This window comes from Equus quagga, chromosome 7 (genome assembly GCF_021613505.1).
Source record: "Equus quagga isolate Etosha38 chromosome 7, UCLA_HA_Equagga_1.0, whole genome shotgun sequence".
In the NCBI taxonomy this organism is placed as follows: domain Eukaryota; kingdom Metazoa; phylum Chordata; class Mammalia; order Perissodactyla; family Equidae; genus Equus; species Equus quagga.
In genome coordinates this window covers 119,972,468-120,044,556 of record NC_060273.1, presented here as the reverse complement: position 1 = coordinate 120,044,556, position 72,089 = coordinate 119,972,468, and the positions used below count along the sequence as shown (strand labels likewise).

The following is a 72,089-nucleotide window of genomic DNA, read 5'->3' as shown; positions in this document are numbered from 1 at the left end:
CATTTTTATGAGGTACCACATTTTGCTCTGCTTTTAGCTGGACCCACTTGAATTTTCTTAATCTGATGATTTAGGGAGCAGTAGAAAGCAAAAGAAATGTGTTTACTGAGCAATGACAAATGTGAGCCTGGAGCCCAATAGGATTCAAAGAGTATATAATCTACCCCTCACCTGGTCAGGATTCTTTAGACTGGAGCTAGTTGAAATATGGCAGAAAGTTCATGTTTTTGTGTTGTGAATTGGATTTTTGTGTGTGTGCCTAATGTGTTTTTTAAAACAATTGTAAAATAACTCAGACTCTCCTGAGAGTAACTCACATGTGAAGAAGGTGGACAATTTACCTCATGGTTAAGTCCGCTTCCCCTGAGTGTTCTGTTCATTCTTTCCTCTTTCAAGTTAAAATATCAGTTCACTGCAGAGGGACTGGTCTCCCTTTTACGTGTCACACGGAATCCTTGAAACCGACTTTACTTGTAAGTGCTCACAACAGTGGCGATTGGTTATGGTGACACCTGCAGAGGCGTTTCTTCCTGGGGGCTTATTATCAATCTGGGAATCTTGTCACCCCAGTCACCCCAGAATGTTTCCTTATGACTGCATTCTTACTAGCTGTAAGTAACTCTTTTACTCAACAGGGAACAAGGGCCAGATGGCATGCAGACATGTGCTCGAGACTGGGCGAGTCTCATTTGTTCTCTATTTCTTGTTACTTACTGTCACTCCTTAGCTAACCACACATAAGGAACCCACCCTGTGGGCTGCCTTTTGCTGGGCATATCTGAGACATGATTATACTAATATGCTTTTTATTAACATTATTATTATGAATTTCTTTTTGTTATTTCAATCTGCCTTTTTGTTTTTTTGAAAGGTAAGATATAAATAAATTCAACAACGTAAATGGGTCAGCCAGAGCACAGATGTCTAAATGCAATGAATGCTGTCCCCTTCTAATTAATAACCTTGAACTGATTCCAACAACAATGGTAAAGCTCAAAAATAATTTTATTTGGGAAATTCTCTTTTGAAAATGTTTTTAGAGCCTTTACCTATCAATCACAGCAACTCATCATTCTCTGAGGGTGGGTTCGATCTCTTTTAAAAAAAAATTCACTGAACAAATAATTATTAGGTGCTTACTAAGTGGCAGGCACTATACCAGGAGCAAGGAGCAAGATAGACATGGTTTCTGCCTTCCAAGACATTTAAGATCAAATCTGAGATGAATGTCTCAGCTCTGGATAATACCTTTACTGATAAGAACAAGATGTGACTGTACGGTGACAATCTTAACTGCCTCAAATGACAATTTTAAAGAAGAGATTTAAAACATTTTGAGTCACGGCAGCATCTCTGGAATAACTCAAACATGCTACCTGGAAGACAAACACTGATTTTTTTTTTTTAATGCATACGATATAGTGCTGTGTAGTTTATAAAACACCTTACATACATTATGTCTCTCTCTTCTTACAGGAACTCTGATTACTCAACCAAGTTTGAGTATCAATTTCCTCTGCTGTAGAATGAATGATCTCTAGGTGTCTTCTAGGTCTAAAGTTCTGGGATTCTTATGTCTCTAATCCCATGCAGTCGCACTGTATAATGGGTTCATTACTTTAGAATAGTTCCCTGTGATCTATCTGGCTGAGCACCTTCCAAGCAGAGATGGGAGTGGTGGGCGGTGACAAGAGGCCTGGGACTGTGCCAGGCTGGACATCTAGAAGCCTGGCAATGCATGGATCAGGTTCACTCTCAGCTCCCCTGGGAGTGAGGGAAGGTCTGAAATATCAAGCCCAAAGGATCAGGCAGGGCAAGAATCAGACTCAAAGAAAAATGTTGGCTGGATAGAGTAAAGAGGTTGAGGGAGCAGAACCTCAAAGGCCACCTGAAGAAACAAAATATCTTTACATGGGTTCTAGAAACAGAGCACAAGAACCACTGGAGTGAAAAGCGAAAAAAAGGGAAATTTTTAAAAAATTGCCTCCTTTTTTTCTTAATCCCATCCGTGATTGCCCAATGAAAATAAAGAGAAAATGTAGCTGTTTTAAAACTTGACCTCATCAGCTTTCCCAACCAACAGCCCATTCTTGTAGGAAAACGCAGCGTGTTCGTCAAATAGAACATCTTGCTGATTTCTAGATAGAACAAATATTGAGAGATTGAAATGGAGAGTTTTCTGTATTTCTCAATCTCAGCATCTTTGGACCTTCTTTCTCCATATAAGAAATAATATGTGTTTATAAATCCAATTATTATGTAGATCTAAAAATCTCTCTTCTGTCAAAATGCATACACGGTTAGTAAAAATTCAGAAGTTTCTTTCAAGACTTTGCTGCTCACGCCAGAAAAGTAAGTGGAGTGTTTGAACATGTCATAGCCATACTAAAAGATAAAAGTGCCCTTGGTGGCTTTGACTACACACACACACACACACACACACACAGAGTGAGGATGCAGGGGTAAATTGTGAGAGCATTTCTAGGAGCTATGGGTGTGACAAGGCCCCTTTGCAAAAACTTTTACTTAGGGCCCAGTATTTCCACTCATTTTCACCATCGTGTTCTAAGATCATACCTATGTTCTCCCAGTTCTGCCTATGCTTGGGGACTGCAGATTGTTCCAGGTGGGAAGAAAATACAATGGGTAAATGATGCACAAATCATAGGTAAAGGAAGCTGCTAATAATCTGTCTCGAGTTTTCTACTTCTGGTTTTGTGTCATTTTTACGCCTGGACACGTTTACTAGTGGCGTTTCAAACTCATCCAAAAATGGATTTTGCTTGTTTTCCTGTTTATTTGTCAGTCTTTTTCTGGAAGGTTTCTAAGTATCTAGGTGTTTTTCTAGTCAGCTATGTTCCAGAACTTTCACCCCTGTAAGTCTACTTACAGGCCTTTTTGCTTCACTGTTGTTGTTTTCTTTCCTTGAACAAATTTATAACATTAGGTCACACTTTATTGAGAAGTTTTATTCTCCATCTGCTCTCCATTTTGGCTCTATTATTAGGCTATGCTTCTGGTATTCTGATCCCGCTTCATTTCCAGGACTCTCGTTGACGTCAGTGGGGAACCTAAGCAAAGGAGGGGGGGGGGCTAATAGTGGGCTTGGCTCCACAGGCTGTTTTGGGAAAAATATCTGGTCTCCTTGAGGTGGGACTTCCGTTGGATGGACCCCTGTTCATTTCCTACAAACAGTGGAGCCTGCCTCGTATTTAATGCAACTGCCGGTAGAGGATGATATACTCGCTCAACCACCCAAATATATTGACTTTCTGTTAAAAGGCTTTTAACATAAATTTTAAGAGATTAACAAAATACATCACAGACTACTGCTGAGAATGCAGGCTTTTTAACTACGTTTCTCCTCCATTGATTTTAGTTAATATATTTTAACCACCCCCTTATTTTACTGTACCTTTTAATTTGTTATTCATTTGTTTGAAACCAGAACTCTGCTGAGGCGCTCTGGACCCACAGGAACTGAAATAGTTTGCCTTCATTATCTGGTAGACCTGCTCGAGCCTGTAGCCCCTGACAGAAACCACAAGACTGTACAAACTGGCAACTGTGGGTTTGTCTGTTCTCTATTGATTCTATTTCTGGAAAAAAACACGAACCAATGGGTGAGCCATGTGACTGTACAACTGACCCAAAGCTCCCATCCGAAGGGGCATGGAGGCCTTCAGCAGACAGGTCGTGATGGGACCTCTGCACTCTTCTGTTTGCCTCTTAACCATGACCTTTGAAGGTCTTGACGTAGAAGTTTAACTCTTTGTATTCTGGAATATGAAACTGCTATTGAATCTTAATATTCTATAGCATGTTATTTAAATTTGGTCATCTTGTCCCAAACATCTAATAAAATATGTAATAAAAACCTGATCCAGCTTTGCTTCTAAAGTGTCTTTGTTCTTTCTTCCAACAAGAGAATTACAAGGCAACTCTACCACAAGGATTTAAAAGAAAACAATACACAGGTACTTTTCAGACTATGAAACTGCAACTGCTGTACTGTTTCCTCTTCTTGAACTTTGGTGTTGGTACTAAATACCAATACTCAAGTAAGTCCGATGCATGACTTCTATGTAATACGGCCTCATGAAAGAGTCCTGATCTTGACTCCCATAAGCGGTGTGTCCTTGGTCTTCTCTCTTCTTCTCCGTTACATGTCAAATGACCAGATGATCCCTAAGGCCTGTTCTGGTTCTAAAATTCAAAGAGAATCAAAGCCCTTGATAACACCAGAGAGATCCAGGTAGTAGAGAATACATCCTATTAAACACACATACACACACACACACTCTCAACAGAAAAGCCAAAATAGCTCTCCTCTCCTCCTCCCCCAACAATGACAATGCAGCCATCTGTTGGACGTTCCATTTCACTTAGCAGCTGCTCTCAGATACAGAAATCTGCATTCCTCCGGCTCGTGCTGGCATGCATGCAGCATGTGCGGGTACTAGCATTTGACTCTCCCACCCAAAGGAATGGCTTTCATTGAGTAAAAATGATCACAGAAGTTTTCTTACTCTCCCATCACATAAAATGCCTTTTTTCCTGCTAATAGGTATTTGGAGCTATCTCTGTCCCTCTGTGTATTAAAATATGCCCTTTTAGAGATAGTCACATCAAACGATCATCTAAAACTGAAGAAGACAATGAGCAAAAGGCTTCAGTGAAAATCTTGCCCCGCCAAAAACTTCCACCTTGAAGGACAGTGGGAGAGGTTGGGATATAAAGTTCCATTCTACTTTTCTCTTATTGATACCCCACCATTGCACTTAAGCACTGAGAAATGAATATTGTTCAAAAGGGAACCAAGAAGCTTTCAAAAATCAGCATTAATCTTACCATCAAACCAAACGGAAATAAGTGAGATGAATCTCCAAAGGGACAGAAAAGTGAAGTCCTTTAAATACTGCGCCCCTACCCCCTAGCCGCTTCTCCAGGCTGAAATTTTATCTTCTGTGTGGTACATGATATATAAAGTGGCTCATCATTAAAAAAGAGGCGCTTGGGTTGGGGGCTGGGAGGAGGCGCAGTTATAAACAACAACAAAAAGGGTCTTACAGGCACTGCCGACGGAGAACCTTGGGTAAAATTGGATCTGCTTTTGAGTACATAATTTAGGACATTTGTTACGAGATTACTGTGGTTTTCTATAAATGTTAGCTTGCTGTATTATTTTCCATGAACTAGTTTTCTAAAATGCAGAATATTTTGCCCCCAAAACATGGCAGCACTAAAGCTCAAATGAGGCACTGATTCACGGGGAGTCACCCAGAAACAGCTGGTCAGCCATCTGCAGCCCCAGAGTCCTCTTATTTTTACTTTATTCAGCTAATTCTTTATGTAGAGGGGAGGAAGATGCATCAATCCTGGGAGAAGAGCGTGGCTTCTGTAAGAAAATGATGACTAACTTCTGCCTGAGACTGGTATCTGGTAGCCTAATGTGCTGATCTGGAGGGGTGGCAAGTTTGCTATGTGCATTAGGCTTTCAAACTCTTCACTACATGTGCATTATTTTCTGTGCATCCTGTTCTTTGGGAAAAGGAAAGAAATGATGATATGCCATTGATTGTTTTGTGGGAATTGTTCCAGCTTAGAGTACCCTCGAGAGCCATAACTGGTCTTTTCAAGGCAGGCAGAAGAGCCTGCAAAATCAAGGACGAGCCTGGAAGTCGAATCTGTGTGTTTGTCCACTCATCTCTCAAGAGCCCCTGAATTAGATCTTCTAACGGCCCTAGATTCTGCGGTCAAAAAATATTGGGGTTAAAGGCACTATTTGATGTAGCTTAAGGAATAAACCGTGATTCAATGCCATAATCACATTGAATAAAAAACGCAGAGTAACTATCTAGACAGTGCTGTTTTATTTTACATTTGGACATTACTATCGTAAGTTGTGCATAATTCAATCAGAACAGGCTTTTGCTTCGCTGAATGGGTAAGGGGGCCTTGTTGACAGAAGATGGATGGTTATGTTATCGCTTCCTTGTGTTACCTGAGGCAGTTCATTCAGATGACAGAGTCAGATGACTGTGTGGGAAGGAAAATGTTCTTCCAGTTCTAGGAAGAGGGCTCTTACATGCACAGGTGTGTGCTGCTTACAGGTAGGCGTAATTATAGTTTAATCAAATTCTGAGTCTCTGGAGACCAGTTTTGGCACAACTTTTAATTTTTTCCTTGAATCATCAAAATCTTTTACTCACTTCGCCCATAAACATGGGTACATGTGAGTGCAAGTGCACACACACACATGCACACACGCACACACACACATAAATGTATCCTCCTTGTCTTATTATTTTTTTCTTGACTTGTCATCGCTGAGGCCTTTAGTTTCCTTAATGATTCACATAACTACACTACAAGATAAATCTTGATTTTTACAAAGGTAGAGAAGATACACTTTTACTGCTATATTTAACCTATGTGGCATTATTAAACCCAGAACATAATTTACTGATCATGTCTAATTTTTCTGGTGTGCAGCCTTGAAAAGACTCTAGAACAAAAGGCAAGTGCACCTTTAGTTGATAAGACATACAATTTTTTTAAATGAATCAGAAAACCATCTGTACTGTAAACTTTTGTGTCTCTTATTCATTCCTGTTTACTCTGCTATTCAATCCAAATAAAGATTGTTTCCACCTCAGCAACACAAAAATCACATGGACTATCCTTCAGGCTGTCAGTCAGAGGAAAGATATACATATGCCCAAAGTATACACTTGTGCTTGTTCACAGTGTTATTTGGGGAAAATATGTTGCATGTTCGCCTGGCTCTCCTAGTTTTACATTTTGAATTAATGCAATTTATTCTAATTTATGACAACTGTTTGAAAGGCTTGCTCTTCATTTTCTCATTTATAAAGAAGTTATTTACATAGAGGGGGAAAGTGGATTGCTTTGCATAGTCAGGTGGAAGAATGGAAGCACCGAGTGGCTTCTGTCTTGGAGTTAGCTTTGTGCTCTGGGGCTGATTGTAAGCATTGTCTCTTATAACACTCTTTTCTGCCTCTTTGGAGCTGGGAGTGAAATTATGGAGAAGCTTTCTTTTGCTTCTTAAGGAAAGCCTCATACAATTGAATTAATTACCTCCCCCTCCTTTCTTGCTCTCTCTTCCTATATTTATATAGCAGTGATCACCATGGTACCTACACACATTGATAAGAATGCTATTTTAGCCAAAAAAAAAAAAAAAGCACAAAGCAGGAAAAAAAACCCAACCCCTTATTCTTTCTTGTCCTGGCATAAGAATCCTCTAAGGCCACAAGGCATGGGAAGTCTCCATGATTTTAGAGGTCTTTTAAACAGACCTGAATAAAGGGCATTAATCTCATTGTACCTAGAACAGTGCCCCAACCATAGTAGGTATTTAAAGAATATTGGTTGATTGGCATTGCTAGTATTTATTCTTCTCAAATTCCTTATTTAAAAACAAAGTCTCATCCCTGAGTACTCTGCCCTGACTTCATTCTTCCCTAGAGAGCTCGTTCTGAAAGGACCACAGGATGGGGAAGGAGCTCAGACAGAAAGGTGGCAGGGAGCACATATTGGTTTCAGGGCCAGTGTAGGACCTGGATTTCCCTTGGGGCTTTCATGAAATTCTATTGACATATGGCGCTTATCCTGCTAGCTGTGTATATGCACAATGTGGTATATGGATATGTGTAACTTCAGCTACTAACATCCTTAAAAAAGTCACAAGTCTTAGAAGCTAAAACTCATTATTACATACCAGACATTGTTCTAATCTCCTCATTTGTGTTAATCATTTAATTCTCATAACACCTCTGGGAAGTATGTCTTATTATTATCTCCATCATTTTATAAATGAAGAAGTTGAATGATGGAGACGTTAGGTAAGTAGCCCATGATCATACAGTTAGTAATGACCAGTGAAAAGGATTTGAAGCCAGGCAATCTCACTCCAGCTTCCTTGTTCTTAACTACCTCACTCTGCCTCCTCTCTCTCAACTTACTGACCAATTCCATACTGGATCAGAAATTAGGACTGGGGACAAACCTTGAGGGTAATATAATTTTAAGGCCTGGCTCTTCCTAGTAAAGTAATAATCTGATGAATCTCAAATCTAATTTAGCCTCAGGGTAGGCAGCTGACCACAAGACCCTCAAGAAAGTACTGTCCTAAAGTATTCTTTGTTTATGTGGCTTAAAAATGTGTAATATAGTGCATACTTAACCTGTGGGGCCCATGGCCTTACACTAGAACCATGCATTCATTAAATAGACATTTACTGATCATCTACTGTGTAAAATTACTGAGAAGACAATAAGAAATCATTTTGCTTTCATGGATCTATCAGTCTTTTGGGGGGAAACTCAAACACATAAATAGTGAAGATGTTGCTTAAGTATGACTGGCAGAATCTAGAAAATATATGACAGCAAGGAAGAAGGATTTTGGTGTGTGGATGGTCGGGGTTAGTGCAGTGTAGGGGTCAGGCTAAGGATATCAATATGGAGAACTGGTTCTTGACCTTAAGTCTTGAAAAGCTGATAAAGAGTTATGTAGTCAGAGAACTAGATGAGGACAATCTAGGAAGAGGAAGCAGTTTGTTCAAAGACTTGAGGGTAAGAAAGAGCCTGATGTATAGTATAGCTGGAGTGAGGTGTCAAAGTGAGGAGAGATGGGGCCAAAAGGCTAAGAGAGAATCAGACCACGAAGGACCACCTGTGTCCCTTATTCTGTAGGTAAAGGCATGCTATAGGGAATTCTAAGCAGGATACTGGTCTAATGTAACCTCTTTTTTGTAAATGAGCTCAGAAGTTGATGGCCTGGAGGAGGGCAAAACTAAAGGGAAAAAAAGACAGTGAAGGAATCTTCTGACTTGGTGCTAGAAACTAAATATATTATAACCTTTAATACTCAGAACAATCCTATGTACAAGATATTATCTCCACTTTATAGATTTTTTTTTTTAAAGTCTGGGAATTGTTGAGTAACTTGCCCAAGATCTCATAGCAGAAAAGTGACAGCTGTTTTAATTTCATATCAGTTGGACTCCAAACCCTACCCACTTCCCACTACATCATGCTGTCTCCTATTTCAGTGTCTTAAAAAAAAAAGTCTATGCTCTCAGTCTCCGCTTTGAATCACGCAAAACTTCACTGCACTGCCCAGATTCTCTTGCTAACTCTTTGACCATACATTCTCAGCCTCTTCCGCTGCGCTGCTTCTTCAGCCTTCCTCTCAGCTCTTCCTGTTTCTCAAACTTCTCCCATCAGCACATGACTGTCCTCCTTCTCCTTCCTCTCAGGCCCATCTCTCCTCCTCGACAAGATGGCTCCTGCTGAAGCAATCCCATACACTCCAAGCATCCCATGCAGGGACTGAAAATCAGCTTGCCCCCTGTACTATTCTAACTCTTGACACTGAGAGGGTCCCCGTGATGTGCTGTTTCCATTTTTAAGTGCTTTTCAACATGTCTCTTTGTTGCAGGTTTGTGATCCTCATTCTTGCTCATACTATCGTAACAGCATTTAGTCTGTTCCTACGTCTGGCTATCAGAGTGATGTTTCTGAGTAGAAATCTGACTATGCTACTTCCCTGTTTAAAACTCTTCACTGGCTTCCTATTAAAAACAGAACAAAATATAATTTTCTAAGAATGATCTACAAGCACCCCTGGATTGGGCCGCCAGTTTTATCTCAAACCTTATTTTTCATTGCTTAGCACATTACTTGGCAATAGTAAGCACTCAATAAACATTTGTTGGATGAATAAATGAGGTTGCTTAAACTTATATATTTAAAAAATCCAAGGTGCATGTAATCTAAAATACTATCTTCATTGTTGTCAGTTGCTATTCTAAGGTAGTTAGTGATGCTCAAAACATTTGTAGACAAAGTATCAGCATTGACCAATTAGAATGGGCATGGGCTGCATGTCACTGTGCATATACACTGTTGACTCCTGCTAGACTTTTCTTTGGTGGGTAGATTTTTTTATTGGCTGAAAGCCCCCTAAATTGAGTACATTCTCATTTACCCCAGGCAGAACTGCTTCTGCAGAGTTCTCTGTCTTTGGACATCATCCTAGAAGCCCCCTGTGGCTCCAGTCATCTTCCTCTCCGAAGCAGCTGAAGGACCAAGAGGATAGAAGTAAGGTTCATAGATGAGATCTGGGGTTTTAAGAAGAGAACAGCCCTTGTACTCTGGTAGGGGTGACTCAGAGAGGAACATCACTTACTACAGTTGCCTGCTCTCCCCACAAAAGTTCCGCAGAAGGACCTTTGAGGGTACACAGAGAGCTCCCCTTCTTTTGAGCATTAGCTTTCCATGAATTTTTCAGTCTCAAGCTTACTTTCCTCCCATTCTACTTGTCTCTATTTTTTGTCTTTTTCTGTTACTTATGAGTGTTACTACCCCCCAATGCTTTTCACCCTTCTTCCTCCCTCATCCTTCTCTCCCACAAACTATCTCCCTTTCCTTAATTGAATGAAATTGCAAACTGTCTTACAAATTTAGCATATTCATTAAATAAATTTTTACCACCTAAAAATCAAATAAACATTGCTTTTAGTGATTCATTTTCTCACAAAAACAAAGTTAAACCAAGACAAAAAATTTACTTTTTTTACCTGAATAAAAAGCCTTGAATATATTGACTTTCTTGTTCTAATGGGGCAGTGATTTATTGCATCTAAAAAAAAACCTCTACTGTGGTCAGAGTGCTTAAACAAATAAAATAGGCTTAAACAAATAAAAGGGGAGACTAGTTTTAAGAAGGAGGAAGATGAGGAAGAGGAAAAGGAGATTTCACAGACCAAAGGTTAAAGAGGAAGAAAAAATGAAAAGAAAAGAAGAAATTGGACAAATAAATAAGTAGCCGGTAATGACTATACCCTTTTCCTGGTTCATGGTCTCTTCCTTCTCAACACAGGTAGAATTCCTATTCAGCCAAAGGAAGACTGGCCAGAAGGGAAGAAATCACATCTGGTTTTATTCATTAAACAACTTTTTAAGGACCCACTATGTACCAGGTATTGTTCTAGGCAGTTAGGATTCTTATAAGAATAATTTAGGTTGTGGATCTTCTGTGTTTCTTTTTCTGTTAAGAGCATGTTCTTTTCAGGGGAACATTTTTTTTCGTCAGCCTCCCTTTTTGTAAGTTGCTTTGTGTGCCAGCCAAAACCAAAGGCAAAAAGTAGGTTAAAAAGAAAAAGAATAAAATCAGGCACATGAAAACCTTATAAAGATTTGTATTCAATCTACTGTGGAGAGAAGGTTCAGCCCTTTCCTTATTGTATTTGCATCTGTTTCCCTATCCCCAAAAGGAATTAGCGGAATAAACCCCTACTGTACCTGGTGGAAGTAGTGCGCAGCGGCAACTTCACTGGTGCGGCTGGATATTAATGCTAATGTACACGAGATAAATATAGCACAAAGCAAGTGTGTCAGAAGAGAAAAACAAAGAAACTAACTTCACACTGCCAGGGGTGGGGGGTTGGAGTGAGGAGATGTTTATACCCTTAAGCACCAGGATAAACTGCAAAAGTGGTAAATTGATAAGAGGAGAAAGTGATGAGGATACGGAACTGAGCCATGCTAACCTAAAATCCTCAGGGACAAAGAAAACCCAAGAATGCTGCCTAGGTGGGTATGGAGGAGAGGGTCTGGGGAAGAGACAGAAAATTGTGCTGATGTTGACTAATAACTAAGCTTGATAGGAAAAATGGGGTTCTCTGTTTTTTTTCCCATTTTTAATAGGAGCGAGTGCTAAGACCACTCACCACTGGATACAACCTGTAGAAGTATGTGCTAGTCCTATAAATCTATCTAGTTTCCATTTCCTAATTGTTAGATACTGCTTTGAAAAACTCTAGAAGAAATGCTTTGTTCTGATGAATTGATCCACAATCATGAGATTTTTACCTGCAGCCATGGAAATTTTGGCTTCAGCATGTACCCCATCCTTTCCCCAGGAGACTATGTGATGGATGAGTGAAAGCACCGGATGGGGAGTTAGGACAACTGGATTTCATTGATTCTTTCACTACACATCTATGTCATCTTAAGAAATTTAACTTCTCAGCATGTTCTTATTTATTTATTTTTTCATTTCTAAAGTAAGATGGTTAAACCAAGTGACCTCAGTTGTTCTTTCTGGTTCTGACATTCCAGATTCTCAATAGATTAACTTAAAATGCCCCATTCATGACCAAATGTAGAAAATGTGGTGTATGCCCCAGCCACAGGGGATGACAATATGGCCATCTGTGCTTGGAGCCTGTTGTGAAGGAGCCTAACCTTCTTCAGGGCACTGAACACCTCCTTTTGGGAAAGATGTTCTCCTTAAACCACAACAGCTGCATCTATACCTAAGCTCAGTCTGTACCTAAGCACAGCTGGTTCTGAGTGGCTCCCACCTCTTTAGTTAGCTGATATGTGCCTGGGGCTTAGGACAGTCATTGACACTTGCTAAGTGCTCAGAAAATCTTTGGCGAATGAGGAAAATAATTATCTCCTGGGAAAAGAATTGATACCTAAATAGGACTTAAAAGGCTCTAAAGGGTAGGGAGCACTTTTTTTAGGGCATGCAGTGGTGAGTGTAACCAAGGATAAGGGCAAGAACTCAGTGCTCAAATCTTGACTCTATCACTTATTATCTGGCTGACTGGAGGCAAGTTACTTACTCTCTCCACGTTTAATGCTCTTCCAAGAGAAAGTGGGGGTAAAATGGCGTCTCCCTTATATGGACATTGTGAAGGTTGAACAAGTACTGAACTATGAGCCCAGTGACTAGCAAATAGTGGGTAGTCAATAAACGTTAACTCTACTTAAGTCAGGTTGGACTCTGAGGAGGCAAGACAAAGTGGGGACATGCTTCTTCCAAAGTCACAGTGATGCAGGCGTACTCTGTTCAAGAGCTAGCTGAGTAGTTATGCAATAACAATGAAACAGGTTTCTTTAATATGCTCTTTATTGAGCTGGATTGTGTTGTGTGATATGGGGAGCTGGGGAGGGTGTATTTAAAAGAGAGATTAAGAGTAAAGAAGAAACAAACAGGTTGTCAGCTAGTATCTAGAGAAAAGAATACAGCAGAATGAATACGTAGGATGTAGATTGGATGTAATGATATGACATGGACTTTGGCTCCAGACATTAATACAGGGCCCTTGGGTTGGGGGAGTGACCTTGAACCACACGCAGGCTTATCACTGGGGCAAAGGGCACTGGCTAGGCTGGCTCAAGTGTCTGGCAAGGATGGAGGCCAAGTGCCCAGAGGATATTGTCGAAGCTCATGTTGAGTCTCAGCAAATATCATGGTCAGTCATGCTGTGCACAGAGAATGCTGTTTTCTGACACAGCCACTTTTGAGTTTGAAGATAGCCTCTCGTTTAGGGCAAGACCAGAGTAGACAGTGACTGAGGAGGATAAGAAGCCAGGGATTAGCAAGTGCTGGGCAAAGTGTTAGACCCTAAACAAGTGAGGCTGGGATGCAGGGGGAGCCCAAGCCCTTGAAGAAAACGAGGTAAGAGGATGGGAAAAAGGCAGAAGGCATGTCTTGCCCCTGGACAAAACCTGAGGCTTTCTGTCTGAGCTAAAATAGGAGAAGGGGGAATAGAGAATTAGGGAGAGAGCACTTTAATTTAGAGACTGTAGGGCCACCCGAGTTTTACTCTGCTCATGGGTTAAATATCCGGTAGGCATCAGAAATTAATTCCAAGTTGCACCGTGTGAGATTGACAGTACCCATATGCATTCCGCTTTGACACCATTGGCTCAGAAAGTTAAGCTGGCTGTAGAGACAGATGATAAAGAAACTTGGCAGGGGCTGGCGGCAGAGCTACAGAGAAGGAATAAAAGCAAAGAGAAGAAGAAGGAGAAGAAAACGAAGCTAAACAACACTGACCACAGAAAAGAAAACTAAACGTAAAAAGTGAGTAAAAGACGTTTCTCAGATCCAAGAAAGTTTATCTGAAGCGAAGGGAGTTGATCCAGTGACTAAAGATTTTCATGTTTCCAAAGAGAACAGACGTGGCCCTGCAATGGAAAATGAACAAGCTGCTTCCTTCCCCTGCCTACTTCTCTTGGTGAGCTAAGAGGCGAGAAAGAGGGATCGTATTAAACAGGATGGAAGGAGGCTAATGCTCTCCAAAAGTCCACAGGTCAGGGCTCAAAGAGAGACCTAGAAAAGGAAGGTGACATCAAGAATTACCTGAAACAAACTGCTGGAGGCCAGAAAGCAGCAGCAACGGTTATAATGAGATGAGAGAGAGCTTTGTCAGTGTAAATGGCCCATAGGCATGTTCTGTCCTCGTACAGGGTAGAGATCTGCTGGGCAATTGCCGCAGGGGAGATTCTGAACATGCAGTGGTGTGATGGTACAGCTGGGGTGGATTCCCACTAGGAAACATAAAGTAGGGAAAGGCCTTGAAGTCTGGGGTGTGGGCTTTATAAGAAAAACTTCACAAAATGTTGAGGAGAGGTAAATGGGCTATGGGAATCCAGTTTGGGTATTCCCTAGGGATGTTCTATTTTAACACTAACTGTCTTAGTCTGTTTTGATTGTTATAACAAAAATACCATAGATTGGGTAACTTAAACAACAAAAATTTATTATTCACAGTTCTGGAGGCTGGGAAGTCCAAGATCAAGGCGTCTTTGGTGTCTGATGAGGACCTTCTTCTTGCTTCACAGATGGCCGTCTTCTCACCGTGTCCTCACATGGCAGAAGGGGTAAGAGAACTCTCTGGGGTCTCTTTCATAAGGGCACTAATCCCATTCATGGGAGCTCACCCCATGACCTAATCTACCCAAAGATCCCACCTCATAATACCTTCACATTGGGGGTTAGGATTTCACCATGTGAATTTGGGAGGTACACAAACATTCAGTACATAAGACCAACTTTAGCCATTTCATTAAGTTTTAATTCCTTGATCAGAATTTTCCTTATCCCCACTTTGAAACTCTACAGACATCTAAATTATCAATTAGTATTTGTTATAGGCCCAAGTATTCTTTATATCACATGTCCTATATGACTCAGTTATCCTTAGATGCCACCGAGCTGGTATGATTTGTGAGATGCCAATAACGTACCTAAGTCACTCCATGTCACTATCCAAATGCAGCTATTTTCCTTGTGGTGCCATACACTGGGAATTCTCAGTTGTGAACCCAGCTTTGTTGGAAATTTGCCTGGTAGTCCTCGGGGGCTTGAGACCTAGGAACACAGGAGAAACAAGTCATGACCCTGGACTTGCATTTGAGCGATTGGTGGAAAATCTTAGAAATGATTTAGATTGGTACTGATAATGGTGGGGCGCCTTTATGAGTTCAAATAGAAAATTAAAATTATAAGACAAACATATCCATAATCGTCCTCAAATTTGTCAAATCTGACTCCGGTAAAGAGCAAAGCCCCAGCATTTTGAGAACTTGACTGCTCATCATGTTGGAAGAAATGCCCCAAACTGAGTGTTCCTTTCAAGTTGGTCTCTTCTCTTGCACAAAAGCCATAGTGGTGATTTGCACATTCTTTGATTCAATCCTGGATATGACCTAATGCAAGCAAATTGTCTTCAAGACATAAAGCAATCTAGAAGCCGGTTTAAGATCTGAGAATCAATTTTGTTTTCAGTTATAGCCACTTATTTTATACAGGTTTATAAACTTTTACTCATTTACTCAGTAAAAAATTTAAACAGTTAACTACTATAGGACTAATATAATTAAAATAAATAAAAACATTGAATCACGGGGCTTGCCCGGTGGTGCAGTGGTTAAGTTCGCACGTTCCACTTCTTGGTGGCCCGGGGTTCACCAGTTCAGATCCTGGGTGCGGACATGGTACTGCTTGGCAAAAAATGCTGTGGTAGGTGTCTCACATATAAAGTAGAGGAAGATGGGCAAGGATGTTAGCTCAGGGCCAGTCTTCCTCAGCAAAAAGAGGAAGATTGGCAGATGTTAGCTAGGGGCTAATCTTCCTTTAAAAAAACAATTGAATCACTTAAAGCATACTTGAATGCATTATTTTATTAGTGTCTATTATAATGAAAGTCTTTTTTCAGCACCATGGGAAATTTGCAGAGCTCAGTCAAGGGGTATAATTTGACCAAGCAAAGGATTGGTGTGATTTGAAGGGACAGTGGAGAATTGAACATTTGTTTGGCTTAAATTGGGCAACTTGATTTAAGAAGCACCAGAACAATACACAAAACTACATATGCCATCCAGCTCTGTCAAGAAATACCATTCCAATGCTGCAGAGCTGTGCCAGTTCAACTCAGAGTGCCAGCTTCAGCCAGCCTCATATGGCAGTGAAGACTCAGTGAAGAGTCAAACCATTTCCAGTTTCCTTTAATCGCCGGGAGATGAATTCAAGAGGCCAGTGAGCCTTTTCCACATGGCCAGAAAAAGAGAGCAGCAAGCACCAGTCTCCGTGATTGCTTCTAACTTTATAAAGCTCAGCAGCCATACAGAGCAAGGAATCTTCTAATATATGTCGATTTCTATTGAGGACTGCAATTTTCAGATTTTAATTCTTTTTAAAACAAAGTAAGACAATGAATAATGAATAGCAACTTCAGAATAGGCAGAGCTAATTCTGTTCTGAGGCTCCAGCAGGTGTTTTCTTGGTGACGTTTAGGTCAGGCAACCATCACTGAAAGGTTGCAGTCAGTTCTTGACAGTTACTTTCCTACTTAACCAGCAGGGATCCTCGAGACGTTATTATGGCAAGAGGACGAATTCTTAGATTCCACCTTGAAGGGTCTTAGCCACATACTTCTGGAGCACTAGTAGTAGAAAGGGTATTTATTTTCATTCAGTTAGTTCACTAGTGACCAGAATAAACAATGTTATTAGACAGCACAACTAAATTCAGTGTTAAAGTAGAAACGAGTAACTTTTGACTTTTTTTTAGCACAGACACAGACTTCAATTCAGACAGAAAGCTGGGACATCCTCAACTTTTTCTTTCTATTCCATTGAATTTAAATAATCACCAAGCTTCCTCTAACCTTCTTCCTAAATTGCTCTTTTCCTTTTCCCTTCTGCTCCATCACCACTGCCTTTGCCTTGTTTTGAGCTCTTATCATCTTTTCTGGAATGTCGTATTTTCCTTGTTGATGATTCTGCTTTTCTGTTCACAGCAATCCAAATCAGCTTTCCTACTTCTGGCAGTGCTAATTTTCTAACATTCCTATCAAGTGACATTAACAATCCTGATAAAAAAAAAAACCCACAATAATGACAAGAACAATAAACCAAGAAACAAACTTCCTATCATTTGAAGGACAAAATCTGATTCTTTACAGGAGTTTCAAATAGATCACATTCTGAGCCCTGCCTATCTTGCTAGCCTTATCTTCTGCCACACTCCTTCATGTGTCCAGTGCACTAGCCAGACAAAATTATTTGCAATCTTCTAAACCTACTATGGTTTCTCATGTCTTTGTGCCTTTATACATAATGTCTTCCCATATCTACCTTGCAAATTCCTCTCTGAATCACCATGTGGAGGACAGCTGCCTGCCAACCAAGAGCACCCCCTTTGGAATATTATGTGAGCAAGAGATAAACTTCATTCATATTTGAGCCATTGTATAGTCTTGAGTCTTTTTGCTACTGGAAACTGTCTTATCCTAACTAGTTCAGGCACTTTGCAATCATGAGATGCAGTTGCTTGCATGATCATGTCACCTTCTTGTTTGTCATCACTATCCCATGTAGTCTACTTGGTGAAGGAGGGTGTCTGTAGTAGAGGAGCCTGGATCTGTGAGGTTTGCGCTTTCTGCCATGACCTCATTAACATCTTCTGTCACAAGTCTGTGACAGTCTTGATTTGCTTTTTTAAGAACCTATTGTGAGTGTCCAGGGTCACTGCTAGACAAAACTGTCCCTGTGTATGAGTTAGAAAAACTCCTAGAGGGTGCACAGCTTGCCCGTTGGAGGGAGGGAAAGAAAGAGCGGTCCCTTTTGGTAGACTCCGGGTAGATTGGTTAGAAAAAGGCTCCTCCTCTATAGTGACACAGACAGTGTCACATGGCTTGGCAGGCAGAAGATGGGCTAGATTTTAGCTTTCATAGGCCCACTTCTTAGAGTAGTGCGAAAATTTCACAATCATAATCAGTGGTCCAGGAGTGGCCACTGTGTAAGAGGTAGGATTTTCCTGGGAAGTGCAAAGATGAAGGACATGTGGATTAAGACCTCAAGGAGGTATTAGTAAGAAACGATAACCTAGAGGGCAATGTAATAAGTTATCAAAAATGTGCAACAAGTCACAGAGCCTCCAAGGACAGAAAGGATGCTTATAACTCAGAAAAAGTTTTATGTAGAAATTTCCCTCTCTGCTGGGCCTTTAAAATAGATAAGGCTTTGATATTTAGAAAATGGAGAGCACAAGAATGTTCCATTTAGTTGGAAGAGTGTGGGAAAAATATTAAGGTGCCAAAATGCACAGCTGGTTTATCTGGGGCATGAGGGTGGAGGAAGATGAGAATGGAAAGATAGGTTGGAACCTTAACACAAAATTGTTAAATGCTGTGATGAGTAGGTTAGAGATTATTTTGGGCAACGATGGTCCACAGTAGGATTTTAACACGAATGTTGTATAAATTGTATAAAAATGGTTTTGAAGAGAGTAATCTGGGAGTACAAAAACAAGTTAAGAAAGCTCCTGGAATTATTTGGGCAAGGAGTAGAGAGTCTGAGTTAGGCCAATGGCTGTGGGAGGAGGAAGAAGGGGATGGATTTTGGAAGAAGACTAGAATACTTTTAGTTGTGAGGGAGGAGAGAAAGGGAAGAAAGAAAAAATAATAAGATTTAGAGTCTGGGGGGATAGAAGAAAGTGATACACTTAGCAAAGATTGGGATGCCATGAAAAGATTCAGATTTTTATAGAACATGAGTTCAGTTTTGAACTCCTTGAGTTTGATTTGATCTACATCCTGAGACAAATTTTATATCTTGTGTCCATCTTTAGGTTGTAAATAGCAAACACTTAAAAAGCTCTTCCTGTACGACGGGCGCTACTCTAAGCACTTTAAGCATATTAACTCAATAAATATTCAAGCGACCATGAGGTAATTACTAATATTATCCACATTTTACAGATAGTTGATATGATCAGAGCTACACAGTTAGGAAGTGACAGAACATGGGTTTTAACTTAGGAAGTCTGACTCAAAAATCCATTTAGGGAAAGAAGACCCCAGAAACCAACAAAGAAAGTATCATGTAGATTGTGAATGTTTAGGAATATTTCTAATAATTATTATAAATCCAAATTCTTCTAGTGCCTTTGTTTCTCCTTAGTTGAACATTAAAGATCTTTGGAAGCTTCCAGATCAGTAAGGTACAATTTAATAGATAGCAATCTTTTTCAGATAGGACTATGCCTCAGAAAAAATTATACAAAAATATATGAGGAATATGGGGATGAGGAAAAAGGTAGGATCTGGTGTTAGGTTCTTCATAAATAGAGATGATTTTCAAAAAGAATAACATGTTAGTGCCCCGTGAAGAAAGCTGGAATAGTTTGTCATGAAGAAAACTGGGCTCTCACACTTAGCCTTGTTCTTTATGGTTGGCCTTTAGCCAGAGCAAATCCTCCCAGTTGACAGCTGTCAACTGTCACAGGTTACAGATTAAAGTGACAAATTAGTCAGAATGATGGATAAAAATACTACAGACTCGGAGATTCTAAGAAGAATGTCTTATAGCTAGATTCTGAGCACTAGGAGTAGATGTCTATCTCTTATACCTATTTCCTGGAACAATTTTGGCTTCACAGTAGCATGAAGAGCTGGAAATAGTTCATTAACGTTACTTTTCAGTTAATCTGGACCTTTAACTAGAATTCTTTCCTTCTATATCCAACTCAGAGACATGATGTGTATACTAACAGTCAATTCTGTCATGTTTTCTTCATGTCTTAACACATTTGTAGTGAGAAATGACTGGCAAATTAATAATAGTAAATGGATGTCTATACGAGGTCCAGTGTGTGAAGGGATCTAGTTGGAGGATGAGTTGGGTGACCATACACCAAAGTTTGCTCGGGACAATCCCAATTTATCCCTGATGTTCCAATGTAATTATTAATAACCTCCCTGTTTACACTCTCAAAAATGTTCTGGTTTGGTTTGTAAAATATATAGCCATTCTACTGATAAGGAAAGCATCAAGAATCTTGGTCATAGAATTATAGGCATGATTCCTTATTCATTTGGATGATTAAGTATGGTCAGTTATTTGAAGAAGTCTCAGAACTTCCTTTACACAAAAACAAAGTGCAACAATGAGCCAAGGGCCTTACTGAAGTAGTCCAGAACTTTTCTCTATCTATTTTATCCTCATTTCATCTATAATTTGATTATTGAATGATGAGCACTTGGATTATTTAGCTATTTAAGAAAATTAGAAAACTAAGCCTCAACAAATGATAGGATGATAGGTAGCAGCAAGTTCTGATATGATCCAGTGAAGTGAAGCGGAGGCTATGAGTTCCCATACCAACATCGATTCTCCCCTCCTCCTCAGCGCAAGAACTCTGCATGTATTTCGGGCAGTAACGTCTTGAGCTAAAAGACTACATTACCCAGAGTAATTTGCAGCCAAACTTGGCAATGTGACTAAGTTCTGGTCAAAGAAGTATATTCAAAGTGTGTGGTACTTCCTGGAAGTCTTATTAAGAAAAGAGGGAGAATAACTTTCTTCTTGCTATCTGGAATGCAATGGAGTGACTGGAACTAAAGGAGCCATCTTTAACCATAAGTCAACACGCTGAGGGTGGTGGAGCAGCAAGAAAAGGGACCTTGGTTTTCTGACCATCCTGGAACCACTATGTTAGTTCTACCTGCCTCTAGATATCTTTCCTATGAGAGAAAAATAAGCTTTCTTGTTGTTTATGACACTGTTATTTTGCTTTTTGGTCACTTGGAGGCAAACTTAATTCTAACAGACTCAGGAAAAAATATACCAATTCCATTTTTTCAGGGTGTTCAGAGTGGATAGCATTAAACATGGAGGAAAGTGGGATGTGTTGGATGGGAAGGGAAGGATACGGAAAGGGGAGAATTTCTTTAAAGTGTTCGTGGAACTTATAAAGGTGCAACTTACCATTTGGGAGACATTAGACTACTGAGAAAATCGTGTATCTCATTATGCGTAGCAACAGTGATACTCCAAGTGTGAGCAGTAACATGCCCTGAGTATATCAGAATCTCCAACTTTCTCAGCTGAATTAAAACAATAAAGTATCCAAGTACCCACACTTCAGCTTGGAGTCCTGGAACGTCTGGACAACTTTCCTTAAAGGAAGGCGCATTATAAAGTACTATGGTATCAATTGACTACAAACTGCTTTCACAACTTCCCAGAAGAGTTTCAGCTCATTTCAGCACAACATGACCGGCTATGACTACCCATTACGATTTGCTAGCATGTGAATTCATTATGTGCAATATCTAAACCCATCAATGTTGATCTAAGCATTTCGATGGCCAGAGCTCATAGATCCATCTTAATACGAAGCCTGGAGTTTGGGCTTTCAGGAATGCATCACGGACCATTTCCTTACCTCTCTGTGAAACCAGAGGGCTTACACTCGAGTATCTAAGGGCTTGCGAGGAGTGGGAGCAGATGGTAGTTTTTATATGTTCTTTTTATAAATGCATTTTGAGCAGGTTTTTTTTTTTGCATGAATATTTCATTTATGACAGGGTGCTGCTTAGTTATATAAAAAGTAAATACATAACGAGCGAGGTGTAAGTATAGCAGCAATGTAGTGTTGAGGCTAATGGGTGGAGAGGATTTTAAAAATACAAAGAATTCTCATTTTCAAAAAGTACTTTGCAAACTTTAAAAGATAAATGACTTGTTTCTTTCCTACTTCCTTTATCCTCATTTCCTCCCCATTCTGTTGTGTGCTTGTCCAGGGAAAGAGGAAGCTTTATATTCAAGAAGTCAAGCATTGGATTTGCAATCCTTATTAGGAGCACTATTTTTACAAGTTTGAGAAAGGACAGAAACAGCCTACAACTAGTGAAAATAGCAAGGGCAAGAACCACAAACAGTAGCCGCCTAAGGTTAGGAGACCCTGGATGGCTGGATATACAACCAGCAGCAGGAAGAAAGGAGGGTGGAAAACAACAGCTGCCATAAGCTGAAGTGATGGGCCTTGATCTTCATAAGGGACAGGTGGTCAAGATATGCCATATACTTCCCATTGTGCAACATCATGTCTATTGTCACCATGCTCTAGGCTTCAAAAACTGTTTCCCGGCTGATTCTGTCTAGAAAAACTGTTAAAGCCAACTTGAGAAAATATATCATCAAATCCCATGTCCCTCTGGAGTTGTTTCAGCTCAGGTCTATATTATATGTTGCCACAATTCATTGGAATAAGTATTTCTGATTTTCAACTTTATTTTAATCTAAGCTATACTAGCTAGTACCTAAAACTAAAATAAAAAAAAATAATTAAAAAACCCCCAAACCCAACAACTGTAGTTTTGCTCCATACCTCAAAGCTTGTGTGGTGGAAGAGTAGACACGATAATGATTTTGTGCACAATATTTAACAAGATATAAATAACATGGATGTCCTGACCTCAAAATACAATTAAAATGGCTTTCATATCTGCAATGATCTAAAGACAATGTGGGTTGTAAAAAGGTAACTATGACAGAAGATGTTATGTTTTTCTAAATGTCCCTTGAAGATAAAGACTTTATTTTATATGGCAGACCCTCGATGTTCATGAGGGATCCCACAGTCCCAAATTCATGAATATCACTTTAGCATGTAATTGTCTCTATAAAACTTCTATTTTCTGGATTAGGATAATCACTTTCTTGGATAGTTTTGCTTCCAGTTTACTTTCATCACCAGAACCAGCAGTTGACTTTATTTTCAGAAAAGTATTCACAAAGAAAATAGTTTTTTATCATGTCATGAGAATTACTGCATAATAACTTGACCACAAGTGGAGAATATCTAAACCACCGTGAGAAGATATGTGGGCCAGTCATCTAAGTGTGCTCCAGCTAAAGGATTCCTGCTAGAGACCAGCCTCTTGCCACATGTAATTCAATTTCATGCCTCAGCAAAATTACAAATTGCTCCATGTCATGAACCCTTGACTATTGCTTGAGGGGAGTCAAAGAAGCCATGTTAAATCCTCTGTCAGTAACATATTTCTTTGCATTCTCAAAAAAATTGCCTACTACCATGCCTTGTATGTAGTAGATAATGAATGAGCTGCTGGGTTGGTTGATCATCTGATTGATTACTTTAAGTATGTGTATTTTAGTAAACACAGAGTCGATAAGATGTTGGGCAGACCTTTGGAACACCCCACATTGAGTTACTCTTTGGCCCCCTCTAGTGCTTCCCTTACGGGCAATTTAGTAGTTTTACTTAAGAATAGCATTAGACTAATGGGCGCTAAACAGTGCTACAGCTGTTGTTAGGAGGGGAAAAGGATTACGCAGAAAAACAAATGTGGTCTGCATAAAAGGAGTCGATGAAAACATTGGAATGTCTTCTAAACTTTGCTAACTTTATGTTGAAAATATTTTTAAGAGATTCCCTGGGAGTTAGCATTAGCAATAAATCAGTGAATCAACAAGTCAACTTCTCTCTCAAGCCAAAAGTTCATTCGTTTACAAGCCTCAAGAAAATGCATTATGGAGATTCTCTTGGTTCAGTCATAGATCTTGGGTAACCCATGGGACAATCTGTCATTTGTTAAGTGATGGAAGATCTACATACAGTACTTAACAAAAAAATTAGAATCTGTACCTGGACTTTCTAGGTCCTCTGTAAAGAGTTTTGCATATTTGTAAATATTAATTGGAAGCATAATATGAACAAATAATATCATGTTTTCTTAGTTTCCAAAAATACATTTTGCTCCAAACTTCAATTTGCCCTGCAAAATTGGTCCCTCCCACATCTAATTTTCTCATTGGTAATCCAAAAATTTGATCAATTCCTAAATCAGAGAAGACATAGTTTTGCACAAAACAATAATATTTAGAGTTTTGTAAAAACTCAGATTTCCATATAAACCAATGTTTTTAATAAAGAAAAATATATTAACATTTTTGTTTCAGTTCCACTTTTTGATTCTCACTAGGTCTTCTTTTATTTCTTTCAAGCTAAAAGCCTGAGGGCTAATACCTATTTTTATGGCTGATTTACATGTTGTGTGAGCTTTCATCTCTCTCTCTCTCTCTCTCTTTTTCTTTTTTTGTGTTATAAGGAGCAAAGGGGAAAATGAGTTAAATTTCCTGAAGAAAATAGAGTGGATTCGTGGAAATAATCATTGTATTTAAATATCAACTAAATTAAATTGTTGTATCTTGAGAGCTCTGTGAATTAGGGGGAAAAGATGATTCTGAATCCTGGTGCAGTAGTTCAAGAGTGAGTGAGAACGAAGGCCAAGAGTAAAAGGGATGGCTGCAATGCAGGCTGACTTAACTGATGAAAGGACAAATATGGAGTGGAGGAAAAAAGAGAAGTAAATCAGGGCAAGTCAGTGAAGGAACTTGAAACTGAGGGTTAAAATCTAGTTTTAGAGTTCAGGACAAAGCAAAGATTTAACAAAATACTATTCTATAATTTTATTCAAAGCACATTGTAATAAAATGGGGTTTTGGAATGTTTATGAGATAATTTCCTGGGGTGCGTTTTCTGTTATTTGGGCAGTGATTTCCAGGGCTATACAAAACTCCCGAACTCTCTTCATAAATTGTCAGTATTTCAACATCAGCATGAATAATGTATGTAAGAGATAGCATAGGAAGAAGAATTCAGATTTGTAAAAGAGGAACAGCAGATGCTGAAAACCCTAATTGTGGTTATTGGGCAATGTTGTCTAGTCCATAGCTCAAGACTTTGACACTTACTGACTTTAACAGGGTTGTGCAATCCATGGACATGGGAATTTAGCTTGGCTGAAAATGAGTGTATTTTACCTGATAGTTTTCTCAAGAAGGTGATGGTTCCCAAATGTCTAAATTAATATTTTGACTGAATTCCACCACATATGCCTCATCTCTACCGAGCACAATGGAAGACTTGTGTTTTGGGGTTGATTAACGGAGGACACAGGATTAGCACATAGTAGACTAAATTGTAAATGACTGAAAAGAAGCTCATTTGTGTCTATTTATTCATCCTTATTAATAGTTTTGGGCACTTAGAAATGCCTCAAGGAAAGGCAGAACTGCAAGTAAATAAGTTTGTGAATACTACCATTAAACTCTGGGGTATTTGAAATACACAAAAATGGCGAAAATTAATGGATACCAAAATCTCAAGAAATCAGATTTTCTAAAATACATTTATAAGTCCAACTTAAATTATTGCCTCTCGAATACCAAATATTTACCTGTTAGCATGTAGGTCATATAATAGCTCAATGAATTATTTGTTCATATGTTGATTTTGAAAGCTATTAAAAAAGTTTTAAGTAATTTTCACTGAAATTCTAATGTATTTCAAGCCACTGAATTTTAAAGATCATTACTGAGCAGCAGTTTTTATGTTCTTTCAATAAAAGTTATTGGAATATCTGGCTAAAGGTCAGAAAAAAAGTGGTAAATCAGGTATCTATTAGTGACAATTCAGCACTTCAACATTTTTATCATGGAACCTGAAAAATCCTTTCACACTTTTTGGATGTTTTTCCGAAAAAAAAAAAAATTCCATGTAAGTAGAATGCAGAAGAAACTGTTGAGTAGGGAAAATTGTGCTGAATGAAGAATCAGGATACCCAGGTTCTTGAGTCCTGCTTCTGTTATATCTAGTTATATAACCTGGAAATTTACCCAAATCATCTGAGCCTCATTTTTCACATCTGAAAAATTAAAGGGTTAGAATAAATAATATATAAGCCTTGTTCCATCTCTTATATTCTATGGCTTTATTACTTTGTGCTCCAACCTAGAAGTTTGCAAACTCCTTTGCAGAAAGTTTTCCTTGAGCTTTGTTAATGTGTTTTACTGTTAAAGTTGATATTTTCCCAATCCACTGGGAAAAATAGATATTAATGTTTTCCAAATTCAATCTTTTCTTTGATAACTTTTCTTAAAATATTGGTAGTTGCTACTACTTATCTATATGAGAATAAAATACAAATATTATCTGGTTTAGCATAAATGTTTGGTTTTAGACATTTTTAGTTTAGTACTTCACGATGGCTAAGAGGTGCTCTGCATCTGATGTTAGTCAGGAGGTGATGCTCCCATTGGCTCTCTTGCTCCCCGTCTGAGCTGAGCAACTCTCCAAACCTCTTAGGAGCTCATGTCTTCATGATCAATTGGTTCCTTCTAATAATAACATAGCATTTCCTAAAATAGCACATGCTCTTTGGGACATTCAGGAATTAGAACTCAGAGGATGCTAAGGAAATAGGAGAGACCCAAGGAGTTTACAAGGTGAAGAGCAGAGGAAGCAGGACCAGCGTTCGTGGTAACTTTCAAAGCATATAAACAAGTTTACAGCTGATGACGGCTAGAACTTGGTAGGAAAAGTGATTTAGAACATTATTTTTGCTCCCTCTAACTGTAAAAAGAAATTGCACTAACCAGTAACTGAGTCTGCCATGAAAACTACACCACCAAATCTTGCAAGACAAGCCTATGTGCTGAGAAACAAGGTTTCTTATTAATGGTAATTTGTTGGCTGTACTAGGTTAACTTTTTCTGATAATTATAATGTTTCATTAACCTTGCACTAACTGTTTCTTAGGTAAGAAATTGAAAACTCTTAGACAGCATTATTCCTATCATATTTAACAAATTCCCATGTTAGTGCTTAATATGTAATTTTACAATGAATTTATGTATCACAGAAGTATTCTGAATTGAAAAGCTCTCTTCGGTGTGCCTAAGAGTCTGCCTGAGACTGTTTTTGTGCACACACACACACACTCCACAACAAATCAAACAAAACTACTCTTAAGTGAGAATATTATAAGCAAGGTTTTATTTTGCCTGATCTTAGAAAACCGAAGAACCCTCTCAATGAGAATTTGAGGAATCGGTTGATGATGGAGTTCTGACAATGAAAGCAAACTGCTTCCTCTCATGTCTCAAGACCCAAAATGTGCAGTTGACTCTCCAATTTAAAAGTATGTACTGAAGGCAGATTGCCATCTGGGAGGTGAGCAGAGGAAAGCTGCCAGAGAAAGATGAGGAGATAGAAGGAAAACCAAGGCTATACTCTGTCATCAATCCCAATGGAGAAAAAATTCTAAGATGGAAGTGGTGGTCAATCATGTTGAATATTGCCAAGAAAATTTGGAGGATTTTCTAAGGATTTTCAATTACTTGCTGATAGTGGAAGCCAGATTGAAAGTACATAGAGATCACATCATAATTAGGAAGTAGCATAAAGGGATGACCTTAATGAATTTATTATATATATGAAGAAAAAATATTACTACAGGATTAGAAGAACTTAGCTGTATCAAATTGCAAAATGGTCCCATGGTTTTAATATCTCATGAGATTTGTTTCTATACATAATTCAGTTTGAAGACATATGTTCTTTTTCATGTAGGAGCTCTCCTTCTCTTATTAATCAATCTTCTCAGTGCCCAAGACTGAAAATGTGCCTTAAAATGTAATTTGATCTCCCACTGCTGCTTCTCTGAATTTGGTGACATCTGGGGCATAAGCAGTCTCCTACTTCGTAGACCCATGGAGTCATGGTGGTCTTGGTCATTCTGCCATACAAACTCGAGGGAGGCAAGTTCACCTCTGATCCCAACTCTCTCGCTTTGATGTGGGTGGATTGTGGGCAGGATGCTGCTATTTCTCATAAATTTCTTGTAATCACAGCCATCTTTCACGTGCATCACTGAAGAAACCACAGCGACATTCTACTATTTCAGTACTGTGATTCTACTTGACAAAGACAAAAATTGCCCTAAACTGTCTGGCGGGTTCCTTTTGTTTTGTTTTGTATTCTTTGATGTGGATTCTGTAAATTCAAGGCAGACAGAAGCTAATAATCTAATTTTCTTCAACTCTTTGACCTGAGAAGATGGCCTGTATATTCACTAATGGTAGATCTAGATGAGGCCTCCTTCTTATTTTGAGAGATGCTTGTGCTGTAATTATTTAAGGCCCAGTTCATATTCAAGTATCACTTTTGTTTTTAATCTCTATTTTCGTTTTGTAGATATTCCTTTAAGTATTCCTAAAGTAATAGAGTGAATCGTTGAACGTTTCTCTTGAAACAAGATTTCCTTAAAAACTCATCACAAGAATTTTCTCTTTATTCCCTTGTAAAGAGGAATGCTAAATTTTTTTTACAGCTATATAAAAATAACCAGTCAATGTTTTCAAAAAAGCTCTATGGAAACTTTCTCTCTATGATCTCTTTTCAAGAATATGTTCAAAACATACAGTAATGTTCTTTATTTATTTAGTCTTGTTAAAGTTTCGTGGTGTTCATATCATTAATTTTTTTCTCAGGGTTTCTAGAGACAACAATTTTTAGAGTTAAATGCTAGCTACGGTTATCAAGGTGCTCACCAGCTATACTTTACTGAAATACGGGTGGTAAACTGACATTTATACCTGGATGAAAATATTTTGCTACTAGTCATTGACTCATCTCTTAGGTTTCTGATTATTACATAGTCTGCTTTTGTGTAGAAAATGTATGCACGTGCACATGCATAGATGTTGCTCTTTGAATTTTTCCGGGACATTTCCTGAGTCTTCCGTGACTTTGTGGAGTAAGTTATGTGGCCTTGTTACCTGTTGGCTTGCATGCAGATGGGAAGTGGGGAGTTCTGAACCTTCATTTTCAATGAGGTAATCTGGACATTCATTGAGATGACATTAAATTCACTTTTTCTATGTTCTTATTTGCTCATAGTCTATAAGAATAGGGTAGTCGTTGTTTTTGGCAAAAAGAAATTGTGTAACATGGTATACAAAACATGGTCAGCAAGGAAGAGTTAATAATAAAAACATTTTAATATCCAGCCTTTTTATTTTCTGTATTTTAGATCTTGCTATTTTAATAAGCTTAACCTTTGTATCAGTCAAGTCATTCATAATAGGAGACATAATTCACCAGACGGCTCAAATAAAGACACGAGATTAGTTACAGAGACGTGAGAGGGGAAGGGAACCAACAAAGGCTGGCAAGGACATGGAGACTGGCAAAAGTGGGAAGTCGTTACCCTCTAGAACTGAAAGGAAGAAAACTGTTTCTAGAACCCAGTGAGATCTGGAACTGCGAAGGGTCTGCCCATGAGAACCGTGAAGGAATGCAACTACTGCCAGAGAAGCAGTGTTAACGCAGGTAAAGATTGGAAAATGAGCTGTGTCCTTTTTCTCCTCCCACACTCTGATCTCCCTGCAGTGCTTTTCATTGGTTCAACCCCAACCAGAAGCCAACTAACAAGGGAGTTCAGGTGATAGGTAGAAAATAGAAGGGAGGGGATGGGCTTGGGAAGGCGAACAGAAAAACCACCAAAAACTTAGAAGGGTGAAACTGCTCTTTAATTAGAGTGTTAGTTTTATTTATTTACATTACTCTGGATTCAGCAACAATACCATAGATGAAAAAGTAGGTGTGGTATAATATAAACAACATAACAAAAAAAACTAGTAAGGCTCAGGGTTTTACACAGTTATTAACTGGACCTATTGGATTTCTACGAGATTTACACAACTTTAAATGTGATTTTCCAAAGTATCATTTTAATTGCCTAAAGCTCTTTTTTCAAAGAGCGTCTTATTAAAAAGTACTCATATTAATAGAGAAAATTGGAGATGGTTGGTTGAAGTAATAGTGTGGAGTCCCCCCGACTCTGACTTCTCTTTCCAACCCTGATGCTATAAAAGCCACTAAAGAGCCTACTGGGAACACCTGGGATTACAGGAACCCACTTTGAGAAACTTTGTTTTATATGAAGATATTATACACTGAATTTTATATTTCTTTGTTAGTCCATTTTCTGCGGGAAAAAAATGCTTTGAGTAGACCAGCTGTTTCTTCAATTTGTAAAAACGTGGAACATATTAAGAAAGTTTCAGTGTTATAGTTCAAGATGGGGCAGTTTTGTTTCTTCCATCTTTTTTTTAAAACATGGAGTCTGTGATTAGTAATTTCAAGACTGAAGATTTACGTTTCTAAGAAAATGATAGATAGATGGTGCGTCTCTAGTGGGAAATGTGAAGGATGTTTGATGATTCCAGATTAGTGTATTCTCGCTTCAAAAGAAATTTGATCAGTTAGTCAGCAGCTCAATTTATTTCTTCATCAAACAAATAATTAACAAGCATCTACTCTGTGCCAAATACTGCACTAGGCTCTTGCAATATAGCAAGAATAAGAATGACAAGTTTTCTGCTCTCATGGAGATTCCAATTCAGCAGGGTATACAGATGACATGTATTAAGCAGATATGTACAAAATAAGTATTTAATTATATTTGTAATGCGTTGTTAAAAAGTATAGTAGCTATAGGACACTTAAAAATTTCTACTTTTAACATGTGTCTTTATATATATGTATAGATAGATAAGTAGGTTAATGTGATGTGTTTAATTTATAAAATCCTAATTCACAAATATATGTACCTTGTGGTGAGTGCTCGAAAAATTCAGCATTCCGTGAGACCTGGAGTCCACTGATCCAGAATAAAGGCTGAAGTCCTCAGTATAACAACCAGGGCCTTTGTAATTTGGCTTCAATCCATTTTCTTCCATTACTTCTCCATCTACTCATGCTGAACTCGTCTCCTGGATGCCACTTATTTGCATGCTGTATCGACCCCATCCCCATACGGTCTTACTCTGTTTGTTTTCTCTGCCTGGGAATTCCTTTCATATTTCTGCCTATCAAATGATTCCCCATTTTGAACTGCTCCCTAATTTAAATCCTTATCAGTTCTTACAGCTCCATGAATTCTTCACTGATCATTCTGCTAAAAGTGATTCCTCCTTTCTCTGAAATTCCATAGCCACTCACTCATGTTTGGACGTATATCCTGCATTATATTGGAATTATTTGATTTTATGTTTTACACACTCATTCAATAAACATGTAATACATGCCTATTGTGTGCCAGCAATGAGAAAATATATCTCTACCTTACTGGAGCTTGCATTTTATTTCTTGGGTGAAATTTAGTTACTAAAGAGTTACTAAATAAATATAATCTTATATTTATATGCCTTTGCAATTGTATCCACTTCAGAGCAAATAAGATGCCTTGAATTTAACAGCTAATGAATAAAAATTGGTGAATGTATGAAGGGATTTCATTTAGCCATTACATTAAAAACTGCCATATTGTTAATCTTTCTAAGCAGCTATCTTCTTCCTACTATTTTTATGCATCAAAAGTCTGGATTAAAACAACTGAAGAATTTACTGTCTGAAATATATGATGAGTTAATCTGTACATAGCTGCATATATCATAAGGAGAATTATGAGAATAAATGAAAGTACATTGAAATATATATATTTCAAAGGAAGGCATTATCACTGAAATTATTATTACTTTAATTTGTCTTATATAAATAAATAAGAGGAAGTGGTTTTTTGGGAAGCCTTCAATATTTCAATCATCTCAATTCCCCACTTTGATATATCTATACACCAAGGCTCAGCGATTCCTCCAACCATGCTAATTCCCACGAATACCCGACAGAAAGAACAAAGAACAGAGAGGAGAAGTAGATACATCAAATTGTGCTTAGGTCTGCTGGAAGATTTCCATGCTGTCAGCCTAATTTTCTTTTTTGTTCCAAGGCAGAGGCTCATGGGCTTCTTTCTGTTTCTTTATACCAGTTCGCAGTCATGATTCTGAGGGTCCTACAGATACACTGGGTGTCAGATTCCCTGGTCTCAGCTGTAGAGCAAATTTTTGAAGATGGGATTTGATGCTTTTATTTTTCTTTGCAGTTGATAGGTGGCTCTGAGTTGCAGTCTGACTGAGCTCCTGAAAACAGTACTGAGAAGCTGTCTATAAATAAGCAGTGTTGTTTACAGGAACTTGCTGGGGAACTGGACTTGTACCACCTGCCATTTGGCCAGTGTTGAGAAGTGAGAGGAAGGGGTTTCAGTCCCCTAAGATAATTCAAATCAGCCAGTCTACCTCCACGTAGGCTTATTGTCTTAAACGAGAGACAGATACTTTTTCTCTCATTAATGCACCTCAGGGCATTTTGACATTATTTTATTTTTCCCAATTATACCTGGCCCTCTCTTTTATAAGCTTTCTAAGAACGCATTTCCTTTGCCTAACGTGTCAACTAAAAGAAAATTAGGTAGGATGAAAAGAACTATGTGAAAATAAACTGCCTAGATTTATAAACATAAATATCTGCAAAGTTTTATACTTATCTGCAAGTTCTTAATTTAAGCCAGTTAAGAAATTTTAATTCTGTGGGCTAGTGGCAAACTGGAGTCCATATGGAGCTTCTCGATTGGTCTTCTGAGTAGGTGGGATATAAATATCATGACAATGTTTCTGTTGTGTCCCTTCCATGGTCAGAGATGCTGTTTTTTCTGTCTGGTTGGTCCTGTGCATGGTATGTTATGACAGAAATCACTGGTGAATTTTGTTTCACGAGGTGATGACACTTAGCTAGCAAGCAACTAAAGCCAGACACTTGTTTCCTGAGATGTGTTTTGTAAACCTAAAATGCCATTAGAAGCGGGAGGCCATTCTGTTACTAATTTAAGGCTCCCTGAAAGCTTGTTATTAAGGCAAATAAGAAATGAGTAGACAAAGTTTTCTGTACATTCTGTAAAACGTGAAGTAATGCGAGGTAATAGGAAGAGAGTCTGAAAAAAAGCCTATCATTCTCTCCAAATTTTTACCCATCTAGCCCACACTTGCCAGTGTCATAGCCCACGCTGACTCTGATGCCTGGGAACATCTGTAAGACGAAGAACTCGTACTGTATTCTGAGTCACATGTTCTATTTTTATTTTAAAGTCCTATTCAGAGCTTGGCTACCATTAGACTTGTCCTGATTTTCCTCAGTTACTGTGATTTAGCCTGTTGGTTATTTGCAAAATGCACATTAATAGTCAGAGACTGGTTTTAGTGGATGCCTAGGGTTAGAGGAATAAAGACATTGAGAGCTTATGGAACAAAAGGTTAAATGACCTTAACAAATATACTGTATTTGTTTAATTAGGAAAATATAGAGTTTCTTTTCTTTCTTAAAAGTGGAAGAAAATTATTTGGAAACCTTCAGAAGAAGCCAGCTATCCATGAAAACAACAGAAGAATTGAGGCAGAGACCTGTGCATTGCTCTACTCATTGCCCTGTTGTCATAGGAATTATAAGGAAGTAGATCCGGAAATAGAGACGCATGATAGCGAGACATCAGTACAGTAACCAGTACTTTCAGACATCACCACAAAAACATACACTCAGGATTTCACAACCTTCTCACATTGGCAATGTCACAATGCTGCCTTGGGCAAGGTTTTCGTCTCCTTTTTGGGTAAAGTAGGGTTCCTTTTTTTCCTCTCACCAACTCCTATAAATCACTTTTCTTGAAGGGCAAACTAAAGTTTCTTGGTTTCAAAATCGTACTTGTCATGAGGAGGGAAATCCTGCTCATGCCGTTAAAAAGTCAGCTTAAAGTGTTTGGCTAGCTCCAGAGAGTGATAAGGGACATTGTTCCCTGGCAAACTACTTAAGTCTTAAAATTTGGAAAACCTTAAAAACACAATCTAAAATGCTTTCTTGATAACGCAGTTTGCATCACTGTTGTGTATTTGCAGAAAATTATATTACTCTGTAGTTTTTGGTTGTTTAAAATATCTTAAGCTAGTGGTGTTATCACTGCATTCACTGAGGTTAGCAAGTTTCATCACATGCAAGGCCTCTCCTTGTCAATATATTTTTCCTGCCTTTATCACTATACGACTTTCTTGAGCCATCCCTGTTTTCCCTCAGTTAGCAAATACTAAGTGAAATGGAGAATTAATACACTCAGTCATTTGACTGAGGTGAAAAAACTTCTCAAACACACTCCAGACTTTCACTTTGGATATTTAGTGGGTTCTGTTTTTATACTTGAATTAAATGAGTAATAGCTTGAGTGCAGCCCCAGAGAAGTGAAAGGGCAAAAACAGTGGTCGTTTTTTATTTCTGGCTACTAGTAGAATTTTAAAGGAAATCACCACTAGCCAAGCTGCTTCTGAAATTAAAGACAATGCCATACACAAGAATAGCCAGGTGTTGGAGCCATGGCTTCTTTTTCTGCAGCTCCATGAAGTGGTGAAGGCTGGTAGGTCATCATGAGAGGAGGAAAAGAATCTAGAGCTTTATATCATCAATTCAGGCAGTAAGGCCTAGATGGTGATTCTGGCACGTCACTGCCAGAGAAGCTCCATGGTAATAACGTGACTCGTTTTAGACAAATGCATCAATTCGTGAGGAGAAAAGAAAGTCTATAAAAGGTTTAAGAGTTTCAGCTCTAATACTTACTAAAGGGCAAGTTGCATGGTCCTCAAGAGAAATCTATTCATTGTCTTATTTTCCCCCATCCATCTTAGTGATAATAACATCATAAAAACTATTTAAAAATGTAAAGCATCATGGCTTAAGTATTATGTATGTGGTACTAGAGATTTATTTTTGAAAAGTTCCATTTAAAAGATCTATGATTCTCATCATATGTTTAAAAAATAAAGAACAGGCTACAAAAATATAAAGGATATGTGGCAGTATTAAAGTTTTCAATCTGATGAAAACTTTCTCTTTGTTTTGCATCATTGCGTTCTCCAAGAAAATCAGTAAAAATCTTGCTTAATTTTATTATATTTTTTAAACAGTTGTATCATGAATTCCTGAATGAGAGCTAGAAGCTAAGTTCAAACCTACAACTAGCTTTAGAGCAAGGTCTAGCTGTTCCACGTTTTGTACTTCTACTTATTATTGATTTCCCTTTGCTGCAACAAACCACATGCCAGAAGCATAGAAAACACAGGTAATTATAGGTAGATTCCTTCATGTTTGAAATGGACTCATTCCTTAGGAGTTAGTAGAAAGGAAGTGTTTTCTTTGCTCTGGTACCTTTTCCAGGAATGAGACTAGTCCATTTGGAGAGAAGATAAACTTTGTTGCCACATAGAGTCACAAACCTCAGAGAAAGGTGAGAATTGGACGAAACGTGTATAATCCCTGTGTATAGTGGCAAGCATGCCAAGGAATAAAAAGTGTTTTGGCAAATTATGGTAAGGTCCTTCCCTATCTACTTTTCCAATAAAACCTCAGGTTTGCTGTGGAAGATGAATAGGTTGGGGAAATATATCATTTGTGTTCAATCATTCATTCACTCACTCTTTCATTAATTCCATTGACAAATATTTAATGAACACCTACTATGAGCCACAAACAGTGTAAACCTGGAGAGAGTGGTAAGCAACATAGATAGCACTCAGTGAAGTTATCTGAACCAAGTTACAATACTTCAAAAGCTGACGTCTAATGTACTGAGCAGTTTCTCAACAAAATTTATTGAAAAATTACTTGGCAATAGATGAACTTCAGATGAATCTCTCATCACAATTGTCACAGAGAATGAGTTGTCTGAAATACTTGGAATTCATCGTGCTGTTCAAATTTCCTAATGCTATACTCTGTGAAATCTCCAAATGTTATACTTACACGCTTGTCCAGTTCTGCTCTTCAGGCCCAGCATTGATGATACGTGAAGAGTGATGTTTGTTGTATGCGGAAAGTAGTGCACGTATGTGTATTAATCACAATGTTTCAAATTGCTATTGAGGAACAATAGAGTAATATTTAGCATAAAACAATGCATAGAAATTCTTCAATAAACTATTTTTTTTTTTAAAGATTTTATTTTTTCCTTTTTCTCCCCAAAGCCCCCCGGTACATAGCTGTATATTCTTCGTTGTGGGTCCTTCTAGTTGTGGCATGTGGGACGCTGCCTCAACGTGGTTTGATGAGCAGTGCCATGTCCGCGCCCAGGATTCGAACCAACGAAACACTGGGCCGCCTGCAGCGGAGCGCGCGAACTTAACCACTCGGCCACGGGGCCAGCCCCTCAATAAACTATTTTTCAATGATTGAACAAACCATTCTACTTGTGTATCTTTCTACATGAGAATGTGTTGGTTATTATCATTATGAATACTACAAACAACACTTCTTCACCTTCACCAGCAACTAACTCCTTTTTCTGCACTTCTAATTTTAGTTATAGGAATCATTTACACCAGTTCAGGCAGCAAAGCACGATGTTTCGTTTACTAGAGTCTCACCTTCTAAGAGACTTTTGTATTCTGGTGGCAGGACATGAGACTGGAAAGACATGGCAGGAATTAGGATGATCCATGTGGGCAGGAAATGTGTGTTAGTGTCTGGTTCAGTGAAGGCACTCGTTAGTGTCCAGGGAAGGGTTAATCAATGAGTAGCTGAGTGAGTCCTCACGTCTGCTGCCAACTGAACTCCACTCTGCCATATGTTTTTTTAAAGCTTTGTACAATTTCAATAAAAAATTTTATTTAATAAAAAGCTTTATAATGAGTGTTTGGATGAGACTCTTCCTATTATCTCAGTATTTTAGAAAAAACCTTGACTAGTAAATGATAATGCTATAGTCTAAATAATGAAACAAGCATCTAGCTACCATCTCTAAGATTCCCAGGAACTAGCCAAATTTGTCCCTCCATTACTCCCAGTAGGCTTGGTAAAGACAAGACTAGAAATTTAAGAGTGGTTGAAGAAGTAGAATTCGTGAAAATAGAATTCTTTAGCCTGGGGAGAAATTGCCCACCCACTCAGCCAAGTTAAAGGGATTCCAAAGAAATCACTCTTAAAGATTTGGGTGTGTTTCTAAATGGAAGAGACTGGCATTTCATTTATTGGTTGAATATTTGCCTATGCAGTAGACTGGCTGGTCTGCCCCTTGATATTATCTGAGTAGATGGAGAAGAAGACAATTGGAGAAATGACAAGGAAAGGGAGAGCAACAGTGGCACATCCTATACCACCGCTGTTAGGTAAGGCTATGGAGGATTTTTGTGAGCTAGGTGGATGCCATAACAGGTGATCAGACATAAGCTATCTAAAGGTGCCCTACCTAGGAGGCCGACCTGACATTTGTGCAGATGAGGCTGTGATGTGGACTGCAGGGGCCAGGAACCAGGGGAGAGGTCGTTTGTAGGAAGTCATCTGAGGTCATCTAGAGACAGTGTTGCCTATGTCGGGTAAGTCTACCCCAAGGGAGAGCCAGCGTTAACATGCCTGTCTCAGAGAGGCCCTCCACAGCCAAGAGTGACCCACCAACCGTTGCTATTAAATGCTTCTTTCTTCTAAGTCTCCCCTTCTGCTCTAACTTTGGAGGAGAGGGGAGTAGAAACAAGTGAGGGAGAAGAGGGGAATCAAAGAGTAGATTAGCTCCTCTCCTCCTTCCCACATATCCTTCAGGCCACACATCTTTCAGGTTATGCATCCTTCAGGCCTAAATTGCTGGGATAGAGGAGTCTGGGTGCCTTATACAATTTGGGGAACTCTCTTTAAAAAGCAGAATACAGAATTACAAATGCAACATTAGGTACAGGGTTTGCAAGGGGCCCCTGAAAGTTCAAGGCTCTGAAGCTTAACTTTCACTATCTTTGCAAGAAACCTAGTATATATGGGAGTGAGGAAAATAACCATGAATTCCATATGAGATTGATTCTTTTATTTAGTAGAGGCTGGCCAATTAAAAGTTCAATTATCTATCTATCTATCTATCTATCTATCTATCTATCTATCTATCTATCTACCTTTCCATCATCATAATCATAATGTGAGTGTTCTTATAACTGAAATGATGAGAAATCTAAGTTATGCTGAAGTTATCATCAAGGAGCACCGAAAGTAGCTCTATCATCATATATTAAAATGCAATGGCCAGAGAACAATAAAGTCACTTCTTGATTGTACCTCAAACCATTTAATATCCTCAGCTCTAATTCTTTGTAAAACAGTCAAGGAAACAGAAAACTATTTTGTAATTACTTAAACTAAACCCATTAATTCGAAGATAATCAATTACAGAAAAATAATTAATGATAAAAATATGGCCTTTAAGTGCAATAACTTAAGAGTCCCTAGGTGTGGCTGGAAGTGCCTGAGGAAGAAGGCTCAGAAAGTAGATTATTTGTTAAGACAGAGGTCTAGCTTCATTTTATTTTTGATCTCATAGAGAGCATAATGACCATTCTTTTGCCTGAGCTGTCTTGAGTTCTTGTTATAACAATTTCAGTTGTCAATAGGAGTTTTTAGTCCTGAAGAAGGAGCTCTATGTTTGTGTTCTAATGAAATAGTAAGAGATGTGACAGCCTATTCATTCACTCCATGCCTGAAGAAGATCTTCTTCAGACACATCATATCCGACACTTTCGCCACTTCCTTCTAGTACCATTTATTCCTCTATATTTCAGTGGGACCACGAACACTCCAAAAACAGCTGTCCAGGAATGGAGGTTTCAGTTTTGTGAGGACTTCTGTGGACAAATAAATGAAGCATTATAAGTCTGGATAAAGGCTATCCAAAAATACTCAGGTAAATAATATTTGGTGAGTTATCCAAGAGTCTATGTTATTAGGCAACCTATATTTTCTTAAGGCTTCATTGAACACTTAAGAGAGAAGATATTTTCTCAAAGTCGTGGCCAAAAAGATTCTCACAAAAGGTATGTTTTTCTGTTCCTGTGCCTAGACAATAAACTGCCTGAGGGTAAAACTGTTCTTTATATTTCTTGTGAGTCCTCAGAGCTGCCTGCATTGCTTGGAACTCAAAAGTTACCCAAGTATATTTTTGAATCAGTCAGTGGAATCATCAAATCTATCAACAGTGTGATATGTTGGAGAAGTTAACCGTTATTCATAATTAGGGCACAAACAGAATATACTTGTAACTAGAACATACAACTATGTACTGGGGGGCTGTGGGGAGAAGAAGAAAGAAAAAAAATAATTAGGATGGAGAGCAAGAGGAAGGGAGGTTAGTGTGCAGCTCTACTTCTGAATGTCCATTTTGGTAGTTGCCAAAAATTCAGTTTAAGTTTACACAACTAAATAACTGCCTATGGTAGAATTGATGAAGCCTAGATTTCTAAAGTAAAAACTATTCTACCCTAGATTAAAGGAGTTTGTGATCAATATGAGTAAAATAGAATTTGAGTCCAGGTCTGTGGGAGACAAAATCACCTACACTTGCATGACACTAAGCTGGAATCAGAGCACAGAACTGAGCGATATAGCTGTCAATCACTCCAAAGTGACAGCAGTGGGTGACCATGCTGATCTGCTCTGTTGAGGCTGTCGGAGAGAGTGCCACAACAAAATGCTGCACTCTCTCTGACCTTGACTTGGAAACCAGCGAGACTTGCCAGTCTTGGCTATAAGACTCTCCCCCCCTCTCTCTGTAAAGAGCTGCAGAATGTGCTAGTGTTATCTGGGAACACTCACGCCACAGGAAGTAACACTCTCAAATAAGAAGAACACATCTAAGTAACAATAGTAGCACCTTCAACTTGAAAGCTCAAATTTACCCAAGTAGCACTTTCATCTGGAACAAAGAACTTGGAGGTTATTTTTAGTAATAGTCCTGGTCATAGAAAATGCATCTGCTCTGGTGATTTCAAGCTGCAAAACTACTTTGGTGAATATGCTGTGGGGGTTTGAGAGGTTCTCTCAACAGCCGCACACATGTTAAACTGCCTGCAGCCTCTGATAAAGAGATGCTTAATATTGGGTTTACCTTTTTTTTGTACCAATACTTCTCCTTGGGATGTTCCTCCTACTCATCGAGTAGTAGTAACTCATTAAAAATGTTTTAGGAATTCAAAGTTCCTAACCTTGGTTGAAAATCTAATGAGATCACGATTCTAGAAATTCGTCCTCAACAGTGAATCACAAATCCTCTCTCTGGCCCCATTCCTTTTGCCCCATCTTCTAGGCTCTGTGGATTCATCAAAATACCCCAGTTTAACACACACACACACACACACACACACACACACACACACACAGGTACACTCCTGATTGGGCTTTGCTATCTCTAGTCTTTAGTTTAGCCATCTTACAAATCCCTACCTGACATACTTGCATAAAGGGTAACTCCAGTTACTCAAAGACCCCCTTCAAAAGGTCTTTCACCATCTTGAGATGAAATCCAACCTGACTCTTTGTTATGCTGTTTAACTCACTTTTCTCATTTTAACCTTTAAAGGTACTTTACACTTCTGTTAAATTTGTCTCTCCACTGTTTTTCCTACGGATACCGTGCTTAATTTTTGGCTTTTGGGTTGTTTCTTTCTCATGTTCATGCCCTGGCCTATTTTCCTCCTTTCTGGGCCCTCTGTCCAAGCCCACTGCTACTAACCCATAGCTCAAATCCCTTCTCAGATGCACTTTTTCCCTGAAGCATTTCAATGTCTCAAAACAGTTGCGATTGCTCCTTCATTTGAATTCTTCAAATATATAGTTGACATTATCACTGTTAATTATCGCACACCTTTTATAAGAGTTACTCTTATACGTCTCTTATTTTTCCCAGTAAGCTGTAAATTTCTTAAGGTCTGGGACTGTTTTATTCAACCTGGAGGGCTTGGAATAGTACCCTGGATAGTAATTGATCTGTGTAGATACAGATTACATAACTGCGTGTTTAGTTACATATGTGTTTTTACATACTTGATTTAAGTAGATGAAAGAATTAGAGTCACATCAAAAAGAAAATGGGCCACATCTTACTTTATGATAGAAGTGGTAACAACTGGTTACTTGGCTTTCTTTTTCTAACTATTAAAAGCAGTCCCCAAACTACAGTGTAAATGGTAGGGTTTTTTTTACCCAAAGGTTACAAAGCTTGAACACATGATCCAGAAGCCAAAAAGAGTAATTAAGTCACTTCCTGCAGTGACATGTTTTAAAGGGAGTGATTTTCTATCTGTTATATCTACCCGAAGAGTAATATTAAGGATTTTTTCTACCTACGACTTTGTCTCATGATAAATTGTATTGGAAACTTTTGTGTGCTCCTTCTCTAAAATAGCATACCAACTTCAACATTTCCTTAGATGGCATGCTGATCACTTAAAAACATTACTTACAAATTATTTGCCAAGTTATTTTTGTAAGCCAGAGTTTCTACTGAGGGAAATCACTTTCGATGTTTGGCCGACTTGGGCCTCCAACAAATAGTGCTTGTCAATAAATATTAAACAATCATATGAATATGGAGTTAAAAATCTGAATTGTACCTATGCCATCGGATTTATTATCCTCTTCTCACAATGCCTGGGATATGGAGGCTAAAAGGTCTGTTGCAAATCCTGTATTATTCATTAAGAAACATCCACTGAGGACCATGGCTTGAAACTTTTGCAACTGTTGAGGACTTCCACAATAAAGCAGATTTCTTCAGTGTGCCATTTTATCAGAAAAGAAAAATGCTGATAAAACTTTAATGTTGCCCTCAAAGATATCATGTTCCTCTTGTGTGGGTTTTAGATATAAAATATAGAATCTGAGATATTGCTTTAGGAAATTTGGAATGTATTTTGTTTTCATTGACTAGTTCAAGAACAAGAGATTAAATAATTAACCTGAAAAAGCCACATTCCAAGGGCTGGATTTTTTTCAGGATAACTTGGGCTGTGGCAGAGCTGATGGACATTTCTTAGCTCTCATTTGGCTGTGTTTCAGAGACCTAACCACATGTGGTCAGGGATTCAGAAGTGGATGGACTGTCTTCTTGCTTTTATCATCAATGTACTGTGACCTTAGTGGTCATTTAACCAATAATGTTTCTGTTTGTGTTTAATGATTATGGAATGTGAGAGCACAGTGGTTAGGAGCATGGACTTGGAGCCAGGCTGCCTGGTTTGAATCATTGCTCTGCCACCTACTAGTTCCGTAACCTGGAGCAAGTTGTTTAGCCTTTCTGAATTCATTTCCTCACCTAGAAAATTGGTATAATAGTAATACCTCCCTCTGAAAGTCATTGTGAAGATTGAATGAGTTAATATTTTTAAAGCACTTATAACATTACCTGGCATGGAGTCAGCAGTATCAGATATGTTAGTTATTACTTTTTTTGGAACTTCAGTGCCAAACACAGTGGCTGGTGCTCAAAGGTAAGCACTTAATAAATTCTCGACAGCTAATGATACTTTGATTCAACTAGAAATTGTCAAAAGGAATCAACTGTGGTGGGTTAAATGATTTTCAACTTACTATACTCCTGAATCTAGTTCATTTTGTCTTACTCTGTGGTCTGGGTGAACATTAGCGCAGCTTAGAATTGCTCTAACCTGGGTCTCTTCCTGTGAATCTTCTCCGATTGTGCTAAAAACAAAACTCCTGAACTTAAGAATTCAGTTTGCTTTTCAGAGGGATGGTGAATATGATGCATTTCCAAATGCCTGAGTAACTTAAAACATAGAGACAATCTGGGCTCCTACGATTTTCTCAAGAATGGGGGTAGGGGTTACCCAGGCTTCGTTCTGAGGCTCTGTTGCCACTGCTAGTGTAAGTGGAACCCCAGGGGAACTTCCAGCTCTGACTCATCCTAACCTGAATTCACTGGATACAGTTAGAACTTGCTAGGTTGGAGAATGAAGCCAGTCAAATCCTTCCTTGACTCACTCCTCTTGGCTCCCTCTAAAAGCAGTGCATTGTCTTCTCTGGTGTCCACTCTCACCGTTGGTCTTTTCTTTTTTCTTTTTTTTTTCCTTTCCCAAAGTAGAACTTGAACCATATTAGAAAAGCTGACCATCTAGCTACTGCTTTTCTGCGAGGGCTGATGCTCTTAGCTGAGGTTGGTTGTCTAAGTAACAGAGCTCGATCTCCTATGCACATTACTGAGTAATAGTTTCTGGGAGACTGTGGAAAGTATGCAATATTGGCATAATAGATCAAGACTTTCATCAACATAAAAGGAAAGGAATTACAAGGTACTTGCTGACAGGGAACTGTAGCTTGAGAGGGCACTCAGGGGGCAGATACACTAAAAGCATTTTGGCACGGTGAAGTGTATTTCCTGGACAGATGTGTTTCATTCGTGATGGAAGGGCCTCACACTTCTCACGAGTTCTAACATGCCAGTTACAAGTAAGCTGAAGCCACGTTGTGTCAGATACTGTTATCACAGGAAGTTCAATGTTGTCACCCCCTTAAGGTGACATTACTTCAAGAAAGCCAGACCAGAGTTGTCTTCTGAGAAAAAGGCAGTGATTCCATTTTTATTTAGTGTTTTTTCCTCTTATCTTGGCAGTCAGATCAGGTTAAAAGTAATGATGTTTGGTTTGGTGTGTATGCCCATACGATCCTGGCCATTTTAGCAAACCACTTCATTTTGTCTTTTCCAATTCCTCCTGATAGATTCCAAGTAGCATGAGTATTATTGACATTCAGAGGGGCTAGCTTACAAAAGTGTTGCTTAGAAAGAATGGAGATATTATTTTTATTTTCTGAGAGAGAAAAAGAAAGAATCTTTAATAAGATAATTATTAACATGTTAATGGAATCACAAAATATAACTTTTTTGTTGCTGTGTATGAGAAAATCTGGGAGGGTGAAGTTATTTTCCTCCAATTTTCACACGGCTTGCAATTTTTCAGCTCTTCCTAACGCCCGTTATTTTCTTTAGAGCTGAATAAGTAGATTCAGAGTTGTCCTTACCCTAGAGAGCCCCTTTTCATCATAAAGTCTAATAAGAAGGCCCCAGACATAACTACAGTGTCCCAGACTGCCCTTTACACTAGACGAAAGGTAAAACGAGCCGATCAAGTAACAAACTGCAAATTGATGCAGGCAGTGAGAACAGAGGACTGGTTTTCTGCCCTGTAACGTCTGCATAAAAGCAGAGAATATGGTTAAAAACATTGGCGGCAGCCAGTTACCGGAATAGCTAGCACTTCCAGGAACAAATGCATTCCTAATGAATTTGTGGACACTGCATTTACCGCAACAACAGCAGGTTTTCTCACACATGCACTCCGCAGCACCCGCCTGCCCAGGGTTTATTGACCTTCTGCAAACACTGATGGACGAGCGGGCTGCCAGAGAGTGAGAGGCAGAGAGCCATCCAAAACATCTTGGAAAGGCCTCTGAGAGAATTTTTTAGTGTTTAGAAGACATACTATTCTTCTCTCAGCCAAAAGTCATTTTTTTCCTTAAAGAATTCAAAGAGTGAAAAAAAAAATGACTTTCTAATGACATAGTCACGCAATCCTTTCCAAGACCCACAATACCTGCAGAGATTTTGTTTCATTCTATGGCGGCTCAAGTGTCTTGATTGTAATATAAACATACATTCCGACTGACTGAGAAATGCTTTTTTTTTCTTTTTGCTGCTCATTTACACGGTTTTGTAATCTTCCTGTGTATTAAACAGTAAGTCTAGCATGAAGAAGTATCTTTCCACAGGACACAACCTTACTTAAACACGAAATAGCTTGGACTTTGGAGCTGATTGGCGAGAGAACACAGGTTTTTTCACATCTGGCTCCAACCAGAGGAAACCAAAGTCATCAAAGAATGTTTTAATCACCTCAAAGTCACTGGCAGACTCACCATTGGTTACTAATGACAACAAGTTAATATAATCTGATGAATATAGGACTTCAAGTTTCATGATGGACGGAGGATTCTTTACGAATCAAAAGAATTCTTTTCCTGAGAAGCGTTTTACATTTTTACACAAAGTAGCTAATGTTAAAAAATCTTAGGACAAGTTAATCAAACGTTACTATCTTGTTCTCCTTTATACAAGAACTTACCTCCCTAGAAAATATCTTGCTAACAGGAGAATTTAGTTTTTCTGGCGAAATACTATAACTAAATCTGAGATTCATTCACCTCCCCTTTTAGGCTTTGAAATTAAAGTAACAGAGCTCTGCAGCCAACGTCAGTTCTATTTGTGAACAATAAAAGCCAATGGTGATATTAGTTGCTGGGCTCCAGGTAATTTACTCATAGCTGTCATCACCATCGTATTCTCTGCCCCACCCTAAACCAAACACAGATAGAGACAATGGGGCCAGAACAAATTGCAATCAAACATTCAATCCTCAAGCAGCTGTTCTGTATATAGATCTGAAGTGAATAAATTATACAACTGCCACAAATGCACATTTATCATTTCATTTTACCAGTGATGTACTGACTCAGCTGAAGACCGTATCCAGTAAAGCCCAGTTTTACTGTCCAGCTCCAGACATCAAATTTCTGCTGCTCTGCTTGCTGGTGGTTGGTACTCTAATGATTGAATAAATGGCTCTATCTTCAAAAGATTGGGTTGACTCTCTGATTGGAAACTGCTTTCCAACAGCAGTTAACAGTGGCTGCCCAGCTGAAATCAGAAGAGTTGAAACAGGCCTTTATGACAGCCTCCAGGGAAGAAGTTATCTGTCAGACAATCAAGACTTGAAAGCATCTAAAATCCTAGATCTGTAAATAACTAAAGGCACTAATCACCATCTGTTCACCCCAAATATCACCAGTTCTTGTGTAATTGGTTTCTCTTCCTTTCACCCTATCAACTTATTGGTCCATTTCTCTACTTAGTAGCGTGCAAACCAATGGCAATCAAGGCGAGTGAAAGAATATGAAAGTCAAACGTGAGACTTCTTAATAACAGATCAAATGAAAAGAAAGACATACCTGACTGGAAAATTGTGTAGATGAGATTTTGAGACGATGCATTTCAAGGATAGGAGATACCTGAGAAGCATAGGATGCCTTGGAAGATTTCCCCTTTCTAATATATTCCATTAACTTTCAAGTCGCCTCTTTCCATAAGTTTTCATCCCAGTAATTCCTCTTGTCTCTGGTTACTGCTCCATTTGGGAAGCACTTCTCAGCATGGAAGCAGTGGGTCCAGTTTGTGTTGTGTTAATTTATACTTATTTACGTTTCTTTAAAATTAGCCTATTGGCAAAATTACTAAGTAGCCAAATTTTGTTGTGAGATATTTTTTTTCTGTAATATCTGCTTGGCTGAAAAGATGGTTGGGATCAGATTACACACAGCTTTGAATGGAGATATAGAATATTTGGACTTTATAATCTGCCAGGAAGAGATTTTATAAAATACTTCTACCTGGGCCCCACACCCAAGTTTCTGATTCTACTCATCTGTAGTGAGGGCTGAACATTGGTCTTAAAAAAAATAATCTCTTCACATATATTGATCAGGGTCCCAGAAAAATGATTCAAATGAAAAGACTTTAATGAAGGGACAATTTGCAAAAGTATGAGCAAGGTTAATGCATCAAACGCAGAGTTAAGGAGAAGGGGACAGAAATGAGTAACATCTGGGATCCATTTGGCCTCCTGGCAGGAGCTGTAGTCACAGAGGGGCAAAACTAAAAACCACTCTAGAGACGTGATTCCCAAATAGAAAAAGACAAAGGAAAAAATGCTCTGATCTCTCTTCTCCTGTCCACTTGTCTCCTGTTAATGCCTCCCACTGGCTGAATCCTGGGAGAAACCAGTGGGCAGGGGAACTCAGGTGGTGCACTGGGTGGGGGTTATGCTCCTGGGGCTCAGGATGGGGTAGAGAAGGATGAAGAGTGTATGGGAGTAGGCAAACGGAAAATAAATGGTATAGCAGGTAAGTCTTCTGTACAGCCAAGTGTGGGAATTGCTGCTGTAGATAGTAGGAGGACCAGGAAGCTCACAGGCTCACATAATCTCAGATTCACATACATGGTAGAGTGGACTTTGAGACTGACTAGTCCAACACCTTCATTGTCATGTGTGAAACTGAGGCCAGAGAGTGATACTATACACCCAGTGTCACACTGTTAAGAAGCTTGAGATTCAGGGCTAGAAGGTCTGCAAGTTATCAAACACACAAGTGGTATGATGAAAATGATATTTAAGGAAAATCCATTTGGCAACAATGTACAGAATATCTTTAAAGAGAAAGAAATTAGAGGCAAAGACAGAAGTTTGGAAAGCATCGGTAAGAGTTTAACAGTGAGATTTTAGAATTCTAAACAAAAGCAATGGAAATTGGAATGGAAAGGAGGATACATATTCTAGAAAGTGTACAAAGAAAAATTTATAGACTTTTGTAATCACGGTGCAGTTGAAAAAGGCGAATGAAAAAGAATTTGGAGTCATGTTTGATAATTCTAGTACAGAAAAATAGGAGAGAAATGGTAATAGTAATAAAATAAGGACAGCAGGAGGAGTTATTTCTGTAGGGGAGAGTTCAGTTTCAGGTTGGCTGAGTTAACCCAATATGTGAGTTGAATAGTCCATTGTCAGTTGGTGATATGGGAACTGGAGTATGTGGTTTAACTACAGTATGCAGTAAACATGTCTCCAGTCTTAAGATATTTGTAGTTATTGAAATACCTAGAGTTCAACTCTTATTCATGTTGTACTGTGCTCATTTATCAGGCATGGAAGATCCTAGAGCCGTTTTAATACATTTATTTATTAGGGAAAAAATGGAGGCCTTTCCTAATCTCTTTCATCCCTAGCTTATAGGACTGAATGTCTTATGTGTCCTTCCATAAGTTTCAAGAATATTTTTTCTGAATTTGATATTAATACACCTGTAGTTTCCCACCAAAAATCCAAATAGTAAATTTGCCTATTTCAGATTATGATAAATATACATTAGATTTTACTCCTTTCTTTCTTGTCTTTTGTTGCATGCCAACAGGCGATGATGCCATACAAAAATATTAAGAACTTGACTAACGTTAAGAGACATAAAGGATGTACACTTAATACAGGCTGAGTTCTTCTTATCTAGATAAAGGGCCTTCCAAGTAAACGTGGTAATTATAAACATTCTTAGATTCCTTGGAAAATGTACTATCAAGGCAGAAATAGTTTTTATCACTTGGTCTGGATATATCAATTTATTTTGCTATCTGTCCTCCCAGCCAAATAGGCTTATTTGTTTATATTTTGTCTAGTATCCCTGATACTAGATTCAAAGCAAATGAAAGTAAATTATTTTTCAAAACTAGGCAGTCCTTTTGGACCCAGAGAACTCCACCTACTACTAAGTTCTATGTTTGCCCTGTAACTCCTCCCCTGAGATTTCATGTGGTGACCCTTTAATAAGGATATTATTCCGAAAAAGAAGTAACGTTTTCAAAAGATATTTTCTAAATATGGTAGTACTCTATATGTCTCTTCTTATTCCACCACCCACTTATACTGCAAAGAAAAAAAAGGTGGAAAACTAAATTTTAAAATTCCAGCTTTAGCAAAATTCTGAATTTTAAGTAAATCATCCAACAATTTTTTAAAAGCTATTCCAGTATAGAATAATGAAAACACTGATGGATAAATTAAGGGAATTCATTTCAGATAAATCTTAAGTGGTGCAAGAATATTTTCTTTGTGCTGATAAGTATATTTATTTGAAATTGATAGATAAGTCTCCAATAAGTAAGTTTCTTTAAAGGATTACCAACAAGTACTTCTTTCTTCCACTATGAAAATAGTCATATTCTTTCTCAGACCTTTTTTTTTTAAATCTCAGTAAAACCAGTGATAAATTGCACAGATGTATTAACTCATTCTGCTTTTTAAGTAGTATGATTTACTTTGCATGCTTTGCTCAATTATAGTCAACTACAGTTTCTTTGTTATAGTTAAAGTCAACATTAACCTCTCAAGGCACATACTTCCTTTCAAATTTAGCAGAAATGCTGAACATATCAGGTTCTAAATTCTTAGGATCTCAGTTCAACCTCTACTGGGTCCATACTTTGTTACTGAAAGACTATTGCTGGCATTTGCAACCCATATACCGTCTTGGAATCATGGTAATCAACTCTGAAATGTCATGAATTGAAGATCGACTTTATTTTCGGAGGGAATACTATTATGAGTTTTTTAGAGGCTCTGAGAACTAAGGGAAAAATAATCTACATTACGCTAATTCAAATTTTACTGTCAACTACATTACTTTGAGACTTTACTCTCAGTTTCACACCTGTCCTATTCCCAGATGAAGCTGACTTCTGAAGAAATGCACAAATTTTCTGGTCTTCCCACTTCTCAAGGGGTAGATCATAAACAAAATAAGGCAGTGTGAGTTTTCTATTGCCCACTTCTAAAGGTTTCCACAGACTCTTGGAATGAAACACTTTAAGTCTCAGTGTTTATTCTTGCTTCATGATATTTATATTTGCATAATGCTATAAATATAAATTCAAATGCATTTTTAAGCAAGCTGATGAATAATACCGCCCAAACCTTTACATTTTAATTTTTAGAAGTAAGATGTCATAGTCTAAGGTGTAAAATCCAAATGTAGTTTGTAGGAGGAAAGAAATGAAAATGAGTGAGGAATTTTTTTTTCACAATGGAAAGTCCAAATGACCAAGTTGCTGACCAGCTGTGTCTCTGTTTGTAGGTTTTACTCACAATGCAAGAAATGCATGTCCATTCAGTGTTTTTTGATAATTACATACTCAGCGGTTCATCAATCATAGGGCGATTACCCTGTGGGTCATTATCAATGTGGCTAAGAGTCCTGAACCAGTTTCAGCTTCCAGTTAGCATATTGTTTTGAAGGTCTGTCTTCCACATACTTAATTCCTAACTGTTGAGCTGGGAGCTAGTGAAAGTCTGGGAGTGATGGGTGAGGGAAAAGTGGGAACAAGAACAATTTACATGATTTATCATTACTTTTCCAGTCCCGGTGATGATTTTGCTATGATCTATCTACATGTTTGCCATACCTCTACCCCTAACCCTGCCCAATTTTTGCAAAACTTCTTCCTTTTATGACATGTGTTTGAGATAGTTGCTCTCGTGTGAAGACCATTGACTGTGTTACACTGGGGCTGAAAACCTTGTAGTCATTATCACTGGTATGATTCTCCATACAGAATAAGCTTCTATAACAGAGAGACAAAATATATAGTGCCTTAAAGAAGGTAGATGTGTATTTCTCTCTCTCATATAACTCTGAGGAGAAAATGGTCAGTGTAGGAAGCCAGGATCCAAGCTGGTGGGTTTACATTGCTTTCTGTATTATGTGGCTTCTATCTCTGGGTCCAAGAAAATTTCCTTTTCTTGTCTTTTAGCCAACCAATGGGAGAAGAAAAAGAGAAAAAGAGGTGACCAAGACAAATCATCCTCAAGGATAAGACCTGAAAGTTGTTCATATTTCTGCTCATATCCTACTGGAAACAACTTAGTTATAAGATGCAAGTAGTTGGAAGTGATGCTAGGTAATACAGAAAATAGCTGAATGACCATGTGGGGAAGGTCAATTACAAAGGGAAAGAACAGCAGAATGGATAATATGAGATATTAGCAACCTCTAATACAACAACCATATCCTAACAAATTGAGCTAAGCCAATATACATAATATAATAGCATAATAGAGTATATACTACAGAAGACTATTAGGTAAAATAATTGAATAAAAAGATCAGATGAAGTTCCATTGAGAAAATATTGTCCTTTCATATTTGCGCCAGACATCATAATTTTTCTTGGTACATAGCCTTAGGGAACTAAAACATTTGTGCAATAGTCAACATTTACCAAGTATATCAGAGATACATGTCTAAACCATATTGAACATGTGTCCTAAATTTCTAGTTTTCCAGATGAAGAAGGAAAAGTTTTGTCTGTTGTCTGGGTATTTTCTTATTTGGAATTTCCAGAAAATTTGCACAACATATTTTAATATCTCAATGTTCGGTTATATCATTTATTATGTCTTAACAATCTTTCCACTGTGATGGGTCCATATAATACAGGTTGTCATCTGTTGACAAATTCAGTAGAAACTCTTTACTGTATTTAAGAATGAATGGTCCATGAAAAGTCCCTCTAAGTAATAACCAGTGAAGTATCAGTGAAAAGTCTATTGTGAGCTGGAATGGAGTAGAATAGTTCATGGTTCTTCATCTATCCAGCTGTTCATTGATCAGGGGTAAGGGGAGTGTGATATTAAAGGAATAAGCAGATGGAAGGATAGCTTTAAAGAAAAGAGGAATGATTTTAAGCAATGCAAAACAAGAGCACGTGCATGCAGTCTCCCACTCCCGCCATAGTGCATCCCCCAAACTGCACGTCTATTCCTGTCATCCCACTAAGGCCCTTTGAAGGCTCTCCATCATTTTCAGAACAGAATATAATGTCCTTAGCTCACCAGAGAAGGCCCTTTGTAATCTAGCCTTTGCTAGCTATTTAGTCTTACTTGCAGCAGCTTCCAACTATGTCCCCTCCAACAAAATAAAATGATTTCTCGTTCCATGGATGTACCCTCCAGTTTCTCATCTTTAGGCCTTGAATAACATCTTCTCTACCTTATCCACCTGGCTTTCTTCAGCTTCATCTTCAAGATTCAGTTTAGATTTCATTTAAAACAAACAAACAAAAAAACTTTCCTTGGGTAATTTTCTACACCCAACACCAGGGTTAAATGCTCCCCCTCTGAGCACCAAGTATATCTTGTTCATATCTCTATGATACCACTATAACACTATATCATATGGCATCACTCTGTATTACACTGTATGCTACATGTCAGTCTACTCTAGTCTGTATGGTCCTTGATAGGGTATTTTTTTTTTTAAACTATGTGTTTTTGTCTCCATCTTCCTCACACCTGGAACATTTATAAAACATAATAGGTACTCTCAGGGCTTGTTCAAAACAATCAGTTGGTATAGTAAGGATAGAAAAGTGTGGTGATATTTTTAAGATCTGTAAGCATTTTTCCTAGATTTAAACAAATGTATTAAACACTTTCTTCATCAACTAGTGGTACCAAAGAGATATACCGGAGAGTTTCAAGTCCCAGGAACCCCAGATAAGTTGTATATCCACCTTACAAAGCAGCCACCATATTTACCTATTTGAATAATTCTATATTTTATATGAAACCCCCCAAAAAAGGACAGGAAGAAAAATAATCTGTTACTACTCATTAAATGAATTAAATTTCATTCATATTTAAATGAAAAATGTTGAAATGTCAACTGAGATTGAAAGAAAAATGATTCCCTTGGTACAAATTCCTAGAAGGCATTAGAACTGAGTTTTGGATCATGTAGCAAGCCAATGAATCAATTACATATCAATGCAAGTGACTGTAAGGTCTTCTTTCACGCTCTGTGATTGTACTTGGAAAAAAGCCATATTAGCAACACATTATCTAATCATAAAAATTAAAGATCTTGATCAAGTTCTTTTACAAGGAAATTATCATGTATTTTCTGTTTAGAAAAACTGTATGTAAACACTGAAGCCCTATTTGGAATAATATTTAGTATACAGTTTCCCTGCTACTCTACAAAATAATTTATACACTCCCCCCCGCCCCCCCCCCCCCCCCCCCCCGAAATTCACTGTAATTGGATTTGGCCAGTTTGAAATATTTTTGCCTCTAAGGATTTTTTTTTTTTTTTTTTACCTTTTCACTCTCTAATTCCGCCTAGAGTAAAATATGTTTCTTATTAGGGTGAACCAAGATCACCAGGTCATCGAAATAAAACTGTTGAATCAATTGGTTTGAGTGAAATTTCTACCGTTTAATTATTTTCTTTCTTCAATTCTGTTTATTTGGTAGAACAACTACTTTGTTATGTTACTAGAATTTACTTAAATGCTCAACTGATTTGATGTTACCAGACAGGGACAAAGCTTATTTTGCTGGAAGCATTCTGATAAAATTGACAATCAGTTTTACTTTTGTTGTTATTGCTGCTGTTTTCCTTAAGAAACAAATATTGAACGGATACTAGTTATAGAGAATCTTTTCCCCTGAAGAGAATTTCTATAGATTAGGAGAAATTTAAGAAGTCAGTAGTTTCTAAATTGTATTGCTTTTAATGCCTGTTTTTAAAAAAGGAAATAGAATTCCTAAAATAACACAGTATGCAAAAAAAAGAAGAAAAAAAATTCTACTTGGTAGACTAAGGAAACTCATGGGCTGAATCAATTCTTTCCCCTGAATTCTTTACAAACTTCCTCTCTATACCACTTTCAATTTGAAGTAAACATTTACAATAGATATTGAAATGGTTCTTTGATATTCTTGAAAACAACCTCCCACCTATTTTCCTCTTCCTCTTTCCTTTTACTTCCTCCCTCATTAGGTCTTCTGTTTTCAAATATCTGATTCAAATATGAAAATTATTTCAAACACTTTACTGAGTTTTCATTTACCATTTTCTCAAAATGAAGGCTACACTAGAGGATAGAGTTTAAACCACTAATCCGGAAAAATCTTTGCTTTACATTTGGAATGACACTTGCTTTTATTCTTAAAAACATAGCATAGAGTCAGTCTTATGGAAATTTGAAAGAAAAAGAACCTGTTGTAATTTGTAATCAGAGGACTTTTGTGTCACCATGCTTTGTACTTTTCAGAATCACGTTTGTATCAGAAAACTCACATGCATTCACTTAGTTTTTCTGTTTTAAATCTTAACGTATGACTAAAGTATTCCTTCCTGATCTTAACCCATAATGCCCTAGAGTATTTTGGTTAACTCATTTCAATTTATTATAAAGTCAGCATTATTAAAGGCACATTTCTTCTTTCCTTTCCATATATTTTCCATTCATAATTGATGCATCTAACATGATGTAACACTAATGAAGTAGATGCATTATTTAATTTCAAACCATTTGGCTATGAGCAAGACACTGTCACGTGAACACATTTTGCCAATCACCAAGCTCTATACGCGTGCCTGTTACTAGCGTTAATCTTAACATTTAAGTGTCCTGTGGGTGAACATACCTCCTCACACTTCACTCTTGTACAGACCTTTTCATATAATTCTTTCATCTGTTACTTGATATCACACAACTAAATTAAAATTTTAAAAAACAGAATTGTAACTTGCATTTCTGAGGATTTATACAATGCATGTAGTCACATTTAAGCAACTCCCAAATCATGGGTATTTGCCCCCTCCTTTGCTAACATAGGATTTCCAACCTCTGTCGCAGTCTTACCCAGTTATGTCTAGGAGTTCACATAAATATCTTCCAAGAGCGAGAAACTATTCTGTCTGTTCTCCCGCTCTGCTATCTCTCTGCCATAGAACGCACTTCCCATGAAGTCATGATAGTAGCACCTTACTGGTGCTGTTTAGTGAATAACATTCCAGATGATTTAATATTTATAAACTATAAGCAGTACATAGAGATAAAGACATAGACATATATACATACGTGTATTTTGTTTGCTTGTTTATTTTAAAACACATTTGTACCTTGTTTAATGATATAGAATATATCATGGAACTTTTCTATGTGCTTGCATATATATTTACCTTATGTTTTTAATTTTGTTGGTTTTTGAGTTGCATAGTATTCAAGAACGTGGCTATACCATAGCTTGTTTATCCAGCCCGTCATTGACGGGTATCTTAGTTGCCCTCAGTTTTGTTGTTATAAACAATGCTCTAATGAGCATTCTTGTGCATATATTGTTCTACAACTATAAATAAAGTAAATTACTAGAAGTGTGATAACTGGGTTAGAAGGTGCCTGCAATTTAAATTTTGATAGATATTGCTAACTGTCCCAAACAAAGTGAATAAATGGTTTTCTACTCTCCCACCAACTTAAAACTCTTCCTCTCTCTCTCCACACACACACAAACACACACACACAAACAGAGGCACACACATATACCCATATATCTCACTACTATTGAAGTGATTCTCTTGACTGTTGTTAAAAATGAACAAAGAAAACTATATTTATTGCCCCACCAAGACTTAAGTTTAATTTTTTCTGCATATAGAAAGGTGTTAATTTATCTTTTTAAACCATTAGAATATTTGGCTCACCATTATGCAACAGTTCAACTTTAGCCATATTCTGGTTCCCTTAAAAGCCAAATATTCACCTCCCTGCTCTTCCAAACTGCGGAGACTGAAGGTGTGTGTTCTGTTTTGACACTACTTCTTAAGGCAATGAGGCCGCTGAGGCAGAGGTGAAGAGAAGGTCAGTGGAATTTTTCTTCATGCGTGTCTGTTTATCATTGGAGCAAGCTAAGTTCCTGTTATGTAGAGAGCTTGAATAATTCTGAATTTCGCTATGGTTCTGAACTGGGGCTGTTATGAATTGTTCAGTCCAAAGGTTACAGTAACAACCAACTTAACGGGCTTGTGGTTCCTTCATCATTCATAATGCTTTCAAAACTTACACAAATCCTTTTCCATTCCTAAAGAGGAACACCCTAATTACAGCGTGGTGTTTGACCTTACTCTGAGTTTCAGATTCCAGAAACATATGGGCCCTTTAAATGGAACCGGCAAGCAATGAAAGAACAGACTCTGTACCAGAGTCTTTTTTCAAATAGGTAAAGAGAAGATTTTTACTTCCATTGCAGATTTTCCCTTTATGCACTTTGTTTATATTCACTCTGACTCTGCCCATGGGTTGTGCACATGTACTCAGAAGGTGTTTACACTCATCTTCCCGGTAAAATGTATCAGCACACGCTTTCTACTTCTCAGTGACTGTAAGGCAGAAAGTGCTATAGGTCACAAAGCAACTGGAGAACTGAGGAAATTGCTCAATACCAATGGCTAACACACATACACACACACACACTTACACACACACACACCCTTGCACAAAATTACATAGACTATTGAGACTCATGTGTTTAGGGTATCATTTGGAGGATAATTCTCAATTCTTCACTTCCATTTGCTGATATAGAAGGAATTTACTGTCAATCAATGCATTACTTACTTAACACTCACCACAATGTGGTACTCAATTTCAGGCATTCTTCCCTCGATCTTGTGATTTCCACCTTATCATAAAAAGAACTTGTACAATTATCCAATATTTTTCAGGTTGACCTCTTTTTTCTTACTGAAGTAAATCTGTTTGTAAGAAAACATATGTAACTACCCTCAATGAAAAACTAGAATCATTGAAATAAATAAGAGGAAAGTAAAAGTAAATATCAAAACAAAATGATATCATTTAATTCTAACAAGGTATTATTGTCTGCCAAAAGTTCTGGGCCTCAGGTCTTCTCTTTTTTTTGTTCAAAAAGAAAAAAAGAGATTAAAATGTAACTTAAAATTCTTAATTTTTTAACAATGTTATCCAAATTCTTTTTAATGTCCCTATACCACTACACGTAGCTCATTTTGGGAAACACTCAAGTGTTTGTCTGCATGCAACTAACCCATTGACCCAAAGTCAGATATATATTGTCTCCTTTACTGATGTATAAAAGAATTACAATTTAGGTGTGATCCCAATGAAGCAGAATAGTAGAACTAATTACACCAGACTGACATTAAAACAAAATTCTTTATTTACTAACTGGAAGTGTACATCTTTTTGCATATAAAAATAATTAATTTAATTATCTTTCAAATAATTACACACATAAAAGGTAAAACATAGAAATTTTCTCGTATGTTGGCATTTACAATTACTGTACTAATATATATTGAGATCATATTTTCAATTTATCAGGTCCTTCTCCTTCAAGGAAGTCCATAAATTGTCCATGGGACAGAAATGGAAAACATCCCAATTTGAATTTTTTTCACTATTTGGAAATATTGTAACTATATCACAGAGGTAATTGAGGTAAGAAAAATCTCAGCATTTATTATTTCTAATTTCCTTTGAGGTGCTTCTCTACCTACTCTTTTGTCCTGATGTCATGCTACCCAAATTTAAAAGCCTAGATTAAAGAAAAGGAAATTCTTGCTACACTGAAGATTTGAAAGTAGAGAGAGAGAGTGATGGTTCTCAAAGAGAGAGTCATGCATTGTTCTTTAAAAGTCAAATATCAATATCAAATATCCCACTGAGAAAAGAGCCACTGTGTATTTTGAGTTTGTTACTGATTACCCAACCTTAAAACTACTTTAAAAACAATCTGTTTTCTTGCCTGATTCAGCAAATAGTCAGAAGCCACATATAAGAAGAATCACACCACTCAAGTATACATAATGTTATACATATGCATACATAATTTTCTTGCCTGATTCAGCAAATAGTCAGAAGCCACATATAAGAAGAATCACACCACTCAAGTATACATAATGTTATACATATGCATACATAATGTTCTACGCAAATTCATTGACTCATATTTCAATGGGAATTGTTATTTCCATAAGGGGAAACCACTAGACATTTATATTTGGATCTTCATAATCTTACAAAAGTGATCAACCTACTCTATTCTTGCCTTACTTATCTACTTTGTTCATTTTTATAAGACTGAAACTTCAATATTCCCAGCAGGTAAATCCACAGAATATCTATCGATATATCTTCAAACTAGGATTATGAAAACTACATTCATTAAACTAATGGATCAGGAATGGCAAACATCTTAGCTGGTTCTTGGTATAGTCTTTCAAAGAGTGCAAGGATGATACATTCTCCTACTCTTTACACACTTATAAATTGACCTTTACCATAATTTTGTTCCATTTACTTGATTAAAGAAATGCAATTGTCAAAACTTCCCAGCCTCTCAAAATTGCAATAATGTTATAAGGAGGGTTTGGTACTGGTGTTCTGAATTGGCATCATAACTCAATCTTCTTTCCTTCCTCCTCCGGCCTTCCTGCCTCTCAGCATCCCTCCCTCTCTCCCTTATTTCTTTCCTTTAAAATATGTTTATTGAGTGACTGCTACGTATGAGGTATTGTTGTACAATACCTGGGAACTGGTGGCAGGAGATGGTGATTAAGGATAAACGGTCTTGTTAAATCTTGTTAAAATCCCTGGAGTTGAAGTCAAGCTCCATCGGTCTGTAGCTATGTTTCTCAAAAAGAGTGGAATGACATTCTAATGTGTATACCTAAACTCTGAGCATTTATGTACTGACATAGAAAGTGAGATTTTTCTGATGGTTATTGGGTACATTAAATAAGGAATTCAGGCAAACCATTTGGCACAAGGACTGAGGAATATTCAGCAATCAATAAATAGCAGCTATTTTGCTAGCTATCATTATTATGTAATCCCTTCCTTCAAGAAGTTCAAAGTTAGAGAAGTTAGAAAATAATGCAATTTCATTATGGTGGGTTAAACCTCACAGTAGAAGGAAATAGGGGCACATGAAAAGTGCAGCAGAGACAGCTTTGAGGGGGACAACGATGCTTTCCTGGGAGGTGACATCTGAGTGGAGTCCACCCTTTCAGGATTGGTTGGGTTAGGCTGGTCTGGAGTGCAGATAGCGAGAGGACAGGAGAAGGGCTGGGCGGAATGCCCCAGGCTGAGTGAGGCAGCTACATCTTCCTAAGATCCAGTTGTCATCTAGGTTGACCGGATTCTGGAATACAAAGGGAAGAGACATGATCCTAAATAGGTGTTCAGAGATTCGTTAGGTAAGGACTTACGTGTTTTGCTAAGGAGTTCAAAGAGTATTGAAGGAGTTTAGGTAGGGGAGTTACATGTCAGATATTTTTCCCTTTACAAAGGCCATGCCTGCTGTAATCTGGAAAATGCCTTGTAGGTGGGGAGAGGAGCAAGACTGAAGGCAAAGAAAAATCAGATGAAATCAAGAGATACTGAGGGCTAGAATGGGAGGGATTAGTGATCGACTGAATGGAGAAAGAACAGTTATCCATTTTCTTGGCTTGTGTAAATATACAGGAAGAGGCTCAGATCTGGGGAGCAAGATAATGAATTTTTAAAATTTTTGTTGTATTTGTTGTTAGAAGTTCAAAATATAGAAGAATATATAAGTAATGTAACAAACCTCTGTGGTCTCAGTGCCTAAAACTTAACATTACTGTTCTATGAAGTTCTCATCAGATTTTTCTACAAAAGAAATAGAACCTTACAGATAAAGTTCAGTCCCCTCTGTTCCCATCTCCGGTGTTTTTCCTCTCTCTCTCTCTTCAAAGGCCACCACGTTAATAAATTTGGTGAATAAATTTCCACTTGGTGTTTTTATATGTTTACTATATATTTACTACGTACACACACATGCATGTATACATGCACATATAGATTAGACACACATAATCTATATTATTATAATACTACTTTTTAAAAAATTTAGATTTATGTTATGAGCGTTATCCTACGGCTTACTTTTTGCAGTCATCATTGTTTTCTGAGGTTTATTATATTTATATAAATAGATCTAAGTCATTCATTCTAAATGCTCTATTGTATTCTGTTATATGAACAAAGATTTCTATATTTTTACTTTACCTGTTTGAATAGTGAACATTTTTTTCTACTTTTTTACATGTAACCATTAAAATGTGTACCATATTTAACAATACCCAAGAGTATTACTAACATTTCCCCCAAATAATGTAAGGATCACAGACTAACATCATATTTTCTCTCTCTTCCATGTTATTGTTGTTTGGCATTTTAGCTCAATCTTGTTTTCAAGCCACAAAGTTATTATTAGCTGTTGTCAGGTTTTGCTTATATTTACCAGTTTCTTTGCTCAATACCAGTTTCTTTGCTCAATATTGTTTCTTACATCTTATTCCTACCTTCTGCGTTCATTCCTTCTTGATGAAGACTTTCCTCTATTCATTTTTATTTAATTCATTCTAAGATACAGGTTTTTCATATTTTTAACATCTCTATAATTAACTGCACTTTACAATTGAGGGCATATCATAGTTTAATTAACGGCATTTTTCTTTTATTGGTACATCATACAATTGATGACATCTTAAATCCAGTGAAATATGGTAGTTCATTTAGTAAGGGTCTATGAGCAGAATAACTCTCATACTTTGTATGTCTAAAAGTATCATTATTTCACCTTCACTCATTAATTCTGAGCATAGGAATTTAATTTGACAATCATTTTCCCCTAGCACTTCGAAAACACTATTCCATTTGTTTCTGGTGTCTATTGATGCTGTCAGTTTAATTGTCATTTCTTTGCAAGTAATTTATTCTTTCTCTTAGCTTTTAAGATGTTAAGACATTATGTTATATGAATCTGATTTCTCCATAAGCCTTCTTTATTTCTGAATCTTGGAGACTGTCCTGTGAAAATGACAGATAAAAACTGAATATTTCAAAAGTACAGGAGTTCTGAAGATGATTATGTCAAAGGTGTGGCTGTGGTAATGGATGGCTGATCTGCTGGGTGATGAAGCGATTTGAGCTTGAGGTGAACAAAAGAGAGAAACTGGTCTATAGGCTCCCATGTCCAGATAAGCCCAGAAATTAGCAGGTTTATGACAGAGTTGTGATAAAGACAAATGCAGAAATAGAGAGGTTAAAATAATCAATGCACGAAGAGAATGTTGGGAAAGTTGGTAAAATCAGAGACAAAAGGTGGAGAGAGAAAAAGGTGATATAACTATGCAATGGTCTCCAAGAGCAGGTTTTCTCCTGTGGATGATGGAGGAGTGGCCTCAGGCAGCACGGACAGGACTGAAACAGTTTGACGCATTCACTGATCTAGGAATTGCGTGGAAACAATTCCTTAGATGAGACACTTAGTATGAGGATTTTCTAATCCCAAATCAAACAATTTGTGATTCTACATAATGAAAGCTTCAACTGGGCAAAGCTAAAGCACCTACTAGGCATTCCTGATATTTTCTATGTCCTTGATTTAGCTTTAAAACTGATATGATTACAGCAGCTGTTTTTAGTTAGAAAGGTTGTATTGGCATAAAGAATTCAAGATTTTTCACATTTCATAAAAGATGCATTTTTGTATGTTTATGAAATGCATATTTTATGTTACTGTTTGGTTTAGGTTAGCCTACCTTAAGGAAATATCACTTTCATGACCTGCTTTGAGATGGTTATCCATGTTGAGTCCTTCAGTTTAATTGCTCTGTTATATACTGCTTTGGGTGCATTTGCATTAATAACAGAAATCTGTGTTATAGCAAAAAGACAAGGCAGATGGAACTTAAAACCATTATTGCATTTCTAAACTTTCTTTTACTTTCAGCTCTCAAGGAGTTTATGTCTACTCGAATTTGGGGAAAATATTGCCTCTTATACGGAGAACCTTAAAACAGAAGCCTCTGCTCACGACTCCACTTGTTCCTAAGACAATGGTGACTGGCAGGGGTGCAAACTGGTAGTCTGTGGACGCATTTTCTGTTAGGTGTGTTCCATTTCTTATTGGTGATATGAATTCTGTTGAGTATCATTTTCCACAGTAAACTCTTTTCACCTACTTTGAAAATCTGTTGAAGCATGTACGCCCTCTCCTCTCAACACACACATCAAATGTATCCATTACTGCACACCTGGCCGCTCAATTTGATTCTCAAATCCAAAGCAGGTACAAATTCTAGTGGCATCCAAAGTGTTATCAGTGGTATACTCACCAGGCCTGACCTTTATATAATCTTAAACCAACTCCTAGTTACTCCCTGAACCAGTATTAAACCAAAGGCATCCAAAAGAAATGTGCAATATCTATCCAAACTCAAATATTTTTTGTTTCGTAGATCACTCTTCCTTCTCTGTTGACAGTTACATTCAATCATAAAAGCACAACACTTTATTTTTGTCCTTTATAATCTTATTTTCTCTTGGACAATGTATCCTCTACATTGTCCAAATTTGTGATCTTTCACCCTCTATCAGTTAAAAAGATTTCTGCAATGTTTTTCCTTTGTAATCATATATCCTGTATGTCCTTTTAATAGCACTTTCAACATTATTTCTTTACACATATTGAACATACATGGTAAATTTCAAGTCAAAATAGGCACAAACAAAGTTAATGCAACGTAGACAAGAAAAAATGATGGCAGGGACCACCCGACCTCACACAAAAGCCAATGCCATTTGTTGGAATTGAGTGGAGGTGGGTGGTTTTGTACTGGTTTGTAGTTTATAAGTTTGAGTATCTTTCCAATTTTAGATGGAGGCTTCATCGAAATGAAAGTGGATACACATATGTATTTCAACCTGTTCATTTTGACTATTTCATACAATTACATGGTGCAAGGAAAGTGTATGTCAAATATTTTCTCCTGTTGACTTGTTGCTGCTGTTGTGTTGCAAGCATTAGTAGGTGTGTGCGTATAAACTTCTCTGCTAGTAATTACCTTTAACTCTAAAATTTATAGATATTGTTGCTCAGAATTACAAGAATAATACATTTTTATTGTATAATATTTGCAAATATAAAACCCAACCAAATATAAATATAATCCCAATACCCTGGGATAAATGTTGTTAAAATATTGGTGTATAAATTTGGCACTAGGAAGGACTTTTTTGAAGTGTTTTTCACTATTTTATTTCTCTTAATAACAGTCTTCAATATTTTCTCCCATCATTAACTTTTCTTCTAAAACACGTTCTGTTATATACTTTGTATACTGTATATGATGGATCACGTGTTTTTCTTTTTTCTCTCTATCAAGATGTTCTGGTACCACTAGGTACAGTTGAAGACTCTAAGTAGGATAGATTATACAAAACTCCATGTCTAATTTCCCTTTATATAATTCCCATACTACCTAACACAAATTATTGAATATTGTTTAAACATTTTTTCATGATTTTGATACTCCTACTTATGCTTCTTTCTTTTTAATTAAGATATAATTGACATATAACACTATATCAGTTTCAGATGTACAACCTGGTGATTCAGTATTTGTATATATTGTGAAATTCTCATCACAATAAAACTAGTTAACATCCAGCACCACACATAATTACAATTTTTTCTTATGATGAGAACTTTGAAGAGCTACTCTCTTAACAACCTTCAAATATACAATACAGTATTGCTAACTATAGTCGTCAGACTGTACATTACATCTCCAGGACTTATGTTATAATGGAAGTTTGAATATTTTGACTACCTCCTCCTATTTTGCCCACCTCCACCCCCAACCTCTGACAACCCCTCCAATCTGTTCTCTGTATCTATGAGTTCATGTTTTGTTTGTTTTGTTTTAGATTCCACATATAAGTGAGATCACATGGTATTTGTCTTTCTCTGTCTGACTTATTTCACTTAGCATAATGCCCTCAAAGTCCATCCATGCTGTTGTAAATGGCAAGATTATTCTCCTTTCTAATACAATGATTAAATAAAATCCTAAATTTTGTTCCAAAAAAGTGCCTTTAATTATCTTTGCAAACTTCATGTTAGTGTTGAAAAAATTAAATGACTCTAGGACATTTTAAGGTCAAAAATATCAATCTTAAATAATTAACTCTTGTAGCAGGACTTTCTTTTAGTGGAACTTTGAAATTTATTTCTTTTGATAAACTTTGTAATGCTAGTAAAGTGTAATGGTTTTTGAAATCTTTCTCATTTTTTTTTGTTTTTGGTAGGTGAGACTTCCATGATAGAAAGCAAAATATTGTGAAAGACTAGTGTGGCAGCCAGGGAGGGGTACTGCTCAGGATCCCCCTTAAGAGAGAAACTGCTGTGAGGAGTTGCCTGGCAGCGTCCAGCTGCCATAGATTTCAGATCCACCTCACATTCCTGGTGAGGTCCTGTTCTAGCTGCACTCCTATCAGTCAGCGACAGAGCACTGTAGGGAATCTAGACTCCAGCCTTGCTTGCCCAGTGCAGTCCCCCACTACTGGTGAATTTTTGCTCTGGGACTCCCCATTGGCTTGGCCAAGACTCTTGAGCTACACAGCTGTCTGAGGTTCTTTTTGCTCAAGTCTTTTCATTCTTCCCCCTCTTTTTTCACAGGTGCCATACCCGCCTCATCGTCTGAAAGCCTTCCCTGACTTCCTGCTCACTTTTCCTTTATCTTTCACAGGCACTTCCTCCAATAAATCACTTGTACTTCTTCTTCTGTCTTCATATCTGCTTCTAGAGGACCCAGCTGATACAGTTTTATGTACTTACTTACAATAGTGTATTTGTTGAGGTTTACGGTCAATGCTATTTAACACACTGCATTTATTGTTTTCCACTCAATCAAAAACACTTGTCTCTGAGTACATAAAGCAAATATTGAGAACAAATTAGCACAATCCAAAGAATGACAAAAATTAATGTTATCTCCTCAATAAAGATGACCTCAAAAGTTAGTGAGAAATTCCTTTCAATTGCTAAAAAAGTTTTAAGGAGATGTTTCTTGTATTGGAACTTAAACACTACCAACATCAGGCTACAGGATAACAAACAGGAAACATATTCCAGACCTGAGGAGTCAGCATCAAGGATTCTCTGGTCACCACCCCACTTGCCAAACTGAGAAGAGACATTAGGAAATCCCATTCACTGTATTCTCAAAATACTAACAATTCCAAAGGTTTTGTGGTCAAGGGACTCCCACTTCCTGTTGACAATTTGAGGAGGCTGCAAGGGTTTGGCAGCATAAAATGAGTTCTGCTTGTAACCAAACTACTTCCATTATAGTTCTTTGTGAGGATAAGAATATACTTCAAATCTCTCCCCCATTAAGATAGATTTTAAAATACACAAGGCCCATGAGGAATAGTTTTATTTATAAGCGAAAAATCTATTTCATTCACTACATTTAAAAAGAAAGAAGAGAGTTTTTACATACCATAAACGGAGACAAGGAATTAGAAGCAGCAGAAACACAACTCTTCACAGTAAGTCTTAGCTCAAAGTGAAAGACAAACCAAGAGAGAGAACGCTTCAAAAATCTGAGACCAGTGGTGGAGCAGCAGCTAAAGCACTGTCTACAAAACCAAAGGGAAGCTAGTTTCCACTAGACGTTTTCCTTTCCATTTTATCCAAGCCCAGATAGGCTCTGTCAGCTACCTGCCATTTTCTCGTCAATGTTGCTTAGATATTCATCCCTGTTTCTCACAGAAACTAAATAGAAGCTAATGCCTGAAGCAATCTTGATCCTCCAGTTACCAAGCTGTGGCCTTGCTTGTCCACATGTGTCCCTTCATTGTCCATGTGTCCCTCCTGACTGTATTCCCTGCTCCAAGAATTTTCACATTGACTGCTTTAGGAACTTCTAAGATGCGTACCCTTCACTGTGACTCCATGGATCACGCGCATTCTCTATAATAACACTTAGCACATTCAAAATATTTCTTATCTATCTGTTTTCAGAGACAGTGGTATCTTTAAGGACAGGAATCAGTATCCCACTTATTGTTAGGTCTCCAGTGCCTTACTTGGTTCCTCGTTGGCACTTGAAAAATGTTTGTTGAAATTAGGGTCGTCAGATACCCACTTTTGAACCAGATGGTCCGGATCATGATCTCTCTTCCTAGAAAATTTATTTCTAGCAAGTAAATATAGTCTATTTAAGTAAGCTATATTGTTATCATGGGGGTTATTTTGTTTTTCTTTTTTTTTCGTGAGGAAGATTGGCCCTGAGCTAGTACTTAGTGCCAAACTTCCTCTTTTTGCTTGAGGAAGATTGTCACTGAGCTAACATCTGTGCCAATCTTCCTCTATTTTTGTATGTGGGATGCTGCCACAGCATGGCTTGATGAGCAGTGTGTAGGTCCATGCCCAGGATCCAAACCTACAAACCCCAGGCAGCTGAAGCGGAGCACGCAAACTTAATCACTATACCACCAGGCTGGCCCTGTAATTGAGATTCTCTTTCCAATGCCAGGTCTGGATTTTGTCTTCCAGTGTTAACTCACTTAGTATTGTAAGAGTGAGGGCCTTGTTGGTGCGTCAGTGAAGGGGCCACTATGAGTACCTCACAGCAAGTCAGACGGCAAAGTTCTGAATGCGTCTGAACTCCTAACCTTGTGGGTGGCACCTATACTGATTAACAGCAGAGAGATTTATTAGAACATAAGCTTTGAGAAGAGTTATTCAATATCTACTGTTCACCTTTCCTATATCTCAAAGTAGACTCAATCTTTTATCTTCAAATTTCTTGAGGAAAATTATAATTATTTCAAATTAAAAATTACATTACCTTACAGAAGGAATCAGCCTTTTTTCATGTGGTCAATATCTACAAAGTCCCAAATGTGGACACAGGAGCCCTTGGATATCTGGAAATGTAACTTCTTTTCAAAGTTTTGTCCTATGGTGCTTTAAATGTTTCAAGTTGAGAAATCACGAGAAAGTTCCTTCTTTTAATGATTATATTAAAATTTTAAAGCTGTCACCATGAAACAAAAAAACCTCTTTAAATATATTTTTCAGAAGTCAATGCCTAAGTATGATGTTCACCTTCTTGCTAGAATAGCGTCTTTTGCTAAGTACAAATCCATTTCAGTAGAGAATCCACTGTTAAAATATTCAAATTTGTTGAATATTCGTTTCAATTTCTGTGTCAAATTATTGTGCTGGAATAATAATATTAATAATAACCACAATTATTATCATGCTCCACATGTTGTCTATCTAATTTATAAATTGTATATGTTTATAAGTTTATATTTTATAATCCTCATGACAAACCTATGAGGTAAATATTTTTCTATTTTTGAGTTGGAAAAGTGAGACTCAGAAATTGAAGTGAATTGTACATCTCACAGATGGTAAATGACTAAATTGAGATTGAAATCTAGAATTTTGCAAATCCAAAGCAAACGCCCTCAACCCTTTACCTACTTACCTGTAGTGTCATGTGAGCTCTGTGGATTATGGACAGAGGAGTTTGACTCTGGACCAAAAAGAATTGAACATTGAGCATGTACATGTTTCAAAGTGACTTTCACTGTTCAAAGATGAATTTTTGAAAAATAAAACCAACTTAATACAATCTATATTTACTCATGTATAGAATGAAATGCAGATTATCATTGATCAACTAAAACTGTGCTCATTTCTTTTTTGTTCAATAAATTTCTATCAACTGCACTTGATAGTTTTGTTGAAATAATGTGACAACCACAGTTGATATAATGTGAAATATAAAAACCTTTTATGACAAACTAAAAAGCAAGATGGTGTAAGACACAGATGCAGTAGAAATAAGTTCTTTAGGAGAATGGTCAAAAAACAAAGAATTAACTCAAAAATAATTAAAGGAAGAACCATTAAAACATCAATAATGCAAGTGATAGATAAAAAAATGTATAACTCTTGTGGTAGTAACAGTGAACTAGTTAAATAGTAAAATTATACGACTTAGTAAAAGAGATTTTTAAAAAGTTTACACACTATGGTTTATATATTTTTTAAAATTTAATTAATTATTATTATTATTTATTAATTTTTTAAGCAATGTAAGATTTGGTTTCAGCTTCAATCCAATCTGGAAGTGTCTTTTTCTGCCAAAAATGGAGGGATTATCAAATGTTCTTTGTTGCTACAATTTAGGCAGAACCTAAAGATGGCTGAGCAAGTCTCAGGGGTCCATCTGTAACAGAGTACAGAGGAAAACGTGATTTCCCACCACAGAAAGTAGCAGCAAGCAATAGTGCAAGGTGTTTTAATGGAAGAAAAATCTTCTCAACAATATATGGATAAAAAGTATGTGCTGAAAGTAACCTTTGAACAGTTGTGAAAACAGATACTGAACATGTACGGACCCTGAGACAAGGCAAATCTCTTAGCGCCCGCCTGGGACACAAGCTTGCGAGGCGCACAGAAGAGAAAGAGCATGACCCCACTCCTTCTGTCTTTATAACTTCCCATTTCATGATCAGACACAAAAAACACCCTGCCAGCTACTGTGGGAGAGGGGTATCTAGACTCAGTGGGTTTCCTCCACCAGACAACGTAGGTCAAGAGTTTGATGCCCAGAGAGACTTGGTGGTGTCTCCTTTATAACTGAAGGGATTTGTCAGATATATGCAAGGAAAGCTAAAGAAATACATAAGTTGTTATTGAGTCACACATTTCTCATATGTAAAAACTTCTGCTCTTTCTTATTGTTAGTTTTAGAGATTTCATGCGAATGGGAAGAAACTGAGCTGAATGCGTTTACATAGCATGAGACACTATTTAAGGAGAGAGGAGAGGCAGACATGAAACTGAAATTTTCATAACAAAGAAAAAGATAAAAGAAAATAGTTACCCTTTGTTTAGTCTCTGTTAGAGAACAAATACTCATAATTAAACTGTAACTGGAATCAAAATGTAGTTTGGGATAAACAACCTAAATGGCCTCCAAGATAAATTACGGTCCTCATTTCTCTATTGTTAGTTTGTTCTCTCCAGCTTCACCAGGAAGCAGGACTGTGGGGATTCTGTACTTGTATGTCGCCGCTAAGCAGGCTCTCATATGCCAGCAAGCTTAGCAACTTGTTTGAGTCTGGCCACTTGCTCACCATCTGGAACTACTTCATATTCTTATTACCAAAAAAAAAATGAAAGAAAGAAAGAAACGAAAAAGAGAAAAAGGATGAGTAACGCTGCTGGGTTGCCTTTTCTTTTGTACAGTTTGCTGGGTGCTTAACCCACCCAGGGCTCCCTCCCACCTGGAGGCACCCTACCAGCCACAGTTTATCTGACACTCCGTTCGACTACAGAACTACTCCCTCGAAATATGTAAGTTCTGGATTTCATGTCATTACTCTAGATTTCCAAGAGAAAAAATACAGTTTTATTTTTTAAACATTTAATTTTCAGTCTTTTGCAAGTTTTAGCCTATATTCCTCAATTTGCTGTGATCCTTAGGAAGGTATGTTTGATTTGTAAGGAAAATTGGCTAAGGGAATTTTTTCTAAAGAAGAAACAGCTTCCATGCTATGTGCTTTGGCTCGTACTTTGCCATGGGTTGAGAATGGGGAAGAGCGGATGGAGAGAGGGGGATTGTGGGCCAGTGGTTAGTCTGAGAGACCAAGCTCCATTCTAAGCAGGATATCCCTTTCACCAAGATGTTTGTCTATGCTAGTCATTTCTTAGGACAAAGCAAAATGAGGAAACTGATACAAAAGCTCTTAGATTAAAGCCTCATCTGTTTAAAATTTGTGGGAAAACGTATCTGTTCATGACTTTATGAAACTCCAAGGTTTTAGTACTCACTCAACGTTTGATTTCTAACTGGCACAGGATAATTTCATACAGAAAAACCTTATAGATGATATTGTACTTTCAGCCTGAAGAAACCCCCAGGTATTTGAAAATTATCGACCCTAGCTCTTGTGGCAGATTTTGTGATTGTTTCACAGAAAGGAGAGAACTTCTTCCTTGTTGACCTCCCTAGAGTAGGGGTCAGTAATTAAGGCACACGTGCCAAACAAGCGCTGAGGGCTTATTTTCGTTGGTATGCACGCTAGTAGCCTTCTCTTGAGAGAATAATCACCAGCTGCAATTTGCAACATGTGAGAATGTGTGGGTGGAGTAACCACTTCCCCACTCATCTTCTGCCCAGTCTCAATATCGCTGTAGCCCACCTGGCTCTCCAGAAGCACAGGTGCTACCAGCGAGGCCCACCGCTTGTTCGAGAGATGGTCAAACCCAGCTGGGCCCAAAGTCCAGTACTTGATCCATCATCAGGATATGAGAGGATTATAAAGTAAGAAAAATAAGACCAGTATTTGTTAAGCGTTTTATAACTGCGAGACGGTCTCTTATAATCTGCAGAGAGATTAAAGAACTTGCCCAGAATGAGAGAGTTATAACTCTCTTTGGTGAACCTATGGTAAACAAGGTGGTTTGAATCTATGACTTCTGACTCCAAAGTCTATCATAATTTTACTATATTTGGTTCCAAGGCTTCCTAAAGAAGACAATTATTCTTCTTTAGAAGGAATCTCTTAACCTGTCACCCTCAGGAAGCACTGCTCCAAAGGTCATTAATCTGTCATGAAGAAAGTGTTTGTTATCAACTGTTTGGAAATCTATGTGTTAAAAACCCACTCCCCCCATAGGACATTTTAGAACCTTTAATGTATTCATTTGCATTGTGAATCTTCTAGAGAGAGATCACGGTGGCTTCACTTCTAAAATCCACATCCTCACATGTTGCATCTGTTAATATCTCTCTGAGTAAGAGTTCCACGGAACAACATGGGCAAAAGGCTTTGAAATATCTAGGAGGTCTATTCAAATTATCAAGGGCAGAAGACAGCTTCAGATAATTAAGTAGTAGTTAAAGATCATATTAAAATAGTTACGAAATGAAAAGTATAGAATAAAGAAGTTTCATTTATATATGCAATATAAAGCTTATTAATTGACTTTGAGCTGATCTATTTGCTTGATATTTGGATGTGACATCTTTAGATTATTTTCTTCACAAAATTTTAATTGGCAAAATGTTCTCATGGCAACAAAACCCATCACATCCCAAACAAAGAATGCATGTTTAAGGACTAAAGAATGCTTTGTGTGAATATTGCTCTACTCACTGAAAACTGTGAATTTATTATTAAAAGAGAATTTTCAGTGCTTACAATGGGCCACACATAATAGTAGACACAGAGAACTTAGTGTGGCCTTCAAGGACCTCACTGCCTAAAAGGGGAAGCAGGCTTACTAAGAACAAGTATAACAAGCTCCTTTTTGGATAAGGTATCAGACTACACTCCCAACTAGCCCATATCAACTGCCTGTATCACATAGCTGATTAACCCGGCAACAGCATTATTCTAGTTTACTGAGAATTGAATAGAATTCAAAATGTCAGAAGATTTTGTGTTGGAGGACAAGTGTTCCCTACTTCCAGTGTTCTTAGTTTTTAACTATCTTTATGTGAATTTCGGTCAGCCAGCTGTTGGTTTATAGCCACTTTTATACCTAGCCCCTAAAAGATACAAGTGCCTCTGGGTGTGGACCAAGTCCAGTCTGTAGCTGGATTTCATAGCTGCCTCATGTCCCTGGCAATCTTTACTCCTGAACACTGGATTCCAATTCTGTTTTTATACATCCTACTCTTCCCTCTGCCTGAATAGGATCTTTTGGACCACCAGTGCCTTATTTGGTATTATACCTCTAATTCTTCTACTATATCTTTTCTTATATGTCCACAGAATGCTCTGTTTATGGCTGGGTAATCCGTACCAACACCCAGCTTACAGGCACAAACCCATAGACAAGTAATGAGGGGAGATGAGAAGAAACATTGAGAAGAAAACTTTAACTCTGTCTAGGAGATGGATAAAATGTCAAGAGATCCCTTAAGCAGCTAGCTCTGAAGAATGAATAAGGAGAATTCTGCAAGGAGACATTGAGGATGGAAGGATGAGACATTGAAATTGGGAAGAGGGAGGATATTTCTAGAACAAATGAATTCCTTATGCTGAGACACACAGGGAGATCAATGAATAGCAAAAATTTTTATTTAGCTAGAGCATAGGATATTAAGGTAGAGATGTAGTTGAACACGCCAAAAAGTCTACATGAACTTATGGACATTAAATATCAAAAAGATTTCATGTAGGAGCAACAAAGCAGATATAGATCTTAGTAATTCTACTCTGGCAGTGACTTAGAGGGTACAGTTTGGAGGTAGGTATGCTCTTATTTGAGAAATTACATGAGCCTGAACTTGACAGTTGATCCAAGACTTCACTATAAATAAAATGTGAACACTGGAAACAGGCTATTTTTTTCTGCTTTGTTCACAGCTGTATCTCCAGCATGTGGAAGAGTGCCTCACACATAAATTGAACAATGTAAACAGGAGACTACTTATTATTTAGCTGTCCATCCATCCACCCATCTATCCATCCATCTGCCCATCCATCCATCCATTCATCCATCTATCAAACACTGAACACCTGCACTGTACAAATCATATCCTAGATCCTGAAAGAATGAATAAAGTGAGAATAAAAGAGGGCCAAGGACAGAAACTTAGAAACATGAATATTTAGCAGTGGGATGAAGAAAAGGATCACTGAAAGAGACTGCAAAAAAATAGAGAGAGAGGAGATGAAACTAACAATTTGTCACACTGAGAGCTAAGGGTGAACAAGATTTCATGGATGATAAGGTGATTGCCAGTATTTTGGTGCTTATATCAGGTATTGATACTAACTGGTCATTGTCCATTGGATTGTTCTCTTTTTTATTGAAGCATAATTTACAAACAATGAAAAGCACAGACTATAGGAGTATAGTTCAATGAGATTTGACAAACACAACTCTTGTGACCCACATACTTGTCAAATGATGGGACATTGTTATCTTCCACCCAAAATTCCCCCATGTCTCTTCCCAGTCAATTCCTCCAACACACAGGTGACCACTGCTCAGATTCTTCTCTCTTTAGATTTCTTTTTGCCATTTCCTATCTCCTGTCCTACCACGTGCATATAAGACCACTT

At 37.7% G+C, this 72,089-nt stretch overlaps 1 long non-coding RNA gene across 1 annotated transcript; it reads left to right on the top strand.

The window, feature by feature from the left end:
- The first annotated feature begins 13,854 nt into the window (after window positions 1–13,854).
- LOC124241542 (uncharacterized) lies at window positions 13,855–50,895 on the top strand. The gene is made up of 4 exons (XR_006889241.1): window positions 13,855–13,912; window positions 14,603–14,712; window positions 38,452–38,573; window positions 50,088–50,895. It is a non-coding gene; the product is annotated as an uncharacterized LOC124241542 (long non-coding RNA).
- The last annotated feature ends 21,194 nt before the right edge of the window (window positions 50,896–72,089 follow it).